The 60,948-nt window shown below is 45.1% G+C and overlaps 1 protein-coding gene across 3 annotated transcripts; it reads left to right on the forward strand.

Annotated features, from left to right (window-relative positions):
- Nucleotides 1-30,847: 30,847 nt before the first annotated feature.
- Nucleotides 30,848-53,998, forward strand: LOC115139706 (SWI/SNF-related matrix-associated actin-dependent regulator of chromatin subfamily A containing DEAD/H box 1B-like). 3 transcript variants are annotated; one of them, XM_029677391.2, is made up of 23 exons: nt 30,848-31,399; nt 32,625-32,751; nt 32,868-33,015; nt 33,130-33,193; nt 33,461-33,552; nt 33,723-33,818; nt 33,954-34,032; nt 34,166-34,725; nt 45,186-45,379; nt 45,915-46,005; nt 48,233-48,332; nt 48,548-48,607; nt 49,206-49,281; nt 49,869-50,004; nt 50,263-50,394; nt 50,550-50,645; nt 50,792-50,909; nt 51,261-51,376; nt 51,572-51,760; nt 52,106-52,224; nt 52,462-52,644; nt 52,946-53,055; nt 53,271-53,998. In XM_029677391.2, the coding sequence occupies exons 1-23, from the start codon at nt 31,288-31,290 to the stop codon at nt 53,330-53,332; spliced, it is 3,060 nt and encodes a 1,019-aa protein (XP_029533251.1). In that variant the 5' UTR covers nt 30,848-31,287; the 3' UTR covers nt 53,333-53,998. The 3 variants fall into 3 exon arrangements, with proteins under 3 accessions (XP_029533251.1, XP_064882557.1, XP_064882558.1); XM_065026485.1 differs by lacking the exon at nt 53,271-53,998 and having other exon boundaries at nt 52,462-52,673; nt 52,946-53,031; XM_065026486.1 differs by lacking the exons at nt 30,848-31,399; nt 32,625-32,751; nt 32,868-33,015; nt 33,130-33,193 and having other exon boundaries at nt 33,516-33,603.
- The last annotated feature ends 6,950 nt before the right edge of the window (nt 53,999-60,948 follow it).

Genomic DNA, 60,948 nt, shown 5'->3' on the forward strand with positions numbered 1-60,948 from the left:
GACCACATCTGGCTCCGGGGCTCTTCGGCTGACGCTCCCACGGGAGTATGACAGAACGGCGGCTGGGTGCCAGGGTTTCCTCCTTCAACTGGAACTATACCTGGCTACCGTGCGTCCTGCTCCCTCCGGAGAGGAGAGCGTGAGCGCCCTCGTCTCCTGCTTGACTGGGCGAGCCCTCGAGTGGGCCAACGCAGTGTGGAATGGTCCGGACTCGGCGAGGGATAATTACCCAGAGTTCACCCGCCAATTCCGAGCTGTTTTTGACCATCCACCAGAGGGTCGGGCGGCGGGTGAACGGCTGTTCCACCTGCGTCAGGAGACTAGGAGCGTACAGGACTTTGCTCTGGAGTTCAGGACCTTGGCCGCAGGAGCAGGATGGAACGACAGGGCCTTGATTGATCATTTCAGATGCAGTCTCAGGGAGGACGTCCACAGGGAGCTGGCATGTCGGGACACCACATTCACACTGGATGAACTCATTGACTTGGCTATCCGTCTCGACAACCTGCTGGCTTCCCGCGGGCGTTCGGATCAGGCCCTGTCGTTTCCACTTCCCAGCCCTCCTGCCCCTATCCCTATGGAATTAGGAGGGGCGGCTTCGAGGGGGACCGGAGGAGGAGTGTCCTCCTGCATCAGTTGTGGTCGACGAGGGCACACGTCCGACCGGTGCTGGAGGAACTCGTCTGGGAGTCGGGAGGGCAGGCGGAGCACTGCTCGATCACCCCAGGTGAGTAAGCACCAGACTCACCCAGAGCTTCCTGTCGGTCATGTGTATGTGTTGACTTCTTTCCCTGGGTTTTTTCCCTCTCTACAGCATAAGGCGCTAGTCGATTCAGGCGCAGCTGGGAATTTCATGGATCGTGGGCTTGCATTAAGGCTAGGGATTCCCCTGGTGTCGTTAGACCTACCTTTCCCCGTGCACTCCTTAGATAGCCGACCATTAGGGTCAGGAGTAATTAGGGAGGCTACGGTGCCGCTGGACATGGTAACGCAGGGGGATCACAAGGAGCAGATTAGTCTGTTCCTTATAGATTCACCTGCGTTTCCAGTGGTGTTGGGGGTTCCCTGGTTAGCTCAACACAACCCGGTGATTTCCTGGCGACAGGGGGCTCTTAGGGGGTGGTCAGAGGAGTGTTCAGGTAGGTGTATAGGAGTTGCTGTTGGTGCGACTACGGTGGAGAGTCCAGACCAAGTTTCCACCGTGCGCATTCCCTCTGAATATGCCGATTTGGCTATCGCCTTCAGTAAAAAGAGGGCGACCCAATTACCACCCCATCGTCGAGAGGACTACGCGATAAACCTTCTGGAGAACGCTGCACTTCCTAGGAGTCACGTGTATCCATTGTCCCAGGAGGAGACGGTAGCGATGGAGACATATGTTGCTGAATCGCTGGGACAGGGGTACATTCGGCCCTCCGCATCACCCGTCTCCTCGAAGGATGGAGGTCTGCGTCCGTGCATTGATTATAGAGGTCTAAATTCCATCACAGTGTGGTTTAGTTACCCACTACCTCTCATCGCTACGGTGGTGGAATCATTTCACGGGGCGCGCTTCTTCACAAAACTGGACCTGAGGAGCACGTATAATCTGGTGCGTATCCGGGGAGGAGATGAGTGGAAAACCGCATTTAGTACTACATCTGGTCATTATGAGTACCGCGTCATGCCATACGGGTTGAAGAATGCTCCAGCCGTCTTCCAATCCTTCGTAGATGAGATTCTCCGAGACCTGCTCGGGCAGTGAGTGGTAGTGTACATCGATGACATCTTGATCTATTCTGCCACACGCGCAGCGCATGTGTCTCTGGTGCGTAAGGTACTTGGGCGACTGCTGGAGCATGACCTGTATTGCAAGGCGGAGAAATGTGAGTTTTTCAAACAGTCCGTTTCCTTCCAGGGGTATCGTATTTCCACCTCCGGGGTGGTGATGGAGGATGACCGCGTTACAGCCATGCGTAATTGTCCGACTCCGACCACGGTGAAAGAAGTGCAGCAGTTTTTAGGGTTTGACAATTACTACCGGAGGTTTATCTGGGGTTTTGGCCAGGTGGCTGCTCCCATCACCTCACTGCTGAAGGGAGGACCGGTGCGCTTGCGTTGGTCAGCAGAGGCGGGCAGAGCTTTCAGTCGTTTGAAGGAGCTGTTCACCAATGCGCCCGTGTTGGCACATCCGGACCCCTCTTTAGCATTCATAGTGGAGGTGGATGCGTCTGAGGCTGGGGTCGGAGCCGTGCTGTCCCAACGCTCGGGGGGCGTGCCACCCAAGCTCCGCCCGTGTGCTTTCTTTTCGAGCAAGCTCAGCCCAGCGGAGCGAAACTATGATGTGGGGGACCGGGAGTTGTTAGCTGTAGTCAAGGCTCTGAAGGTGTGGAAACATTGGCTTGAGGGGGCTAAACACCCTTTTCTCATCTGGACTGACCATCGTAATCTCGAGTATATCCGGGCAGCGAGGAGACTAAATCCACGTCAGGCTAGATGGGCCATGTTTTTTTACCAGGTTCCGGTTTACCCTCTCATACCGGCCAGGCTCCCAAAACACCAAAGCCGACGCGCTGTCCCGACTCTATGATACCGAGGAGCGGTCCGTTGAGCCAACTCCCATCATTTCACCGTCATGTCTCGTGGCACCGGTGGTATGGGAGGTGGACGCGGAGATAGAGGAGGCCTCACAGTCAGAGCCGCCCCCCCCTAACTGTCCAGTGGGGACTCAGTACATGCCGAGGGGGGTCCGGGACAAGCTGATCCGGTGGGCTCATACTCTCCCCTCCTCGGGTCATCCTGGCATCGAGAGGAGAGTGCGGAGTCTGAGAGGGAGATACTGGTGGCCCACGCTGGCTAAAGACGTGAGATATTATGTCTCCTCCTGCTCAGTGTGTGCTCAGAGCAAGGCTCCTCGGCACCTGCCTAGAGGGAAATTACAACCCCTCCCCGTTCCACAACGGCCGTGGACACACTTATCGGTGGACTTTCTTACTGACCTTCCCCCGTCCCAGGGAAGTACTACGATCCTGGTCGTTGTGGATCGGTTTTCTAAGTCCTGTCTTCTCATCCCGTTGCCCGGTCTCCCTACGGCCCTGCAGACTGCGGAGGCCTTGTTTACCCATGTCTTCCGGCACTATGGGGTGCCTTAGGACATCGTTTCTGATCGGGGTCCCCAATTCACGTCCAGAGTGTGGAGGGCGTTTATGGAGAGACTGGGGGTCTCGGTCAGCTTAACCTCAGGGTTTCACCCCGAGAGTAATGGGCAGGTGGAGCGCGTAAACCAGGATGTGGGCAGGTTTCTGCGGTCCTATTGCCGAGACCGGCCTGGTGAGTGGGCAAGGTATGTTCCCTGGGCTGAACTAGCTCAGAACTCCCTACGCCACTCCTCAACTAACTTGTCCCCTTTTGAGTGTGTGTTAGGTTACCAGCCGGTCCTGGCCCCATGGCATCAGAGCCAGACCGAGGCTCCTGCGGTGGAGGAATGGGTACAGCGCTCCAAGGACACCTGGAAAGCCGCTCAGGACTCACTACGGTTAGCGGGAGAACGGCAGAAGAGGAGCGCTGACCAGCACCGCAGTGAGGCCCCCGTGTTTGCACCGGGGGACAGGGTCTGGCTCTCGACCCGAAACCTGCCCCTCCGCCTGCCCCTCCGCCTGCCCTGTCGGAAGCTGGGGCCGCAGTGTGTGGGGCCGTTCAAAGTCCTGAGGCGAATAAACGAGGTGTGTTACAGGTTACAACTTCCTAGGTATTACCGTATTAACCCCTCGTTTCATGTGTCTCTCCTCAGGCCGGTGGTGGCTGGTCCCCTGCAAGAAGGTGAGGTGCCTGAGGTCCCTCCGCCACCTCTGGACATCAAGGGGTCCCCGGCGTACACAGTTCGGGCCATTCTGGATTTGAGAAGCCGGGTGGGGGGCCTACAGTACCTCGTGGACTGGGAGGGGTACGGTCCGGAGGAGAGATGCTGGGTTCCGGTGGGGGACATTTTGGACCCTTCTCTCCTGAGAGATTTCCACCGCCTCCACCTGGATCGCCCAGCACCTTGTCCTCCGGGTCGTCCTCGAGGACGGTGGCGGCGCGCTGCGGGGGCCGCGCGTCAGGGGGGGGGTACTGTCACGACTTTTGCCGAAGTTGGCTCTCCTGCCTGTTTGGGCAGTGCTCGGCGGTCGTCGTCACCGTCCTACTAGCCACTACCGATCCCTTTTTCGTTTGTCTGTTGGTTTTGTCTTATTAGTTACACCTGTGTGTATTTTAGTTTAATTAGCGTCCTTATATGTAGTAGGTTGTCCCGCCCTTGTTTTGTGCGGGATTGTTTTTTGTATTCATGTCATTTGGTGGAGTACTTGCATTTTATTCTCCGGTCTGTTTTGATCCTGTGTTGGATTATTCACCCTGTGTGTTGGGTTGACCTCGTTTTTGTGCGCCGGAGAATAAACTGTCAAATCACTGAAACCTGCTCTCTGCGCCTGATTCCACCCACCTTGGTAAAACGTGACACAGAATCACTGTTATAATCATTGGCCTGTACGGAGAATTAGGCCGAAGTAAAACCACATGTCCAAATCCCTATCTCCGTCCATGCTAATTTAGGAAAGAGACAATTTTAGCTAGCTCACACAGTTTAGCTCAATGCTGATTCGCTATTATTTTAAACTTTTTTTTTTAAGGGAGGCCAAATACTCACTGGCTTCCCTTGCATAAATTATTTAGTATGTTTTTATTATATTTCTCTTGGTTAATATTTTGGGGAAGCCTGGCTTCCTTTGGCATCCATTGTAGTAATCATGGGCGAATACCGACCAGGCACGCGGGGCACGCCCCCATTGATTTTCTTAATTACTCTCAGTCAGATATAATTAACATGACATAAGTCATGGCAAAATGTGTAGAATTGCAAGAAATGTGCTTTAAAATCCCCCCAAATTCTCTTCATCCCATGGCAAAATGTGTAGAATTGTAGAACATTTGCTTTAAAACTACAAGCATTCTCTCTTCCTCAGGGGAAAATGATTATAATTGGATGAAATATTAAATAAAATTGCAACATTTTCTCTCCACCCCATGGCAAAATGTGTAGAGCGTGACCCCGCAAGAAGGCATTTGTTTTTGACCCCCCCAACCAAATTTCGCTTAAGGCCTCAAAAAAGGGAAAGCTAGCGCTGGGTATCATGTCAATTCAAAATAAACAAATGTCTCCAAAACGGCTGGGAGACAAGATGGTTTTAGGTTTCACTCGTAAAAAATGTAGATGTGGGTGTTATGAAAAATAAAAACAGCCATTCCATACCCTTCTTGCGTAACAGTGGGGCAAGGAGAGAACCTGAGACGCAACACTCGTGTAAGTATCCTATGGCTTCACGTGCACCATCATGTTTCAACAACATCCTTTCACTTTTTTGCATGCTGTCAGTCACACTCTCTATCAGTCTGTCTATAGCCATACATGAATGGCAACAAAGTTGATGGGTGATTTTGGTTGGCTACAATACTTGAACTTTATTAGTCCTTTTTTAAAAACTTTTTTTTGTAAAAGTGAACTCTTAAACTCTTAAACATTAAACTCTTGTTGCACTTGCCACCCACACAAATTGGTCTGTGTAACGGCGTAATGAAAAAGATCCTCAACTTTTATTATGCTAATCATAACATTGCATTGGTATTGTTTCTCTTACTCCAGCTTGGTAGCAAATGTTCTTTGTGGACTCCAAAACATCTCATTTTTGAAGTTTCCAATGAATTAATATTGTCTTTGGAAGAATAAAACTACTAATATTTAATCATATTCTCTCCATCAGCATTGAGGAGTGATATCATATGCAATTATACTGTCCCATAAGAGTCCAAGCAACTGGCCAAAATGTAATTCAAACTGATTCAGAAGCAAGTGCATTGCATGGCTTTCTAAAATGAAAAGAGGCCCTTGAATATTGTTCGAGATATGGAGTTCAGCAGTCCAAAAAGCTCGTACTCTCTGGGGACTTCAAAACAAAGGGTAGAACTGGGCTGTACTCCCCATCTGCTGAAGGAGAGAGGAGAGCAATGGGTTAAAAGAAAGAGCAACAAAACACAGGACCTAGGAGAGAGAGAGAGAGTGAGGGGGACAGAAAATGACAAAGCTACAGCAACATGCAGAGGGACAAGACACATATGAAAAATATGATATTGTGATGATATTCTTTCCATCACTATGCAATGCCCATCAGAACTGTTGCTAAACTGCTGCAGTGCAGAGCGGCAGAGCAGCATCAAGTGTCTATGGTCCCTGTATTAGCGTAGCCTAGCCCACACTCAGATCCACATAAGGCAGCTGGCCACGCAGAGAGCATAGCCACCTTGGTCCAGCTCACCTGTAAGGGCTGCTATTGAAATATTAATGGCCGCCATGCTAAGTGTGGGCGAGTGTGGAGTGTTTGTGTGGAGCCATTCACACACCTGCAAGCATATCTAGATGTGGGGACTGCTTTGTGTCCTTTTTAAAAGATTGTTATCTAAGCAGGGTGGGGGAAATAATAGAGACGGTCACATGAGCCAATGCGTAAGAGGCGTGAATAATGCATTAACTTCCGAAGAACACCAGGTCTGTTGTCTGTTATCAACGCAAACTCCATGTTTCCCAAAAGTCTTGAGGCAGCTCTTCAAAAGTTTGCTGGTGATAGATCATGGAAATGCCTTCATGTTTGTCTAAGATGTGCAAAATATCAGGAGAGAGATGACCAGAGGGTCTTGAAGCCAAGGCATTGCCAGTCCTAAAATAGATTGCGGATTACTCCTTCAAATATACACTGAGTATACAAAACATTAAGAACACCTGCTATTTCCATGACATAGACTGACCAGGTGAATCCAGGTGGAAGCTATGATCCCTTATTGATGTCACCTGTTAAATCCACTTCAATCAGTGTAGATGAATGGGAGGAGAAGGATTTTTAAAGAAACATTTTTAAGCCTTGAGACAATTAAGACATGGATTGTGTATGTGTGCCATTCAGAGGGTGGAAAAATTGAAGTGCCTTTGAACGGGGTATGGTGGTAGGTGCCAGGCGCACCGGTTCGTGTCGGGGGGTGAGCCATTTTGGTAGATATTGATGAATGATGCCCATGCTGTGGTTCCCATTGTGTGGAGCCTAGCTTAAACACACTTCTTGACATTTCTGGATGGGGATGTAGCGGATGTCCATTTGTCTCTGTGCATTAAAGACTCTAGTGATTGAAGAATCTAGTGGTCTACCAGGCATTGTTCTTACTGGGGTTGTCATTTTTTGTCTGCCACCTTCAAAGCAAATGTACATGGACTAACATGAGTCTTCTTGGGTAACCGTCCTATTCAAAAGCACACAATGGTAAGCCCATTATCCTCATTCTCAATGCTCGGTAAGCATCAGTTACATGCTTTTTGTGTGTGTGTGTGTGCGTGTGCGTGCGTATGTGCGTGCGTGCGTGTGTGCGTGCGTGTGTGTATGTATCCGATCCATATAGGAAACACCTCAACTGTATAGCTATTTCCTCTTTTGACACATTATGACCTCCACAGGGGTTGGCTTACTTTGAGCGTGCAGCCCCCCTTCAGAGATGTAATGGAGTGCAGTTTGACTGGGGGGGGGACGTGAAAAAGAAGCCCATCATTTTGGAAGTGATTGTGCTAGAGGCACTTTTCCACTCTCACACCTTTGAACATGAGGGAACTCCTTCTGAGCAGGAAGTCAAAAGGTCTGACCTGGGTGAGGACTGTGGGGTCGTGTGTTGCCAAACGGGACAGCCTATGCACCCACCCACACACGTGACACCAAAGGCTAGCAATGTTCTCCACACCTAACCTTTAATAGCTGCCAAGTAGACCCATGTACAAAGCATACAAGCACATGCAAACCTGGGTAGTAACCCATACGTGATGGGTGACAAAGACCTCACTGATGAAACCTATGTTCTATAATAGATGACACATAGCTAGCTACGCTGCAGGAATGTCCATCACCGTATTTAGTATTTTATTAGGATCCCCATTAGGTACTGCTGGGGTCCACATAAAACATAACATAAAACATCATATTAATAGACAAGTACATCACAAGGACATAACTACATACTGTACATGTAACATAAGTAGACACCCTTTCATACATGTATGCCTTAATAATCATGTGGTTCGTAGACGCTACTGAATGTAAGTGCAACACATGTAAATGCAATTGCCATTATGCAATTGCCGAATGCCATATCAATCCCAAAAGTCTGATAAACTGTCTGAAAATGTTGAACGATGACATAACATTATTGTCCTTGAATTACATCAATGAGACCACCTACACAGTCAGATGACCTAGAAATGGTTTGGGAACATATACTTTTTTATGTATCCTGTCTGTGTAAATGCTCCCACCTTCCAAAATTGCAATCAGAGCACAGAAATTGTTCGCTGTACAAAAGTATACAGTGAATGATCCGAAGAGAGAAGGCAGCTGAATGACCCTGTAGTAAATCTGTTGGAGATTTTGTTGTAACACTGGAGTGTCTTTAAAGTCCCAAGAAGATCCTCCTGATTCCCTGGATACAATAGCTTGAACTCATTACAGTGATAAGGTTGGGAGCAGAGCAGTGCCTGTCCCTCGCACTCACTCTGTCCTTCCCTATTGTACAGTGGCTGTACAGATAATATTTCAGCTGGTCGCCCTGCTCTGGGGAGGGATACTGTATATTGTAGGAGTTTTCTTGTGTTTGATTCCACTCCCTTTCATTGCCAGTGAAAGCCTCCCCCTAGTCCATTTCCCAGGAGAGCCCCCACTCTCAGGTATCCACAGGGTGGAGCAGGCTGGAGTGGGGCAGGCTAGAACAGACAAGGATATCACTTTCAGCTCCGTGCACAGACAACCCGCCCTCCTCTTTCCCTCCCATTTCCAATTAGAGATGCATGTCCTAGCCCTTTTATTTCTCTTTCCAAGATCTCCCATTCACCTCCAAATGAAAAAGGCCACCCCACAATAGGAGGGAGTTGGGGAAAGCGATTTATTTCATATTGAAGATTGGCAACGAACTGGGGGCGGCAGGTAGTCTGGCTGTTAAGAGCTTTGGGCTCTTGACTTCAATGTAAAATGTTACTAAGCAGTTGCATAAACTGCAGCGGCCCGCCCATTAGGGAGTTAGGGGCGCCACACTTGTGAATTCTTTGTTTGTTCATATTTTTATTTAAAAACATATATTATATAATTCATGGATTCTTTTTTAAATGCTCATAAAAGTGTGGTAAATGTGTAAATGTTCCTGTTTCAAAAATATATTGTTCAAAAGAAGTTCAGTTACTTACGACTCTGCCTCAGTGACTGCCAGCAGCAGCTGCTCCGCCTCCGTGAGCACATAGGCCATGCGAACATTGCTTGGATTGATTTGCCAGCTATTTGCTATGAGGGGGAACTGCCCCAATGAAATTGTAGGATTTCATAGCATAAATAATAACAGCACAAAGGAAATGGACTGTCCTGGGGCGCTCAAATGTGTGACCGTTCAGTCAGAACTTCTGAGTCTGGTCTAGTCTCCCTCCCAATGATGAGTCTCTCACTTCCCTCATCAACTCATCCCTGACCACTGGTTGTGTCTCCTTTTACTTCAAAATGACTCTAGTCGCTCCTCTCCTCAAGAAAACAACACTAGAGTCCTCTGACATAAAAAACTACAGACCGGAATCCCTTCTTTTTTTCTTTTTCCAAAACACTTGAGGGTGCAGTCTCTGACCAACCCTCTAGTGATCTCTCTCAGAACAATCTTCTTGACCCTAACCAGTCAGGCTTCAAGAAGGGTCACTCAACCAAGACTGACTGCTCTTCTCTGTGTCACGAAGGCTCTCCTCACAGCCAAAGCTAAATCTCTATCCTCTGTTCTCATCCTCCTCGATCTATCCACTGCCTTCGACACTGTGAACCATCAGATCCTCCTCTCCACCTTCCCAGGGCTGGGCATCTCAGGCTCTGTACAGTCGTGGCCAAAAGTTTTGAGAATGACACAAATATTAATTTTCACAAAGTCTGCTGCCTCAGTTTGTATGAAGGCAATTTGCATATACTCCAGAATGTTATGAAGAGTGATCAGATGAATTGCAATTAATTGCTAAGTCCCTCTTTGCCATGCAAATGAACTGAATCCCCCCAAAACATTTCCACTGCATTTCAGCCCTGCCACAAAAGGACCAGCTGACATCATGTCAGTGATTCTCTCGTTAACACAGGTGTGAGTGTTGACGAGGACAAGGCTGGAGATCACTCTGTCATGCTGATTGAGTTCGAATAACAGACTGGAAGCTTCAAAAGGAGGGTGGTGCTTGGAATCATTGTTCTTCCTCTGTCAACCATGGTTAGCTGCAAGGAAACACGTGCCGTCATCATTGCTTTGCACAAAAAAGGCTTCACAGGCAAATTGCTGCCAGTAAGATTGCACCTAAATCAACCATTTATCGGATCATCAAGAACTTAAAGGAGAGCAGTTCAATTGTTGTGAAGAAGGCTTCAGGGCGCCCAAGAAAGTCCAGCAAGCGCCAGGACCGTCTCCTAAAGTTGATTCAGCTACGGGATCGGGCACCACCAGTACAGAGCTTGCTCAAGACGGCAGCAGGCAGGTGTGAGTGCATCTGCAAGCACAGTGAAGCGAAGACTTTTGGAGGATGGCCTGGTGTCAAGAAGGGCAGGAAAGAAGCCACTTCTCTCCAGGAAAAACATCAGGGACAGACTAATATTCTGAAAAAGGTACAGGGATTGGACTGCTGAGGACTGGGGTAAAGTCATTTTCTCTGATGAATCCCCTTTCCAATTGTTTGGGGGATCCGGAAATAAGCTTGTCCGAAGAAGACAAGGTGAGCACTACCATGTGTCATGCCAACAGTAAAGCATCCTGAGACCATTCATGTGTGGGGTTGCTTCTCAGCCAAAGGAGTGAGCTAACTCACAATTTGCCTAAGAACACAGCCATGAATAAAGAATGGTACCAAAGAATGGCAACTTCTCCCAGCCACCCAGGAACAGTTTGGTGATGAACAATGCATTTTCCAGCATGATGGAGCACCTTGCCATAAGGCAAAAGTGATAACTAAGTGGCTCGGGGAACAAAACAACATTTTTTTGGGTCCATGGCCAGGAAACTCCCCAGACCTTAATCCCATTGAGAACTTGTGGTCAATCCTCAAGAAGCAGGTGGACAAACAAAAACCCACAAATTATGACAAACTCCAAGCATTGATTATGCAAGAATGGGCTTCCATCAGTCAGGATGTGGCCCAGAAGTTAATTGACAGCATGCCAGGGCGGATTGCAGAGGTCTTGAAAAAGATGGATCAAAACAAATATTGACTTTTTGCATCAACTTTGTGTAATTGTCAATAAATGCCTTTGACACTTATGAAATGCTTGTTATTATACTTTAGTTTTCCACAGTAAAATCTGACAAAAACATCTACACACTGAAACAGCAAACGTTGTGGAAATTAATATTTGTGTCATTCTCAAAACTTTTGGCCACGACTGTACACTCTTGGATTACATCCTACCTGGCAGGCCGTTCCTACCAGGTGACGTGGAGAGGATCTGTGTCTGCACCATGTACTCTCCCGACTGGTATACCCCAGGGCTCGGTTCTAGGCCCTCTTCTCTCTATACTCCAAGTCACTCGGATCTGTCATATCCTCACATGGTCTCTCCTATCATTGCTATGCGGATGACACTCAAATACTTTCTCCTTCCCCCTTCTGATATCCAGGTGGAGACACTCATCTCTGCGTGCCTGGCAGATACTGTATTTCAGCTTGGATGTCAGCCCACCACCTCAAGCTCAATCCCGACAAGACGGAGCTGCTCTTCCTCATGGGGATGGCCTGCCTGCTCAAAGAGCTCTCCGTCATGGTTGACAACTCCACGGTAACATCCTCCTAAAGTGCAAATAATCTTGTCGTGACCCTGGACAACACCCTGTCATTCCCTGCAAACATCAAAGCAGTGACTCACTCCTGCAGGTTCGTGGTCTACAATATCCGTAGAGTATGACCCTACCTCACACAGGAAGCGCCGCAGATCCTAATCCAGCCACCTGTCATCTCCTGTCTGGACACCTGCACACTCCAGTCGAAGTTCGCATCCTCTAAAAGACCATGGTACTTGCCTACAGAGCAGCAAGAGGAACTGCCCCTCCCTACCTTCAGGCTACGCTACAATCCTACACCCCATCCCGAGCACGCCACCTCCCACTCCTATGGGAGTGCAGCTCCTGCTCAGTCCAAGCTCTTCTCTGTCCTGGCACCCCAATGGAGGATCTAACACTCGCACACAGCCATGCAATCTCCATAGAGAAACATTGCCAGTAGAATGGCTTTGCGGAAAAGCTCAGTGACTTTCAATGTGGCATCGTCATAGGTTGCCACCTTTCCAACAAGTCAGTTTGTTCAATTTCGGCACTGCTATAGTTGTCACGGTCAACTGTAAATGCTGTTATTGTGAAGTGAAAACATCTAGGAGCAACAATGGCTCAGCCGCGAATGATAGGCCACACAAGCTCACAGACCGGGATCATTGTGTGCTGAAGCACATAGCATGTAAAAATCATCTGTCCTCAGTTGCAACACTCCCTACCGAGTTCCAAACTGCCTCTCGAAGCAACGCCAGCAAAATAACTGTTCGTCGGGAGCTTCATGAAATGGGTTTCCATGGCCCAGCAGCCGCGCTCAAGCCTATGATCACCATACTCAATCCCAAGCGTCGGCTGGAGTGGTGTAAAGCTTGCTCTGGAGCAGTGGAAACGCGTTCTCTGGAGTGATGAATCACGGTTCATCATCTGGCAGTCTGACGAATGAATCTGGGTTTGGTGGACGCCAGGAAAACACTACCTGATCCAATGCGTACTGCCAACTGTAAAGTTTGGTGGAGGAGGATTAGTGGTCTGGTGCTGTTTTTCCATGGTATGGACGCTAGACCCCTTCGTTTCAGTGAAGGGAAATCAAACGCTAATGCATGCAATGACATTCTAGACTATTTTGTGCTTCCAACTTTGTGGCAACAGTGTGGGGAAGGCCCTTTCCTGTTTCAGCATTGCAATGCCCTCGTTCACAAAGCTAGGTCCATACAGAAATGGTTTGTCGAGATCAGTGTGGAAGAACTTGACTGACCTGCACAGAGCCCTGACCTCAACCCCATTGAACACCTTTGGGATGAACTGGAACGCCGGCTGTGAGCCAGGCCTAATCGCCCAACATCGAAGCCCGACCTCACTAATGCTCTTGTGGCTGAATGGAAGCAAGTCCCCGCATCAATATTCTAACATCTAGTGGAAAGCCTGAGCTGAAGTGTGTTTGGGTACACTTTATTTCCATTAATGTCACCCATACAGAAATGTGACACGGAAGGACAGCCCAGTGATGGTCTGTATCTGTTGACAATGCCTGTATTGCGTTCTTAAACTTCATGCCCCCCCTACTCAGACACAAGGTCAATAATATGGCAGTATCTACACCAAGTCACATCCTCATGGTATTAGATCAAGCATGGCCCTCAGGAATATATATAGTGAAAGGAAAACTCATCTAATTAGTTTTAGGCTACTTGGTGGGAGTATTCTCTGATTCCTGCAGTTAACTCAATATTATGAAGAAACAATGCTGTGACGGCAATACTATTTCATCAATGATTAAAAAATGATTGGATATACACTCACCCGTTCTCGAAATGTGTGTCACATTACGCGGCCATGGCTTGGTATAAAAAGCAGGCAAACAGGCATCAAGGCATTCAGTTACTGTTCGGTTGAACGTTAAAATGGGCAAAACGTGTGACCTAAGCAACTTTGAGCGTGGTATGATTGTCGGTGCCAGGCTCGCCGGTTACAGTATCTCAGAAACGGATTACCTCCTGGGCTTTTCACGCACGACAGTGTCTAGAGTATATTGAAAATGGTTCTACAAACAAAAAACAACCCGTCAGCTTTTTGATGTTGAAGGAGAATGACAAGATATGTGCAAGATAACAGGAGGGCCACAAACAGACAAATAACGGCGCAGTACAACAGTGGTGTGCAGAACGGCATCTCGGGAACACACAACTTCGTTGATCCTTGTCACAGATCGGCTATTCCAGCAGACGACCACACCGGGTTCAACTCCTATCAGCTAAAAACAAGAAGAAGTGGCTCCAGTGGGCACTCGGTCACCAACACTGGACAATTGAGGAGTGGACAAACATTGCCTGGAACATAATAGCGATTTCAGTTTACTTGAGTGGCCTGCACAGTCCCCAGACCTCAACCCAATAGAGCATCTTTGGGAATAGATGGAAGGGGCTGTCCTCAGCAAGAATGAACCGCTGTCCAATCTGTAGCAACTGCGGGATGCCATCGCGTCAGCATGGACCAACATCCATGTGGAATATTTCCGATACCTTGTGGAATGCCCCCCAAAATTCAGTATGTTCTGGAAGCAAAGGGGGGTCCGACTCGGTACTAGATGGGGGTACCTAATAAACTGTCTGGTGAGTGTATATTTTTAAAATCTTGTTTGAAAAGGTTGAGTCGTGTCCGTAACAATTAGAATTTTCTATCCCTCCTAAAAGTTTACGCGAGACAAATGGTTATTTTAGTAATTGTCGACTTGATGGAGATCCCTTGATAAAGAGTCTACCTTTTCAATGTGAGAAATTCCAAAGCATTGATTTTCTCGCTTGGAGTACATTACCCTTCCTTATCTTCCCCCTCCTCCCAGATTAGTGCTATAGCTATGGTCATTCCGTTTTCACACATCAGGCCAATCCACATCCTGCATCTCCAGGGGGAGCTCCCGACGAAATCATTACCACCTCACTGCTCATGTCAAACAATCATTCTCCGAAGGACTCTTTCTATTTGTCTGTCTGTCTACCTCGCCCTTTCATATTGCTCTCATCCCATGGTCCCACACATAAACTCACTTGTTATAAAGACCACTATTTTAATCGGCACCTCCTCTGATATTACACGTTTGTGTCGGTAGGAAAGTGGGATGATATTGGGAAATTTGTGAAATGTGAACGGTGACAGAGGTACCCGTCCACTCATAGCGGTTATACAGTATGTGTAGTATACCAGGTCAAGGAACGTAACATCATTGAAATAATGGTGTCACAATGAAGTCAAAGGGATCAGTGCTCTCTTGGGGGGGTTACGGACCCAGAGTCAGTTGTGAAGCTCTACAGCTCCTATGCAATCGTAGACTTCTTCACTTAGCCAAGACTACACATTTTGAGGATATTGATTTATTGGGATACACTCTATGAACTTATTTTAGTGTCCTACTAACGTACCTGGCTACCAATCCAAATGGAATATTGTCATTGATATGTTACGATGCCTGGTGGTTATTATTTGTTATTAGCTGATATTGAGTATTCAACATCATATATTAATACTGTATGTGTAGTGTCCCCTTATGAATGAAATAAAATGGTGGAGTGTTAGCCTATAACGGGAAAGAGGAATAAAGAACACGAAAACCAGCCACTCCAAAGACTGTCTTTGTTAAAATATTTACCTAGCATAACTATTGTGAATGGTCATTTTCTCCCAACAACTACATGCTTCATGATCCTCTAATGCCAGACAAATCAGTATAATATTAATTTGTCTTTGTCACGCCCTGACCTTAGAGATCCTTATTATTCTCTATGTTTGGTTAGGTCAGGGTGTGACTCGGGTGGGAAAGTCTATGTTTTGTTTTTCTTTGTTTTGGCCGAGTATGGTTCCCAATCAGAGGCAGCTGTCTAACGTTGTCTCTGATTGGGGATCACATATAAGTTGTCATTTTCCGTTTGGGTTTTGTGGGATCTTGTTTTCTTTTTAGTGTCTGTACCTGACAGAACTGTGCGCCTTCGTTTTCACTTTTGTTATTTTGTTTGAGTGTTAAAAAAAAAAAAATCATGAACACTTTCCACGCTGCGCTTTGGTCCACTCCTTTCGACGAGAGCCGTTACAGAAGATCCCACCAAAAACGGACCAAGCAGCGTGGCCAGGAGGACTGGACATGGGAGGACATCTTAAAGGGTAAAGGATCCTGGACGTGGGAGGAGATCCATGCCGGAATGTATCGCCTTCCATGGGAGCAGACGGAGGCAGCGAGGGAGGAACAACGTCAACACCGGGGTTCGCGACCTCGAAGCAACATCCATCAAGGGAAGGCGACAGGTGAAAAGCCTTAGGCTCCAAGGTGCGACAATGGGAATTGGTCGACCAGGGGGTTAGGTCATTAACCCATGCGCCAAGGGCAGTAGAAAAAAGGAGAAATATGACATCTCTGTGCTTTTCAGCGGCTAAAAGTTTGTAAGTACAATAGTCACATCCCAGGATGACCTAAAGCTTAGAGACTTGGTGAAAGCAATGTGCCCCCTTAGAGACTGCACCACAGTTGGGGATAAACTGTATCACCGACGATCCTTGGCGGGCCAAGAAAATGGTAAAGGACCTTGACAAAATTAACTTTCTCTCAATCCAAATGTCCTGCAGGGGCACAGGACCGTGAAAACAGAATGTAGGGAGGAACAATCTTAATACACAGCACTTTTCCAATACAAAAATGCATCAACTGTAATAACAGAGTGTGCATAAATGTCTGGCACTCTTTTCCCGGAGTCACAGACCTGTCCTTTTCCTTTCTCTTTTTTTCCTTTATTCCCTCACCGGCTATGCCCCGAATGGTAAGGCATCTGGGTGAAGGTGGAGAATTGCTTCTTTCGCAAGGGTATAATGATGCATGATGACATCTCTGAGGATCCTGAAAAAGGAGCTGAGTAGGTTTCCCAGGGAACCCTGGAAAGTTGTCCTCCCGTAGAGGATTCAGGGTTCCCCTGCCATGTACAGAGTAGCAGGGCCCTGGCTGGAAACCGGAGTGGCACATACTCCAACTGGCTTAACTGTGATATCTTGCGCCATCGCAATCAGAGGTTAAAAAAAAGGCCATAGGCACGGGGAAAACAGGGCCACAGTGGCTCCGTGTATGTCGGTGAAACCAGAGAGACGGCTGACATGCTGACTTCAGCCTTGTCTTAACCCAGCCCTGACTGCTGTGAAGATTCAGAGCGGGGCAGGAATAGCAACTGTTAAACCCAAAGTGAGAGGGTAGGGCAGAGAGCCGTTGGTCTTGCACTATACCCTCCTCAGCCGCCAGGGCTGCGCCCTAGGTTGGGCCTGTCCTTCTTAGCATTCCTTGGATGGATAGAAGGGCGGAAACTTGCTGCAGCTGCAACGTAAGGCTGCTTCCATAAAGGTTCGGCCTGGTCCATCGGCCTATCCTGAGTCTTAGAAAACTGCTGCTTCGTCGGGGACCTCACTCCCCCAAAGCCATCCTTTTTCTCCCTCTCAGCTGTGTGGCTAGGGCAAAATGAAGGAACCAATGGGATGCCACTGGTCCCGGGTCTGTGCAACAGGCAGAAGCTAAAGGATTCTCCTTCCTTTTTGCACGTCACACTTCTGCCGCATGGAGGCGACATTGGACCCGAACAACTCCCTAGCTGTCACATAGGCATCCAGTAGGTCCACTATCTCTTTGTCTGTTAAACTAGGCTCATGGTATGACCACAGCCTTGGATGGTACTATGGGAGGAATGGAGGCTCAGGTCTGTAATCATACAGATCTCCTCCTAAGCATCTGGGTTTAGGGTCTCCTTCTCCAGTTGATTTCCTACCTACTCCAGTAACTCAGCTTGATGAGCCAACAATAAAGAGGTAATGGCTCTAATTTCTTGGGCTGAGGCTTTGTGCGTTTTTCTGAAACACGGGAGCAGCAAAGTGTTCCACCTTTCCAAGGAGAGAAGCGCTGGTGTCGTTACTGAAATGGCGCAAAGGGGCTGAGACGGTGAACCAGTGACAGCTCCACCGTGGGAGGGTTGCCAAACCAGTAATCATCCATATTGTGCATGTCCAGGTTCAAAGCACCCTTAGCAAGAATCCTGCTAGTATGGGGTTTATCCCACAAGCTCTTGTCTTCCCTTGGTACTGCGGGGAGTTCCTGTATTGGGGCTGGAGTCTCTTCCCATCATACAGGTTACTTGACGGGCCCTGAGCCCGAACAGAAGAGAGCCACTCGATGTTGAGTCTGGCTGCGGCCCCCTTGCAGACATGAAGGAGCACAAACTCCACTAGAGGAATGGCAGCTCTACTGCTCTGGGGCCATCAGGTCTGTGGGCCTGAAAGGGCGGGAGAATGGGCTCGTCGGTCCCCAACTCTTGCACTCAAGGATTTCTGTGCGATTGATCCCATCATCATCCTCGTCATTCCCAAACGTGCCTTCCTCTGACACTACATCGTCAGACAGTGAGGGGAGGGATTTGAGGCTATCCAAGACCCCGCCCCAACTGGGCTCATTTGCGGAGAGCTGAGACTCAGCTATCGCTGTTGGCTCGAAGGCAAGAGGAGCTAACTAGACAGAATCATGTTTCAGCCTACTCTTCAGACCTGCTCTAGTAAGCAGTCTCCAGTGCTCACATGACTCAGGGTCCTCGAGTGCCTCCTGGACATGAACATAGGTTAACTAGACTAGAGAAGGGAGCTAGCAATACTACCGTGTTGCAGGTCTGGCATGCTGGTGAATTTAGCTTGCCTCTCAGAAAGCTAGCCAAGTTAGCCTAAGCCTTGCAGCATGGGCTAATTGCGTCTCAATAGCTAGCAGTGACGCTAGCTACCAACAGAGACTGAGAAGTAGAAATTGGAATTTCTACTCGAAAACAAAAACCTTCCGATTAGTACTCAACCTGTAAACAGGGTCTGAAGACCTACGCTCAGCAGCGATATCCTTTACGATTCGCTTGTGAGCACGTAAGTAGGCAATAGGTATCCAGTCGATATAAGGAGAGCTAGAAAAGTGTCAGTCTTCTGGTAAGGAACAGAAGTGAGAATCACCAGAGGGTGGAAGAGTGGCTCCTTTTATGGAAGTGAGGGTCTCACCTCATTCGCCACTCTACCTGTCTGTCTCCAACATACGTTTTTGATTGGTACTTCCGAGAGTAGGCGGTCCTCAGCGAACCCCACATGTGATACATTGAAACGAGTATTTCAAAGAGAACCAACATGTCCAAAAGTACCCAGACTCCTCATACTGGTGCATTCCCCCATGCATGCATTCAGACAGAACACCCAGTCTGTGTCCCTCCCCTGCTGTCCCATGCCATCCCCTGCTGTCCCCCTGCCCGTCACCCTGCCACTCCAGTGAGCGGGCTAAATGTGCACTTTGGGGATGAGCATGTGATGTGAGGGCCTTTAGCTGCCAGAGAAACAGGGAAATAAATGGCCCCCTTAACAAAGGTCCTGTATCCAGGCCGAGGCTGGCCATTGTCCTGCCCAGGGCCTGTCGCCGAACGTGAGACGGCCATGTCCCCCCTCCACGCAAGGAACCTAATAGGAAATCAAAGTTCTCTGGGAGAATGGGCCAGGCTCAGAGTTACCCTCCCTTGGGTCCCGCTGAAAGAGGAGTGCAGAAAGGCTCTGGCAGTGGTGGGGAAGGTTAATGTAGCGGATTGGCTTTCCCTACCTGCACCCCTGGTCCCTTTTCGTCTGTGTACCCAGACCACGTATCCCCCCTGCTCCCCGATGCACGGCCTATGTGCCCACTCTTGATATCCTGGCCCTTATAGCGCTTGTGTGCTGGTGTGTTGTCAACCATACAGCCCATGATTATTCAACCTCTCTATCTACACAGGGAGAAATACAGTACAGTGCAGAATATGTGGGTTGTGTGCACCTGTGGATCAGTGGGTCAATGTAGTTGTTGATAAATGTCAGAGGTCAAGAGACCTACTGAGTGGAACATTGGAAAGCCCAGGGTTTAGCCCAGGATTAGATGGTGCTGAGGTGGCTCGCCCTGCTGTGTTAAGCTGCTTAAGCCCCAGGATCCCTACCTGCCCTGGAGGGAGGAGGATCACAAAGGGGAAGTTAGCTAGGTCTGATGCTGCTGCTGATGCAGTGCCTCAGGCCTCCGCTCCCTCCACAGCTCCTTTCTGGGTTACCTGCAGGAGAGAACAAGAGGTTTTTACAGTTCAGATTCTTGGAAGGTGTTGGATGTCTGCAGTGTCACAACTAACAAAACCATTTGAAAACAAAGTGGCCCGGTGAATGCGCCTGCGCAATCTGATCCGCCGATCTTTGTGCTGCTAGAGAAAACGGCCCTTGGAATCAAGGAGAGACACACCATTTAAATCCACAGATTTCCCCCTTTTAAGTGCATTCTTCAAAGGTGAACATGCTATCTGAAACAGAGCTGTGTTACTGCCGAGTATCAGATCCTCTCTCCAATTCTCATTGAAATCGGTAAAGAATTATTTGCAGTGTTCCAACTGTAAAATCAATCAAGAGAATTGCTGAAAATGAGTTGCACCAAGAAGAGCAAGATTCCAGGTAGACTTGTAAGTGGAAATGTGCATTGTGTTAGAATTCTGGGATTCAGCACAACCCTATTTAGAGATGACTGAAGAAACAAAAAAAGAAATCTGTGAAAAAAGTGTTTAACAAAAAGAAACGAGTGGGAGAAACAGGGACAATAACCATGAGTCAGAGACAACATAGTAGAGTCTATCTCATTAGTCATTAGTCATAGGTCTACTCCTGCTTTCAGTTATAATACAGTACACAGGCCTACAACCAGATCAAACCTTAACTGGTGATAGCTGACACCTGCATAGCTGGTGTTTTGGCGGTGTCGGAGAAGAAACTGTGTTAGAACTGTCAAATCGGTGAGCGGCCCGTCGTGTGGTCATCGTCACGAAGCCATAGCCATTCCACCCGCGTTAGAAGTTCGGAACACTCAAATTGAATATCATTAAACATAATATTAAGTATTTATATTAGCGAAATCGAGGTGAAGTATTTAGTAATTTATTAGGATCCCCATTAGCTACTGCCAAGACAGCCGTTACTCTTCCTGGAGTCCAACCAGACAACACGCATTCCAGTGTTCAAACTTGTAACAAGGCTGCATGGGATTATTACTAATGTGACTCGGTGCATCCAATAGCAATGTCCGCGATAAATATAACACCAGGAGCCGTTTGCTGATTTGACAGCTCTAATGCAGTTCTATCTCTGACACCACCAAAACAACCTACATGCGCATATTGGATAGCGCAGATCTGATCGGGGATCTGATAGAATCTAGCCCTTACTACACAAACATGTGGAGAGGCTTCTGCCTCTAAAACAATACACAAGCTATTTACTGGGGTAGATGAAGACTATTATATTGTGGCATAGCAAACAATAATATCCAATCAACTAATTTACAAATCAACCCTATTTTGATTTGTCACTTCCGGTGATTAACATTTAAACTCATTCCATGCTTAGTAAAACTACATCCCAGTCACAGCCTTAAGACTTGACTCCCTGAAGAATCCATGGTCTTACGAGACAGAGAGCTCCTTCCCCTCTCCTCTGAGAGATGAACTGGCTGTCAATCAGGCCCCCAGTTAATTATCACCGAGTGTGAGACAGTGTCAGGAACTCTGACCCGGGGGGCGTGCCCCTCATTCCTCTCCCAGGAGGCCACTGGGGTCCACCCTGCCTGGCCTGGCCTGACACAGAGGATGCCTGCCTGCCTTCCTGCCCCATCGGCCACCTGACAGAACATACTGACCAGGCCCACCTCTCTTTGTGCACTGGACTGATGAGTCAGAGAACGATGACGCCTAAGTGGGAATGAGAGAACACACTACACTATGTGGGTTGGTGTGGGAGAATTAAGGCACACCATGGAGGTATATACGTGTTTTAGTTGAGTGTTTTGGTGTGTGAGTGGAGAATGAGTGTGTGTGTATGTGTATGTGTGCGTGTGCATGCATGTACCTAACTGTGCTAGCAGACTGTGTATATGTGCTTGACGGTGTGATCGAGTGTTTGTGTGCATGCTTGACTGTGTGATCTGAGTGTGTGTGTGTGTGTGTGTGTGTGTGTGCGCGCGTGTGTGTGCTTGACTGTGTGTGAGGAGTGTGAGGACCATGTCTGAGGAGACAGTGATGGATGGAGACAGCGAGGAGCAGGACCCCTGGACTTCGACTAATCCAGTGGGCCAACAATGGACCCTGGCGGCAGGGGGCCTTTTACTGGGGCTGGCTGAGACAGGGGGGCGTAAAATAATACAGTGACATGTTTCATTAGCTTGTTAAGGCTGTGTCTGCCCTGTCTCTGTGTCTGCCCCCAGTAGAGCACTGGTCCCATCACCTCTCCTGTCTCCACTCACCATACCACTGAGAATAAGGGTCTATCATCTGTTGTTCACATTTTCTATTCTCCTTCCTTAATTAACAATATCAACTCTTTGAATCTGCTACAGTTACTCTGTAATGGTTTCTTGAGTCCAAACGTGTTAGACTTCAGACACTTGGTTTGTTAGATGTTTAATATAGCATTTAGTCCTAGATATACAAATGTCATCTTGTCACACTATAATGATTTCGTTGTACCTTTTAACTTTAGCTTATTTTTCTAAGTTATTAAAAGTAATTATAAAAAACGTTTCTATTTATGGAATATCCAAATACTATACCTTTGATTTGGCTGTATAGTTTAAGTAAAATCTCAGACTGAGAGGTTACAGCCCACAGCAACCCAAAAATACTTTACCATTGACCATCAATAAAAAAGTCAATGACTGCACTGATATGAATAAATGTAGTTGCTTTCATCATCAGGGATCACCACATGACAAAATAGACCACAAATATTACTCCATCAGCATGGCAACAACAAATGAACCATAGTGATGGGTTCCCTTATCAAATCTGAATCCCAACCGCAGCCCTTAGAATTCCTAGGAGAGAAATGAAGCCAATTTCAATGACCAATACCTACATGTGTCTCAGTTCATAAAGACCAAAAGAAGGGTTGGATAAATAAATCAAGAGAAATACAAGAATGAAAATTAAAATGCCATCACCTTGTTGTAAGATGAAAGATAGAGAATAAAAGAAAAGCTTTTGGAAACCTATTGAGTTAGGGCCAGCGAAATCACATCACTAAAGATTTGCCTCCCCACAGCAAATGTTATATTGAACAATAACCCGTCGATTAGGAGCTGAGTCGGGCAGGTCTGAATAACATGTCTGGTCCTGGGTGAAGCTGGGCTGGAGCTGTTGGTATTGGATTAGAGCTAATGTGAGAAGCCCATCGGTGGGGGAGAATACTGATCAGGGTAGGTGTGGGGACTGGAGAAACCACACATCACAAACACAAGTCCGTGGTGGTGAGTTTCTGTGACCCCTCTGTCAAAGGAACTCACCAGAACCAACTGTTAACACAAATGTACAAATACATCTTTACATTGAGCTATTTGTGAACTTTTTGTGATGCGGTACTTAAAAGGCTTGGATTTAAAAAAAAGATAGAGTTAGCAGCCAGGCTTTTTATGTGATTTATATAACAGGGTCTCATACAGTATTAAACCTTTAATAAAGTGGTCATCCATTTTTCTTCCTCCTTTACAGCTAATTCTGAACCATTAAACCCAGGACAATGATATTAGCAAGCAGCAAGCAAGCTTAACCTCTGGCAATGGAGACCATTCAACCATTCTCTGAAGAAGATTGAAGTTACTGGCGGTAGCTTCGAGGTTAGAGAATATTAGAGAAGTGGACCGGCCACCGGAGGCCAGCAGAAAACACGTCTGTGTCGTATCAATCAATAAAGTATTCTTGTTCTTCTTCAGTACACATAAAAATATAACTGCTCCCCCCCCCCCGACGGAGTCAGAGCCTAGAGAGCTGCAGCCTCACAGGATCTCAACTAACCCGGTAACTTCAATCGCCTCAGGTTACCTGCCTCCTACCAGGGAACTCGGATTGCCACAGCACCTCTCTGATTTCTCCTGACAAATTGTCTTATCAGACTGCAGCCGATTGGGCGAATAAAAACATGACCTTTGCCTGGGCTCCCTGACATTCCTTCCGGCAGCCATCTTTGAGTACACTGATGGGGGAGATAAGGATGATCAGTACAGCCACTGAAGTGGCTAACAAGGACCATTAGAGTCTTTTTCATGCATTCTGCTGGGGCTGGGGGCTGCTGGGTGGTGCTAACCTTTCAGATCGGCGGCGTCATTGTCCGGCATTAAAAGCAGGCGGCCATTGTGCTGGAAAGGTTCTCTGAGAGGAGGGTTAGGTAGGAGGAGGAGGAGGAGGAGGAGGAGGGGAGGTAGAGATAAGTGGCTCCTCCTTTCGGCCTCACGCTCGGCTGCTCCAAGAGGAACCGGGGACAGGCCAGGGACACAGTGGGGGCTTTGTGGCGACTTATCAGGAGTGACGGCCCAGTGCAGGGAGGAGTGAGAACCAGTGAATAGGGAAGGAGTGAGGGAAGGAGAGAGGGATGGAGGGTGGAAGGGAGGGTGGCGGTGGACTACGGACATAATGAGAAAAGAGAGGGGTGCGGAGAGGAGACTGGTAAGCCTGCTGGGCAAGCATGAGAAGAAGAAAAATGCTCCCCAAGATCACATTCCTATCCTGAGTGCACAGTCATGAGACAGAGAGGAAGAGGGAAGGAGGGAGAGAGGAGTAGACGTGGTAGAGAAAGAGAAACAGGGAGATGGTCAAGAGGAGATACACAATATGGAGGTGGGGTGACTATGGGAGCTTTGGTTACACTAGAGAACTTCCGACATGTCTGTTAAGCTTCTTTTTTTTTGAGAGGGACAGTGATAACAGGGTGAATGTGTCTGTGCCACTTCCTCTCTGTGGTCTACTGGCAGGACACAATCACACCCAGGAACACGGACAATATCATGGAGCTTTCACGTCCGCGTACACCAAAGACCAGTGTACGTTCACATGAACTTCACATGAACTTCACATGACTCAGGCTGAGATTCAGTCCAATCGAGGGTGGTAGACACTGCAGCTTATAAAGCAAATGTTTCCGCATTCGCAATTTGCTTTCACTGTAAACGCTGTATATGACGACTCAATTGGAAATTATCTTTCAAATCTGCATTGTTGGCTATTCTGCGTGCTGCCTTAGGGATAGAATCCCGGCCTCAGTGTCTTTCACAATGACCATTTTATTTGTCTATATTTTCTCAACCACAAAACTCCTTAATTAACATGATGTAGAGTTTGGTAGTTAAGACTTGCCCAGGAAGAAAATTAACAACAACTTTATAGTTTTTTCGAATGTTACGACAGCATATTGTCGCAGAATTACTTTTGATCAAACCCTATGCCTAATCATGGTAAACATACAATGCTGTGACAGACTGTGTTGTTTTTAGTAATGTTTTTGATGTACAAAAACGTGAAACAAACCTTTTTTTGTGCACATACAGAGGGGAATGACCTTAATATTCAATCGTACTCATATTCAAGCAGGTTAGTGAGTTTGTATCCAGTCCTTCAGACAGACAGAGACAGTGGGACTGGGGAGAGACTGCTCCATGGCAACTGACCTGGCCTGGGTCTGGCGATAGCCTCCCAGTGGCCTGCTGGGGCCATGCTGAGCGGGGTCATGTCAGACATCGGCCCCCGTGGCGTCAGCCCCTCTCTCCCACATATCCTCTGCCACTGCCTATTGCTGCTGTCACCACCCCACCCATCCCCCACCCACGTCCCACCCATCCCCCGCTGGCTTGTCCCAACGCAGACACAAGCCCACCAGCCTACGCCAGTAAGGGGTTGCTCCCATCTTCATATTCCCATCTCAGCCATTTCACAGTCTGCAATCCGTAAAGCAAAGAGGGCAAGGGGACCCCACTAACAACTTTTTCATTCTCTCCCTGTCTGTCTGTGTGCCCCGGTGCCCCTCTCTCATGTTTCCTTTCCCAATAACATAAAAGAAGGAAAATATCTTTTTTTTTTTCATTTCCTCTCATTAAGATGTAACACTGAGGCGTAAGCCTGGGTTTATTTTACATTTGAGCTGTATAAGAAAGAAGGCGATAGTATAGGTTGCTAATATAAGAGCGGTCGACAAGAACGTGTAGCACAAATCGTATGTACATCCCCAATGTGTCTATAACAGTCTAAAACGTATGTGCATACTCTCTGACATCGTGGAAATGAAATCAACAGAATTGGGCAAATATTAGACATAGTTAATACATAGGGGGAGGACATACTCAGAAGAATTTGTAGAACACATCAAATCTGAATTGACAACAGGATATTGTTTGCTTTGGGGCATTTACTAGGGTAAGCATATAGAAAAATGCAACGGTATTAAAGTACTATACTGGGCATGTCTATGTAAGCGAGACTAAGCTTTGAGTTATATTATGTAAGTCAAGCCAGGGGATCAGTCATTCTGCCTCAGTGGATTGTGTTGGGTGCTCAGCACTACTCTGACAATCTCGGGAATTTGCTCATGCTGTTCTTTTCCAGTGAGCAACATGAATGAATGATGACTAAACAAACCTGACCTCCTGGACTTGAGCTAAAAATGTAGCGTAGATGGGCTAAATTGAGAGAGCATCCCTTCTAGGAATAAAGATGTAGGCAGAGAGATACCGTTGATCTAACTGTTGAGAGCCACAATTATGGTTCCGTAGACTGACAATGGTGTCTGTTGAAATTATGCGTGTAGTACATGTAAGTAATTCAGATTAGTTATGAGATAGTTGTGGTAGTTATAATGGTGACAGGTTGGGGGAAAGAGCATGATATCTCCTGGCAGTCCTTTCAAGATCATACCCAATTACAGATGATTGAACAATCACAGACACTAATGCACAATTCCACTAACACACTAATGGACGTTTTCAATATACACTTTGCAGTTTGACTGGCACCTTTTCCTACGTGTGTGCGTGCATATCCACGTTTGTTATGATTAGTTAATAAAACCTAAGGTGTTTCCCCAAAACACCCACCCATTACACCCACCCACCCTCCTCTCTCCCCCCTGGGAATTCTCATAGTATATTAGCAGCAGAGCGACAACAAAGAGGAGACATGGTGAGGAGCGTCACATTCTCTTCCCACACTGCCTTTACCCTGGAGATGGGTTGATTCCATCTCCCCTCACTGGCTGCCACAGTGACCCAGTAGTACCCAGTGCCCCCTCCACTCAATGCACTCCCACCCCACCGTTTTAAATAAAGTCCCCAGGCTGTGCCACCCGGACCCGTCCTCACCGGGGTTTGACCCTAGCCTGCCACGGAGAGACACAGGGAACTCACCTCCCTTTCCCACATCTACTGGGTACGGAGGCAGAGAGAGAGATAGAGCGAAATTCACAGGACAGTTACCGTCCCTGTTGATAACAGCTGGGTTTTACCCCTTATATTCTTACTTAATCATACCTTTCTAACTTTCATATTTTCATAAAGCACTTTTGAGGCCCTTCCAAGTCCATACCAGTATTCCATGTTGACATTCCACTAGGCACAGACGTCATTTCAATGTCAGGTTTTGATTTACATTTGTTTCCGTTGTTTCAGTCAACTAACGTGAATTCAACATGAAATCAACAAAACATTTCACCATGTCATTGGATTTAGGTTAAAAGTTGGGTAAAAAAAAATGTTGATGACTTTTTGCAAAACCAATCAGTTTTCCACATTGATTGAACATCATCACATACATTTTTGGGGTTTGAAATTATGTGGAAGCAACATTAATTCAACCAGTTTTTGCCTATTGGGATGACAACTCTAATAGAAGATTATAATAGAATATATATAATAGGTACAGAGGTATGTTTACTTCGCATGCGTGTGTTTTATCCATCACATGATGAATATATATGAAACTGTTGATGGAAATTATATACTGATATATACCATTACCATAATTAGTATTATGATCAATCCCATCATGAATATCATCACTCTGTCAGCTCTTGGGTTTTGGATGTAATAGTCAGAGGCAATAGTTACTTAGTGTTCTAATTATTTTTTTTCTCTCCCAGTAAGGAGTTCGAAGGGGTGATATGCATTCTCAGAAGGGCGGTGGGTCAAATCCCAGACGTGTTGCCACGGAGATAAGGTGTTCCCTGCCGTCGTCGGGTCTCGGCCAATTTGGGCGTCATGGCGACCGTATAGTGACAGACACAGTGACAAGTCCACTGGGATATATTGAGTCGACCTTGAAAAGTGCTTTCCCAACGGGATCCCCAATCTCAATGTGTACTCCATCTTTAGATGGGGTCTTATCATGTACACAATCACTAATCCAAACACTCTCTTCAAACCCCCATATTCATCTTCATCAACCACCTCCATGCTGACTCCCTGGCTACTCGTATCTCTGATCTGCATCTCTGTCCATCTCTACTGAAAAGCATTGGTGACTAGGAGGTAAAAGGTCAAACCATAAAGGATTCATACCTGCTAACTAACAAACAGTGGCTGCCAGCTCATGTAAATTTGTTGTTGTGCTTTCCCAGCTATTGTTTGAGGTGACAGTGGGAGCAATGAGGCATTCATCTCTTTTTAAAGAGCCAGACTTGAGTACTGTTACTTAAAGTAAAAGTTGTAAACACAGAGAGAGAGACAGGGTGAGCGACTGTGAGTTCCTATGTGAGCCGAGAAACTGCAGGAAAACTTGAGCCACGGTTTGGCGTCCCACTGTGCGGGGTCAAGGCCCTGATCAGACTCCATGTCAGTGTGCCCATTGTCTTCATGGCAGTAGTGTAAAGTTATAGGGTCTCCATAGTGATGGAGAGAGGAGACAGGGTGGCGGCAGAATGGCGCTGCTGTGCTGACACAAGCCAAGACTGTACATTGTAATGCATCCAGTCAATGTTATGCTATAAGGGTACGTGCTTTTTCAACACATGAAACACCAATGCCCCTTAAACAGCATTGCATGGCCAAAAAAGCAGGTTAGTATTTATTTACATCTAATCCTTGTGAACCATCAACCTGGTTAAAATAGTATGGTAAGTTGATGTTGAAAAGCAGTACATACAGTATGTTTTTTTCTCCCAATGTTGGTGGATTGCAGTCGGCAGCATTTTAACCCATCAAGATCTAAGAGTTGGAAAAACAACTGAATTGAATACAGGTGAATAGTTGCATCTCATGCAATGAACAGAGAGTGAACCTAAATAAATGTAGGCCTATACGTTGAGGTCTGTTCCATAGTGACGTGTTTTTGTGAGTAATCTTGATGATATTAATAAGAGTGGTTCACACCTGTAGATGTATGAGCCAAGAGAGTATCCACCCCAGCCCAAGGTAAGAGTATTTGTATGTGTTGCCCTCCTGTGGACACTACTGTAGCTCTGTTATTACAGGGAGTGAAACCGTTATTATAGCTGTCACCGAGTGGACAGGCACAAATCTTTAGGGTTGGGCTGTATAAAAATCCTTGTTAAATCATCTGTAATTATTGTATTATTTTAGCTAGCCAGTGATATAGTTAATTCCTTATTGAAAACCTATGTTAAAATGGTTAGCAAATATTGAAACATGACAGATTAACATCAGCATTAAAAAAGTTTGACTATTTTTTAATCTCTGATGTGTTGGGATACATAGCGGCAGGTAGTCAGGTAAAAATATATATTTGTCGATGTGCGCTTGAGCAAGGCACTTAACTCGAATTTGCTTCAGGAGTGCTGTACTACCAACGATATCTATAACTAACCGAAGAAAGACCACAGCCTGTCCTTTCCAATGGAAACAAATTAGTCATAGCGGACAGAACAAGCAAGGAGGGGGGCAAAACCAACCTATGGGAGCATTTTAGCATGTATTTAGTCCCTGTGCCCAAGAACACTAAGGTAACCTGCCTAATTGACTACCGACCCATAGCACTCACGTCTGTAGCCATGAAGTGCTTTGAAAGGCTGGTCATGGCTCACATCAACACCATTATCCCAGAAACCCTAGGCCCTAAAAATTTGCAAAGACTCCAGCCACTCCTGAACAGCTAATCCCCCCCCACCTCTACCTAGACTAACCTGTGCCCCGGCACATTGACTCTGTACCGGTACCACCTGTATATAGCCTTGCTACTGTTATTTTACTGTTGGTCTTTAATTATTATTATTTTTATTTTTTTACTTTACACTTATTTTTCTTAAAACTGCATTGTTGGATAAGGACTTGTAAGTAAGCATGTGGTGCATGTGAAAAATACAATTTGATCTATATTTGTATATTTCCGTGCAATAACTCCATTCGCCCTTGCACTTTGGCAAAGGGGTAAAGTGTACAAAACTTAGTCCACTCTGTTCATAAAATATTCTAGTTTTGGGAACAGAAATGTTTATTGAGATCAAACGTTTCATTGATGAGAAAATGTGCAAAATGTCAGCCAAAATCCATCTTCTCTCACTGCCATATTTGGTAGTGAGAAGAAACACTAACCGGAGGCTTCACATTTATACATCCGGTGAAATATCTGTCTCATTGTTCTATCTGTGATAACGCATTTTTCTATTTGTGGATAGTTAACAAGAAGTAACATCAAATATTTAGATAGACCGCAGTCTTTAGTTTCCAATGGGAACAAATGAGTCATGGGGGGCAGAACAAGTGAGGAGGGAGGCAGAGCCAAGTGCGAGCTAGCGAGATCCTATTGGCGCGTTCTCTACATTTCTGAATATTTTCGTTAGGGAACGCCTACTCTGTGAAGTGCGCCTGTGCAATAACTCAAACCTCCTTTGCACTCCTTCTAAACAACTCAATTTTAAAAAACTTTTGCAAAGGTTAAAGTTTACAAACCTTAGTCCACTCTGATCAAAACATATTCTAGTCTTGGAATGAGAAAACAGTATTGAGATCAAATGTTTCGTTGATGAGAAAATTTGCAGAATGTCGGCCAAAATCGATCTCGTTCAATCTTCTCCTACTGCCCGCCAGTGGGCTTCCTCTCACTACCATATTTGTTAGTGAGTGGAAACACCAAGCGGATGCTTCATATTGAAACATCCAGTGAAATATCTGTCTCATTGTTATATCTGTGGTAACATGGTGCCGGAAGTGTAAAGCCGGTTTCGGCTTTAGTATCTTTTTTTTTCTTACTCTTGGTCCATTCCTGAGTTATCTTGTCCAATAGATAGCGTTTTTATAGTCTTTCGCCGCAGTGTGAGTTCGCCGGGGAAATAAGATAGCTATGTTTTGTAGCTATAGTTTTAACTTGTATATCTAAATTAATGAACGCATTTTGAAATGTGTTATTGGTGAGTTTATCGTTAGATATTTAGAGTACTGACATACTTAAACTGTTGAGATCGGCTTTCAAACGAGTAACACGTGACTGGCTTGCTAGTTAACGGTATTCATACAATTCATGGTAATCGTAGCTAGCCAGCTTTCGATAGCCAGAATAAGGAATATTTTGTACCGAGACAAAGACCTCACCTCTCTTGCGTGCTAGCTGTGTAACGTTTAATACTTGCCGTTTGAAAATGAGTCTATTTAATTTAGAGCGGTTTCGTTTTGACAAGAATAAACCGACATCAAACCAGGACAAATACAGCGGTTCCGTATGTCCAGAGTCGGGAAAGGAGAATAAACCAGGTATGATTTGCTCGATGACAGTAGCCACTAGTCAGCCATCATTAATGTAACGTTAGCTAACATCCACCCCTGTAACAAAGGTTTTTATAACGCATAGTTATATCCGTGGGGATAATCTTTGCTGATACTGACTGTTGACATCTAGCTAGCTAACGTTGGCTGTTTGACAGGTGACAGCCACTGACTTGCTTGGTCGCCTTAATAGCCAACAACACTAACTAGACAGCTAGCTAGCTAGCGTTATCAGAGGCTTTCTCTGGGCGTCAGTTAACAGTCACTTTAGCTAGATATATGGCTACCGTTAGCTAATTAAACTATGTTTTTGGTGGGGAACGGGTAGCTAACAACAACAGCATACCTAGGCTATGGGCCTCGCTTTAAATCAGTCCCGAGATCCCAGCGAAAATCCGCTTTTCATTTATCTTACTTTCATGTATCTGCATATCCAGCCTTAGATGTATCCTCACAGTGAAGTGTATTTTTTTACCGTTTTATTTTCAGGACAACGAAGGCTACAATTAGAACACAAAACCATTGTACATAAACGGTTGCATTCATGAGTTTCATTGACAAATGTCAATAAGAAAAAAAAAGAAAAAAAAGGTCTGCCAAAACAAAAACCTGAAAGAATTTCTATGAATGCTGTAAGTACAGACATTTTTGCTCACTGGGAAATGAATATCCAACTAGTCAGTGACAACTGTTTGGAGTTTGTGACCTCAACTATGTGAGCTTTTTACAGATATTATAGACCTGGCATTTTCTGTGATACAGACATGTATGTTTTTAAATCCCCAACCCCGGGCCCCTTCAGTATCCGCCCTTGTCTCTCAGATACTGTTCTAGCGCAGCCCCCAAGCGTAGCTTAGTGGTTAGAGCGTTGGACTAGTAACCGAAAGGTTGCAAGATCAAATCCCCGAGCTGACAAGGTACAAATCTGTCGTTCTGCCCCTGAACAAGGCAGTTAACCTACTGTTCCTAGGCCGTCATCGAAAATAATAATTTGTTCTTAACTGACTTGCCTAGTTAAATAAAGGTAAAATAAAATAATAAAAAAATCTGACTATTGGTTGGTATCTACAGATGCTGGAGAAAAACAAATCCAATGGTACGGCCCAGAAGTCTGTAGCTCAAACACACAGGGGTTAGAATTCCAAAACACACTCACTGGGGTAATAAAATGATTGCTAAACTGTCTTTGCCTATATGTCTGTGGCACATACAGCCCGAGTAACAACACCTGTATCCAACCTTGGAATACCTGGGCAAGGAGTAGTATTTGAAGATGTCATCAGTGTGACTGACGATTTGGCAAGTGACTCGAGAAGTGATAAAATAACACAAAGGGTGATGTAAGTAGCGCTGAAATATCTAGACTTATATATTCCCCTTGACTTCCTTTAAGGTATAGCTAATTCCATAAAGTGTAGCCCATGCCAGTCTAATTTTGTAGTTCTTTCTATTTCAGGGAACCTGTAAAGGAATCACTGAAGCGAGAGGTAAGAGAGATGACTGAGACATCTGATAAGGAAGACAAAATGGACAAGGATCTGGAAGAGAGACTGGCCAAACTGCAGGAAATCTACCCTCAAAGAGACGGGAAGGAGCTGCTGGAGGTAATGTCATAGTCTCTTTTATGTCACAAGCTATAGTATAGTCTCTCAAAGATGGCTGCTGCTCAGTTTCTGTGGATACACATAGCTATATGTTTAACTTTGCGTTATTTTCAGGTGATTAAAAGCACAAGCACTTTGGATGGTGCCGTAGCCTCATGCCTGAAGTTTGGTGACAAAGGTATCTTTCATTTACTAACATCATAGACAGCAGGTTGCAGCCTGTCCCTACCACACCCCCAAACACAGCTTGACCAGTGTTTTCCATGGTTATGCCATGTTTTCTTCCGCTCATGACAACATAGCCTGGACCTCATTGTAATGATGGTTATAGGGCTTTGTCTGCCATTGGTAAAACATGAAGAAGGGAAAAAAGGACCAAACCAGAAGTTGGCTTGGTCATCTGGCATGTGTATCTCCCCACACATTGACACAATTGTTTGTCCAGACTCAACGCGAAAGAGGAAACAGGATGGCTCCAGCAGTTCCCAAGACAGCGACGTGGTTCCGCAGCCCAGTAAGAAGAGGAGATCGTCTCTGGTAAGACTGGGACTAGCAACCAAACAGGCCTGAACTTGACCATTAAGAAAGGTGTGTTTTTGTTTCAAAACATTTTGCTACGGTGTGCACAAAAAAAAACACCCCAGGCAGTCACTGTGCTGTTGCATCTTCTTGGCAATATTAACCTTCACTGCGGTCTGATCTTCCAGCCTGAAGACTCTGAGGAGGGAGCAGAGCCCAGCTGGGAGAGACGGGAGGCCATGGTCAGGAAACTGCAGAGGAAGTTCCCCGACCAGGATAAGGAGGTGAGGGGGACTGTTGTCAGACGTTGACACGGCAGCCAAATACACCTCGGTAGAGACATGATCATGACACTCCAGGTGAGAGAATCCACATCTTAATGGAGAGTGTGTTATTCTACCCTGTCTGTCACTCTCTAGGAACTGAGGTCCGTGCTCCAGGAACATGAGTGGAACGTGGATGACGCCCTGGAGGTGCTGCGCATGTTCTCGGACCCAGGTGAGATGACACTGTCCTCACCCAGTTGAAACATCACTGATAATGTGCTGCTACAACCACTATATACTATATTTATTTGTACTGTACTCGTTATATTCCTCACTGCCCTTTTTTACTGATACTTCTGCTGAAGATGAAGACTCTAGTGCACCTGAAGTATCCAGCTCCCCTGAAGGCAAGCAAAAGGAACTGAATGCCAAGAGTAATGCCAAACTAAGCAAAGCAAAGAGTGATGCCAAGCCGAGCAGAGACCGTTGGGAGTCTAAGGATAGCAAGGAGGAGGCCAGGCGAAGCAATGCTTCCGCTCTGAAATGGCTGTTCAAGAAACCTGCACCTGAATCTAGGCCTAACTCCTCGTCCTCCTCTTCGACTTCTACCAGCCAGAAGCTCTCCAACGGGACCAGCGTGGCTAAGAAGGAGGCGTCGGAGAGGAAGAAGAAGGTTCGTGCCTCCTACGAAAGGGCCAGCAGCTCGGAGGATGAGGACACGGAAGGGGCCAGCAGTGAGTTTGAGGGCGAGGACGACGAGCTAGATTTTGTGGCGGAGGATGCGGGCACATCCACGCTCAAAGGCCAGATCCTGAGCTTCTTCCAGGAGGCCTCGCTGGATGAGCTGTCCCTCATCGCTGGCTGCTCGTTGAAGAAGGCCCAGAAGATTGTGGAGCTACGGCCCTTTGCTGTTTGGCAGGACCTGGTGAGTAAGAGAAACTTACCCATACGAAAAATGTATGCATGCATGACTAAGTCACTTTGTATAAAAGCGTCTGCTAAATGGCATACGTCATGTATTATGTAAGAGAGCAATCTCGGGTGTGTCACTGCCAGCTGTGTTGCACAGTGGGTCTGCTCCTCCACAAGGTAAACCCAGCAGGTTAAAACAAGATGAGGTTCTTTTAAACATGGAAACTGCAGGGAGGAATGAAGGCACAACAGGTGTTAGTTGATTTTGAAGAGTGTCGGTGCCTTGAATGGTACGTTCAGAGAGCGTGTGTGTGTTACTTTCACTGCTGCTGGGATGCGTTACATCCTCAGTTTGAGAACTTCAATTATAGAGATGCTAAAGATAGTCTATCAAATTTAGAGTGTTGAGTGACCACAGATCCCCCCCCTCCCCCTCTGAGATGTTTTTTCCTCTACATTAACACTGAAAATAACTGTAGTCTATATCTTCTCAATATAGATGTGTTAATAAAATATCACAGCTTGGTATCTTTCTGGTCACGCTCCCCTGTAAAAATAAAAGCGTGGTAGAAATGTTACCTACTGGAACAAAGAGCTAGTTAGATTTTTGGTCCAAAACACCCCAGCAGCCATCTGGAGTCGCATGGCCTGTCGTGAGCAGAACTCTTTGTCTGCGTCCCAAAAGGCACCCTTTTCCTTATATAGTGCACTACTTTTGACCAGGACCCATATGGTTCAAGGGAAAAATCTTGCACTATATTTTTTATTTAACCTTTATTAAACTAGGCAAGTCAGTTAAGAACAAATTCTTATTTAAAATGACGGCATACTCCGGCCAAACCCGGACAGCGCTGAGCCAATTGTGCCTCACCCTGGATTTTAACCAGGGGCTGCAGTGACGCCTGTTGCACTGAGATGCAGTGTCTTAGACCTCTGTGCCACTCAGAGCCTATATAGGGAATAGTATGCCATTTTCCACCGCTTATCCATTGCAAGAGTGTCATTACAGAGTAAACAACACTCTCATTCCTTCAAGTGCTGAATACAGCCGACGGCTTACTAATGTGTATTGATTTCATGTTGAAGAACTGTATTTATCCTATGCCAGTGGTTCCCAAACTTTTTATAGTTCTGTATCCCTTCAAACATTCAACTTCCAGCCGCGTACCCCCTCTAGCACTGGGGTCAGCGCACTCTCAAATGTTGTTTTTTGCCGTCATTGTAAGCCTGCCACACACACACTATACAATACATTTATTAAACATAAGAATGAGTGTGAGATAGATATTAGATATTACTGCATGGTCGGAACTAGAAGCTCAAGCATTTTGCTACACTCGCATTAACGTCTGCTAACCTGCTAACATCTGTGACCAATAAAATTTGATTTGAGATATAAATTATCTAGAAAAGATAATGGACCTATATTTTGTCATCCTAATTTTGTCCATTCCACAAGTGTACAAACTCTAGTAACGTTTGAACAGATTATGATAGACTTGAGGTTTGGACCATTGACTTTCTTTAGATGATTTTGTCTACACAATTAACATGGTTTTACCCACGGCAACCTGCCTAAATTATTACCGCCCTGTAGCACTCAGGTTGGTAGCCATGAATTGCTTTGAAAGGCTGGTCATGGCGCACATAAACAGCATACTTCCGGATAGCCGAGGCCCACTCCAATTCACATACCGCCCCAAAAGATCCACAAATGACGCAATCTTAATCGCACTCCACACTGCCCTTTCCCACCTGGACAAAAGGAACACCTACAGTGGTTCCTCCTTTAAAAGTTGCGTCATACTGCAGCACACCTTGCATGCAATGTTCTGTGGCACGTAATTTAATTCTCAGCCATTTTTTTCTTTTACTGCAAGTGAAAGAGGGCACCTTTGAGAAGCATTTGATAGTATTCCGTATTGGCATTACCAGAGAAGTTAAAACCTTTTTTTGTAATAACATAGGATTGATTTTATGAAATTAATTAATATTATGGTGTTTCTATTCAGAGAAAAACAAAACCCTCAGGGTTTCCATTAGGATGGAATGGAAAATATGGCGCTGTACAACATAATTCTCAGGAGTAGGCTACAGGATTGGCACATTCTAAATGGTTTGCCTTCATTACACATTGTTCCAATATTTCTGTAAATCAGTGATAATTATTCCCATAGTAATTAGTTATGGATCCATAACTAAATCAACATCTGCATTTTGATTTATTTATTTATTTTCCTCCATTATTTTATTAATGAAATGTGTTTTTGTTTATTAGGCTACTGTGCAGTCTACAATACATACTGTAGTAAACATGGGAAAGTGCCTAATTCCTTACATAAGGGAGAGCAGGGCATGTCTGTACTACAGAAAGCGGGGCACGCTGGAGACCAGTGTTATATCATAGTTCTGATGTCTTCACTATTATTCTCCAAATCCTAGAATGAGTAGGTGTGTCCAAACTTTTGGCTGGTACTTAAGTAAATTGATTAATGGTGTTTCTATTACATGAAAAACCCTCTGAGTTTCCATTAGGACGGAACAGAAAATATGGCACTCTACAACGTGACGCTCATAAATTCAGAGCATTGTCAGTTTGTAAATTCAGACCGTTTCGCTCTCGGAGCACGCACTGGACTTTCGGGCCGACAAGAACGGTTGATTTGAGCGTTCTGGCCTTACAACGGCGGTCAAGCACGTGTTCGTGTTATCCAGAGCTTTGGTAACTGTGCTGGAAACAATTTAATTATGCTTTTTCCCCCGACGTTTACTGACACCGGCCATATTCAACGGGTGTTGAGCGCTCAAATGAATTATTCTGGTACACTCAGACGAGAGTGCTCTGAAATCCATGTAGATAGTAGGCTGGACCAGTTTCATAATTTGACCATATTTCCCAGCTGCTTGCTGTCGTTTTGAAGTAATCGTGAAAAAACAGGCCTTATTTTAGTGCATTTTTCACCCTGCCAGCTCCTGTTAGTTCTATTGAGCACCGTGGCACCAACTCACCTTCCGAACATTCTATTCCCAGCTTATTGTTCAACGTCACAATGCCTGCTTCGCTAATGTTGGCAATGAGACCTGCTCACGTTGTTTTATAGTTAAAATGTAAACCACAACAAAATAATATTGGAACTCTGCGGTCTTCCCATTGTTTCCTATGGGGGAAATATCTCTCAATGTGTATTTATATGTTTTTCAAGTCGGGCACCATTTTAATCGGGAGAATCTCCTCTTTGTAAGTCTGGCTTTGAGCTCGTTTGTCATCATCGCTAAAACCAGAAATAGTAACGTTTATTTTTCCCTACTTTCTCATTACGCAGACATAAGCGCAGTTGACACCATCGAGGTGCGGATATTTACTTTCTACACAAGTAGTTTTTTTTCCAGTTTCGTCTGACGAACAGATTGTAGTGGTAAAATAAAAAGGGGATACATTTTGTTGTGCCATTTAGGCGAAATAGAATTCTAAGCATCACTCCAGTCAAAACAGGTTCTGCGAATGTTCAATTCCATTCATTTGCTATGGGCTCGAGCTAGTGTTCCAGCTTAGCCAACGATCTTAAGCTGTTCTACAGCCTCGGGTGAATTTTGACTTGTTCTATTGTCCAGCCTATAGATAGCCAGAGCGAATTTATGAAAGCATCCGAATGTCCATTGAGAAAGCACAACAACTATAGCATTTAGCTAAGCTAAGAATGACTGGAATAATCAAGTCAATAAATGTTGGGTAGTTTTGCCTATAGTTAATATACTGTCAAGTTTGTTGTATAACTACTAACATTAGGTAGCTAGCTAACATACCGGTACATACTGTTGTAATGATATTCTATGTAGTTCGTAAGGACAGCGTAGCTATCAAATATAACGCGTAAGGTAACTTATTTGAACAGTCATTACTTTATGACATTGAGTAGCAAGCTACCCCTTGGTCATTAGGGCAAATCTGGTCTGTGATAGTAAAGGTTGAATAGTCTCTATTGTTCAGCTATTAGCCCTCCTCCCCAACTTGCAACAAATTGTTGTTGTTCCCATACTCGTTCCTTTCCCTCTCCCACACATCATCATTCTGCGCCTGAGTGGCTCGCTTGTGGGCGTGCTGGCAGAATATGGCAGCAGCATCGGTTGTGCGTCAATAATTCTGCATACAGTAGCACGTTTGTATGAAGGTGTGGTTATTCACAGGCAAATTGTTATATGCTATGGAGGTACATGTGTGCCTTTTTGTTGAGAGAAAAACTCTTCTTTAAAAACAAAAATTCAATCAAAAATAATTGTTCTGAAAGCAACTTTTTCCCGACACAAAGGAAGTCATAGCGGACATCTACGAAGAAGGACTGTGTGATGATGGCATCTCAGGTAAGCAGCACTGGGCGTTTTTCCGTCCAAATTTTAAATAGCTAGTAGTTAGCTCCTACGATTCAGTGTAGGTTTATAAAATTCTACTATATTATATAAATCCATACCGTAGAGTGATAAGTCATGCAATTATTATTCTCAAGCTAACCAAAAGCGATTAGCGTTCTCGCCATTTTCAGTTGAATTAATCTAACTTTCTTTCATGGCAACTCATAAGCAGGCCGTGTCATATTTGTTTCATAGTCGATATATAATCATACTTCATGACAGTGTAACGGTTAGCTTTTTTTTACAGAAGGAAGAAAGAACACAATGTCTGTCACAAAGAGTTAGGGAGTCTCTGCAGCGTGTAGATGATGCAGGTATCATTGCATATTTCCCATCACCTAATGAACAACCACAATATCAGTCTGGTGTTAAGCTTTCTGGGCTGTATGGACGTATCCTGAAAATGACATCTGCTGCTTTAGATTGATATCTACAAAAAATAAGCTCTTTTCTTTACTTTCAGAGAGCGAGCTGATCAAGGGGTCGAAAATATAGATATTGCCAGATGTTCACTGTCCGAGGAACAGGCCGCGGAAGCTATGGCAAAAGTGTCCTTAACCAGAGGTAATTAAACCGTTCTGTGTTCTTTTTCTCTCTTAATCTCTGCCTGTCTTGTTGTACATGGAACCTGTCTCACATGCATTAATTAAAAAACCCTAAGATGTCAGCTGCTAATTTTAAGATTTACACCACATAAACACAGCCAGTTTCAGGGGACTATCTGTTGCTGCCAAGTCATGATTTCCCTGGGGGTTAGCCTTGCAATTACCAAGTGGTGAGACACATAGCCCTCTATATTTAAATGTTTCAAGTACACTCCGATAGGTGTCTGCATCACATACAGTATCTTCTATTGACAGTATCTTCTATTGTTTGTCCTAATGTCTGTTTTTCAGCATAAAGTACTCTGTAGCCACTTAGGTTGGACACCTGGTGAGACCACACACACACAATAATAGTCTCTCTTCTTCACTTCATCCCTCTCCCCCTTCTCCCTAAATCCTCTAAGTTATATCAGCTGTGTTGGTGAACCCCTCCCGGATCTGAACTGTCTGACAGAGGGCACAGCATGATCATAGGTCACTTAGTTGGGTCAACAGGAAGTATTATTAAAGAGATACTTTACATTGAAATACAGACAGAGATGTCGTTGTCCCAGAGTTAATGATCCAGGGTCAGTTTTGCGTTTCACCTCCTGATGATGATTATGATGACTGACCGTGTTAGAATAGAAAAACAAGGCTTAATCATGCACTCTCTCTATCCATCTGTCTCTCATCTGCAGGTATGTTTTGTTGTGAGAGAGGATGCCGGTCCCGTCATCGTCACCTCACCCACTCTTAAGATAACCTTCGGGCCAACTGGGGGCCCAAGGCTGGTTAGGAGACACCGCAATTGTGATGAACTGAGGGAATGTTAGGGTAGCACTGAAATTCATTAATCATATGCTGTCTGCTGCTGTTCTTACCTCATTCCCTTTGTCTTCTACACCTCTCTCCCCACCTCTTCTTTCTTCCTCGTTTTATAATGCACACCATATGTGCATTGAAGTACAGATTGAATTTGTATTTATAATAATCATAATTATAATGCATGTTTTATGTATTTATAACACCTGGGTAATGAACTTCTTTCAATAAAGCGTTTCACATTCTCCCCTGGTTGAAATTAAGTACTGTATCTCATTGAAATACTATATGCATAGTTTTTTTTGCTGTTTATATGAATTACAAATCAGCCTTTATTTAAATCATGTTTCTAGTCTATTGCATAGTTACAATGTGTAATCATTGATGTCCCAGGAGCAGGAGTGGTAAACACTGTTGAAGTGTATAATTGTAATACATACATGCAGACACAGCATCATTCAAATAATGGAGTTTGATATGACTGAAAAATAATGTCTCAGAGAGAAATACCTGAACCACACTGTAATTTGCCAAGGAAGAGTACATGATCAGTGAATATATTCAATGTACAGGTTACAATGTGGGAATCTCATGCGTGGTAATGACTACATTACATGTATATACAGTTGATGTCGGAAGTTTACATCCACCTTAGCCAAATACATTTAAACTCAGTTTTTCACAATTCCTGACATTTAATCCTAGTAAAAAATCCCTGTCTTAGGTCAGTTAGGATCACCACTTTATTTTAAGATTGCGAAATGTTAGAATAATAGTAGTGATTTATTTCCGCTTTTATTCCTTTCATCACATTCCCAGTGGGTCAGAAGTTTACATGCACTCAATTAGTATTTGGTAGCATTGCCTTTTAAATTGTTTAACTTGGGTCAAATGTTTGGGTAGCCTTCCACAAGCTTCCCACAATAAGTTGGTTGAATTTTGTCCCATTCCTCCTGACAGAGCTGGTGTAACTGGGTCAGGGTTGTAGGCCGCCTTGCTCGCAAGCGCTTTTTCAGTTCTGCCTACAAAATGTCTACAGAAAATGTCAGGGCTTTGTGATGGTCACTCCAATACCTTGACTTTGTTGTCCTTAAGCCATTTTGCCACAACTTTGGAAGTATGCTTGGGGACATTGTCCATTTGGAAGACCCATTTGCGACCAAGCTTTAACTTCCTGACTGATGTCTTGATGTTGCTTCAATATATCCAAATAATTTTCCTACCTCATGATGCCATCTAGTTTGTGAAGTGCACCAGAGCCTCCTGCAGCAAAGCACCCCCCACAACATGATGTTGCCACCCCCGTGCTTCACGGTTGGGATGGTGTTCTTCAGCTTGCAAGCATCCCCCTCTTTCCTCCAAACATAATGGTCATTATGGCCAAACAGTTCTATTTTTGTTTCATCAGACCAGGGGACATTTTTCCAATAATTACGATCTTCAAATCAAATCGGAGATCTTTGTCCCCATATGCAGTTGCAAACCGTAGTCTGGCTTTTTTATGGCGGTTTTTGAGCAGTGGCTTCTTCCTTGCTGAGTGGCCTTTCAGGTTATGTTGATATAGGACTCGTTTTACTGTGGATATAGATACTTTTGTACTTTTTTCCTCCAGCATCTTCACATGGTCCTTTGCTGCTGTTCTGGGATTGATTTGCACTTTTTGCACCAAAGTACATTCATCTCTCTGAGAAAAAACGTGTCTCCTTCCTGAGCGGAAGGAAGCCATGACGTAATTTTCTGGAATGTTCTAAGCTGTTTAAAGACACAGTCAACTTAGTGTTTGTAAACTTCTGACCCACTGGAATTGTGATACAGTGAATTATAAGTGAAATGATCTGTCTGTAAACAATTGTTGGACAAATGACTTGTGTCATGCACAAAGTAGATGTCCTAACCGACTTGCCAAAACTATAGTTTGTTAACAAGAAATTTGTGGAGTGGTTGAAAAACTAGTTTTAATGACTCCAACATAAGTGTATGTACACTTCCGACTTCAACTGTTGGACTTGCTTCCTTGGCACAGTAAAGTTATTATATTCTATGCTATCCATAGGCTTAATTATTGCCATTCAGACGTGGAATTTATACAACAACTATGGTATCTGAGGTTCATAGGTTCTGATCTAATATTCATACCAAATGTCTTAGGGTCCATACATATATTGGCTACATACTGTAGCTAGCTACACATCCATAGGCATACATTTATTTTTATCCTCCTCTACACAATAAGCAAGTAAACCGTTAGCTAGCAATGTTACTTCAGCTGCATTGCAAGGCAAGCTTCCACAATTGTACATTCAATTTGCAGTAAATGCTTTAGCTAGCTAGATTCTTTACATCCACTGTTTCACAAGACGACAGCCTGGTTTGCTGGTTTTCTCACGAGTCCCTAAAATATTAAACACACAAATTACAAATTTGTTATCCTGTATTAACACTAGCTAGCTGGCTAATGTTAGCTAGTCAGATAACTTGCTAAATAGCAATTTTCGTAAATTAACTTCGTGACACAAAAAAGATGCGCAAACGTTTGTCTCTACATTAACTTATTCCTCTCAATTGTACATATTTTGCTTGATGTTATAGCTACTTACATTTGGTTCCACGGTAATATTTTTTCAGCCATCTTTGTTGAAGAACGCCACCAGGGACAGGTAGCTCGCGTAAAAATGTGTCATTAGAACCACTGATTGGTCATGTAAAAATCTTGGCACCCAAATGCATAATGAGTGCTCTAACTCCCCCTTGTGGTGGTCTGGAGCAATGGAGCTGTAACGCTGGGTACCTCTCAGTCCCGTGGTGCGAATTCACTACTTTTAAATTATTATTACAAAATATTAGATTTTTTTTACTTTGAAGCCTCGTTTTTGCTTTCAGAACAATTATTTTTGATTGAAAATAAAGTTTTGCTCTCGACAAAAAGACATCCATTTGTTGCAAGTTGGGGAGGTGGGCTAATAGCTGAACAGTAGACTATTCAACCTTTACTAAAGAATAGTCTAATATCCGAGCTAGGTGTGAATCCCCCCCGTCCTATCGCAGACCAGATTTGTCCTAACGACCAAGGTGGAGTTAGAGCTATGGTTATGATACCAGTCAAAAGTTTGGACGCACCTACTCATTCCAGGATTTTTCTTTATTTTGACTATTTTCTACATTATATAATAATAGTGAAGACATCACAACTATGAAATAACACATATGGAGTCAGTTAAGAACAAATTCTTATTTACAAGGACAGCCTACTCATTCCTCCCCGTCAGGGAATTGAACCCCGGTCTCCCACGTGCCCTCCCCGTCTCTGGTAATGCTAATATGGAAGATCATCAAACGCTTCTCGAAGATGCCCTCTGGTGGTCAAACTACCACTAACTTGCAGTAACAGAAAAAATGGCTGGCAATTAAATGACGTGCCACAGAATGCTGCGGCAGCACCCAAGGTATGACACAACTTTTAAAGGAGGAACCACTGTTGGCCTGATCACCGACAACGATGAGACAGCCTATAGTGAGGAGGTCAGAGACTGCCAGGCCAACACTCTCCCTCAGTGTGAGCAAGGCAAAGGAGCTGATCGTGGACTACAGGAAAAGGCAGGCCGAACAGGCCCCCTTAACATCGACGGGGCTGTAGTGGAGCGGGTCGAGAGTTTCAAGTTCCTTGGTGTCCACATCACCAACGAACTATCATGGTCCAAACACACCAAGACAGTCGTGAAGAGGGCACGACAACACCTTTTCCCCCTCAGGAGACTGAAAATATTTGGCATGGGTCCCCAGATCCTCAAAAAGTTATTCAGCTGCACAATCGAGAGCAAACTGACCGGTTGCATCACCGCCTGGTATGGCAACTGCTCGGCATCTAACCATAAGGCGCTACAGAGGGTAGTGCGTACGGTCCAGTACATCACTTGGGCCAAGCTTCCTACCTAGGTGGTGTCAGAGGAAAGCCCAAGAAATTGTCATAGACTGTGTTCTCTGCTACCGCACGGCAAGCAGTAGCAGAGGCTCCTTAACAGCTTCTTAAAAGGCTCCTTAACAGCTTCTACCCCCATAAGCCATAAGACTGCTGAACAATTAATCAAATGGCCACTGGACTATTTACACTATTTACCTACATGTACAAATGATCTTGACTAACCTGTACCCCTGCACATGCCTCGTTATTGTTATTTTATTGTGGTTTTATTCTGTTTTTGTTTAATTTATTTGGTAAATATAAATATAATAATAACTTTCTTGAACTGCATTGTTGGTTAAGGGCTTGTAAGTAAGCATTTCAAGATTAGGTCTACACTTGTTGTATTTGGCGTGACAAAGTTTGATTTGATTGGTCAAAATATGCTTTTTCAATTGGACACCGTTTGGACACTTATGAAGTGAAAAGCCACAAAGCCCTTTTTAACTTGGAAACACTCCACCACCAGCAGGTTGGAGATGTTATGATTGTGGCCTGAATTCAGTTGGCCCACTGTACTATAGTCCTCAATCATGACATAGCCACTTATCTGTTAATCATGGTTTGGCTTTGTTGTAGAACAATACAATTGCCTGACTATCATGTCAGAAGAAAAAGACGAGCGATTGGACTGGTTGTAGACACCTCTTTGTTTGTCTCTGCCTCTCTTGTCTGTCTCGCTGTGTGTCCGTTTCTCAGGAGGTGTTCCACAAAGAGAACGGCCTGTCTGCAGAGCTGCTGCTGGGCTGCAGGGTGGTGCTGAGGGAGAGAGCCGTGGTCCAGGGCCTCATGTCCAAGTGCCAGACCATCTCCGGCAAGATGGTAAAGGGAGTCACCCAGGTCATAGACAAGGACATGGGCTCCATGACCCAGCCCTCAGTCCTCAACAGAAAGTAAGTGAGCTCAACTTCCACTGCTGTCCTGATTCATAGACGATTACATCTAATCTACTATAGGTTGTGTCCCAAATGGCATCCTCTTCCCTATATCGTGCACTACTTTTGACCAGAGCCCTATGGGTCCTGGTCAAAAGTAGTGCCCTAAAGAGACTAGGATATGATTCCATTTGGAACATATACTTTTATATTCAGACTGGGAGAACAACTCCTCATTGTTGGAACTAATAGATAAATCCAAAATGCTAAGTAAATGCCATGGTAATCCAGTTATCCATTTACCATGGCATAATGGATGTATTCTCAAAACGGTTAACGGTCTAATATGATTTGTCTAAAAGGAATAAAATAATAAACCTTTTGTTAATCCCATTAAACAACTATCACATCACAGTTACACAGGTTGTTATGCCACAATTCTCAGATACTTTTTTTTTTGCCTCTAACTGTCTTGTTTGGTTTGTCGTTGAAGGTCTTATATTATGATTGGTTTGTCTGTAAATGTCTTGCATTGTGATTGGTTGCCATGCAGGTTGCAGTTGAAACCCTACCAGCTGATTGGGCTGAAGTGGCTTCTCCTGCTGCACCAACACAAGCTGAATGGAATCCTGGCTGACGAGATGGTGAGATGGTTTACTCCTTAAGCCGCCTTCACACTTCAGGTCTTAATGCTCAAATATAGATTTTTTTTAAATATAGATTTTTATGTCTACTGACAGAAAGTTACAAGTGACCAAATCGAATTTGTGTATTCAGACAGCAGTGATTTTCTGACAAGGCTACACTAGTTGTCATAGTAACGACGGGTGTGTGTGCCGTGGTATAGGCTGATTGGTGGTGTTCGTGCTTCCTGTCACTCAGAAGTTAGTGAACACTGCTTTTTGCAAATGTGACAACAATGCCTGGCATGGACGTTTCCCAGTTGCTTTGAATGTTCAAAAGCATAGGATAAGGACACTTTTAACGTCTCAAAGGATAAGACGATCCAACTCTCAAAACAAGTCATTTTTGTCTAGCCACAGCAGTCAACTAGACAGCTAGGTAGCTGTTTAGCTCTCTAACACATGCAAACATTTGTTTGTAGTAATTAACAAGCTAGATAGATTTTTTTTTATTTCCCCTTTATTTAACTAGACAAATTCTTATTTTACAATGACGGCCTGTCCCCCTTTGAATTGGATATGCAAATCAATAGGATTTTAGTCACTTCCAATTGCCAATTTACATTTACATTTAAGTCATTTAGCAGACGCTCTTATCCAGAGCGACTTACAAATTGGTGCGTTCACCTTAAGACATCCAGTGGAACAGCCACTTTACAATAGTGCATCTAAATATTTTAAGGGGGGGGGGGGGGGTGAGAAGGATTACTTTATCCTATCCTAGGTATTCCTGAAAGAGGTGGGGTTTCAGGTGTCTCCGGAAGGTGGTGATTGACTCCGCTGTCCTGGCGTCGTGAGGGAGTTTGTTCCACCATTGGGGGGCCAGAGCAGCGAACAGTTTTGACTGGGCTGCGCAGGAACTGTACTTCCTCAGTGGTAGGGAGGCGAGCAGGCCAGAGGTGGATGAACGCAGTGCCCTTGTTTGCCAATGTGAACACTGCTTTTGAGAATACATTAGATGTGTCCCAAATGGCACTCTATTCCTTATTTGAGTGTACAAATCATTAGGAACACCTGTTCTTTCCTTGACATAGATGACGCTATGATCCCTTATTGATGTAATTTGTTAAATCCACTTCAATCAGTGTAGATGAAGGGGAGGAGACAGGTTAAAGAAGGATTTTTAAGCCTTCAGACAATTGAGACCTGCATTGTGTATTTATGCCATTCAGAGGGTGAATGGGCAAGACTAATGGGCAAGACTAAAATAATATTGAATTTCGAATTGCCGTTGAACAGGGTATGGTAGTAGGTGCCAGGCGCAACGGTTTGTGTCAAGAACTGCAATGCTGCTGGGTTTTTCACGCTCAACCGTTTCCCGTGTGTTTCAAGAATTTTCCACCACCCAAAGGACATCCAGCCAACTTGACACAACTGTGGGAAGCATTGGAGTCAACATGGGCCAGCATCCCTGTGGAAAGCTTTCGACATCTTGTATAGTCCGTGCCCTGACGAATTGAGGCGGTTTTGAGGACAAAATGGGGTGCAACCCAATATTAGGAAGGTGTTCCTAATGTTTTTCACACTCGGTGTATAGTGCACTACTTTTGACCAGAGCCCTTAGCGAATAGGGTGCCATTTGGGTCTTAACCACATATAGTATGATTTTTTTTTATTCTGTGAATTTCCCCCTCCCTGTGTTCTAGAACTGTTACCAACAGAAAACATAATATACTGTGGCAAGATGGTGTAGAAATGCCTCAACAGGGGTGTAATTCACTGAAACAGGACGGGACTAACCTGAACATGTCCAATCAGAAACTATTGTTTTTGTTGCAAGACATTTTCCGTTGCCAAACGGTTTGCTACAGTCTACACTTATGAATACGTAACAGATTTAGATAAGTGAGCATTTGAGTAATATTGCACCTGCAGGGTGCTACACACAGACAGAGAACTAAAGGAAAAGGTGAGAAATATTTATTTTAACATTCAAAAGGGAACGGGGGTTGCCTTGTTTGGTTTAAATTAGAGTTTGGAACTTTTTCGGTTCTGTTTCCTGAAACAGTTGCAACCCCTGGTTAAATACTGTTAGATTGCCAGTGTGGGATTGAAGTCCTTATATGAAATCTGAGGCTTCGTGATGCTGTTTTAGACTGATACTTTGAAGTGCAGATGTGGATCTCTATCACTCTTTCTCTCACTCGCGATCTCTCTTAAATCGTCTTTCTTTCTTCTACCAAATCAGGGTTTGGGAAAGACCATCCAAGCCATAGCCTTCCTGGGCAGACTGCACCAGGACGGCATCGACGGCCCCCACCTCATCACTGTGCCCTCCTCCACCCTTGGTAAGGGCTCTACTCACATCATGCCAGTCACTTTATAACCACTTTAAGCCTGTTTATAACACTAATAGAACACATGACCTAAGCAAAGGATTAGTGTATTATTGGCATGTTTCTGTTTTGTGAAAAACCTGTTACCACCGAAACAAAACATTATGCCAAACATGACAGATATTATCAATTGGACTGGATTGAATTGACCTGTATTTTCTCTACAGATAACTGGGTTCGTGAGCTAAAGCTGTGGTGCCCTTGTCTCAAGGTGTTAGTCTACTACGGTGAGTCGTTTTCTGCCTTGTCATCCATAGCTGTGAGTCTAAGCCGGTTTGTATTCCCTAGGAACCAAGTGGAAGAAGATGGGCCGAAGCGGGGAGGGACTAACCTGAACTTGTTCAAACAGAAACTCTCTTTTCATGATGAATACTAGGGCTGGGAATTGCCAGGGACCTCACAATATGATATTATCACCATACTTAGGTGCTGATACGATATGTATTGTGATTCTCGCGATTCTATGTGTATTGCGATTCGATACGGTGATTTAAATTTTTTGCGATTCGATGTTCCAAACATATTGCTCACCATATGTCTGCTGCAGAGGGACAAGAGAGCCATGAGAAAATGAGTTTTGGTCAGTCATGGAAATCAAATGGCTGAAAACAAATTGACTCCCTATTTTAAAGAAGATGGAGATCAAGCTGTAATGGAGAAATACAGGCGTTTTGGTGCAGGTGCAACCAACTAGCGCCAAAATAATATTGTGATATTGTCAAGATGATACGATACAATATATCGTAAACAATAATATCCCGATATGTAACTGTACAGATGTCTTGCCCCCATCGCTAATGAATACACCCCCTGTTGTATGTTCAGGCTCTGTGGAGGACCGGCGGTACCTGCGACATGACATCCTCAGCAATCAGGTGGACTTCAACGTCATCGTGTCCACGTGAGTACACATACACGTACACACAATATTGTCGAATAGGTTTCAGTCTATTGGTGGAACCACAATGAGCTCTAGTGGAAGGGAAGAGCATTGCGTCCTCTGTACTTGACATTGTGACTATCAGCTGCTCCGGGTTGATGTTTCTACTAGGTGCAGATCTAGGATCAGCTTCCCCTCCCCCGATCCTAACCTTAACCATTGGGTGGGGAAATGCAGTTGCCCCAGATCAGCGTCTTGGGGCAACTTCACCCCAGTACCTTGCAGGGGTGTTTTAATGGGCTACGTACATGTCTGTCTGAACCAGAAAAGCACTTTGTAATGCATTAATGATTGATATTAATGAGCATTACACGCTGTTTGAGGCAGCCATATGGGAAATGAAGGCACTGCTGAATCTCCCGGGCTACATTTCCAAACCTGTGTGTTGACAACACAATGAGTCAATTAGATACATACCGGGAATTCACTGGAATTAAAAGGCCTTGCTTCTTAAATGTGCTGAAGCATTCCCTTGTGTGTGTGTCTACATACAGAATGTAAGTTCAACTACAAATGCTCATGTTTGGGTGTAATTTCTCTTTGCGCAGCTACAATCTGGCCATCGGCAACGACAGCGACCGCAGTCTCTTCCGCAAGCTCAGACTGAAGTATGCCGTGTTCGACGAGGGCCACATGCTGAAAAACATGAACTCCCTCCGTTACCGCCACCTCATGGCCATCAACGTTAGTTCACGGCACAACACCTCACACTTCCCCATTGACAAGTAGTAGAAGCAGTTGTCGTGTGCAATAGAGTTGATGTCTCTCTGTCTAGCCATCAGTGTTTTTCTGAATCTCTCGGACATTCCTGACTCTGTCTGCCTGGCTCCTTCTCGCTGTCTGTGTTTCTGACTCCCTGTCTCCGTCTGTCCCTGTGTCTCTGTCTGTCTACCTGTTTGTCCCTGCGTGTCTCCCTGATTCCCTCTCTCTGTGTGTCCTCAGGCGGAGCACCGGCTGCTCCTGACCGGCACCCCTCTGCAGAACAACCTGCTGGAGCTGATGTCGCTGCTCAACTTCATCATGCCCTCCATGTTCTCCAGCAGCACCACGCAGATAGCCAAGATGTTCTCCATGGTAAGATCAAGGGTCAAGTTTGGCATAGAAATATTCTGATCCTAGATCAGCAGTCCGTCTCTGAGACACTTTGTGAGTACAGACCCTGGTCCCACTCCCCTCGTGTTAAGTGGGACTCTCACAGCAGGATGTGTGTCTTGATGTTCGTGTGGTAGAAATCCCACGAGGAACAGAGTCGTTTTGAGAGGGACCGCATCGCCCAGGCTAAACTCATCATGAAACCTTTCATCCTCAGACGAGTTAAGAGCGAGGTAAGGACACTCCCAAAGTGACTTACACTGAGAAATACTGGATGGTTCACAATGTGATATTTAAAGATGTGTGTGTGTGGGGGGGGGGGTGCGTGCGCTCGTGTGCGTATTGCACTCGTTTGTGTGTGTGTGTCTCTCTCTCTCAGGTTCTTAAGCAGCTGCCAGCGAAGGAGGAGAGGCTGGAATTCTGCACCATGAGCGAGAAGCAGCAGCTGCTTTACCAGAACATGGTGGGCAAGCTCAAGAAGTCTGCCATCGGAGAGAGTATGTACTGCACTGAACTGTAGTGTAGGTCCAGGGTGAAGTTTCTCCTAAATGCACATCTAGGATCAGATTTTACTCTCCCAATCCTAATCTTATCCATTAGTGGGGGAAAGTGCTACACTGACCCAAGATCAGGGTCTAGGGAAATCTTCACCATACTCAGTGTAGTGTTACAGCAGTGGCGTGAGAGACGGGTGGTGCATAGCTGGCACAATAAGCGTGTTTGTGTGATCGGCATCCTACATCCTGTGCCCTAATTTCAACTAAACTGTTTTCTCTCTCCTTCGCTCTTGCTCTCGCTCTCTCTCGCATGCTCAACCACTCGCTCACATCATCTCCATCTCTGTGTAGAGAAAGTGCTGTGCAACGTGATGATGCAGTTGAGGAAGATGGCCAACCACCCTCTGCTCCACCGGCAGTACTACACCACAGAGCGACTCGAGGCCATGAGTCACCTCATGCTCAAGGTTGCTGCTTTATTGGCCATTTTGTGTTTGTGTCCTAGTTTTTTTTTCTTCTGTCAATTTATATAAATCAAGTAAGTTCATCTCCTAAGAAACTACGTTACAACCCTTATCTCTTCTGTCTTTCTGTCAACCCTCTCTCCCTTTTTTGTCTGTCTTTCTCAATATGTATATTTGTATTCATCCCCCTCCCCCTAGGAGCCGACCCATTTGGACGCGGACCCGGTGCTGATCCAGGAGGACATGGCGGTGATGTCGGACTTTGAGCTTCACCGGCTGTGCCAGCAGTACTCGTCGCTGCACAAATACCAGCTGGAGAAAGACCTACTGCTGGACTCCGGGAAGTTCCACCTGCTCCAGACGCTACTGGCCACACTTAAGACCAAGGTAAGGAGAGAGACTAGTTATTTTATTACTCTGTTTTGAGTGTTTCTCCCGACTCTTTCTTGAGTTCTGCCTCGTCCCTCCTTGGGCCCGTTCTGGAGGATGTACATTGTAGTATGGTGTGGAATCAGGGTTATCTCTAGTCATTATATTTCTATCTGCCATGTTCAGATCGTTTCACGGGGTGTGTTCATTAGCGCACACAGTAGCAAAACATTTTGGATTGAAAACAAGTGTATCTTATTTCTGGTTAGTCCCACTTGTTTTGTCCCGTTTTGGTTCCTTGTGAATACACCCGATATGTGATGTGGCTGTGCTGTGCTGTGCTCTGCTCTGCTCTTTCGGCAGGGAGACCGGGTGGTACTCTTCAGTCAGTTCACCATGATGCTGGACATTGTGGAGATTCTGCTTAAACACCTGGGCCACCGCTACGTCCGACTGGATGGCTCCACACCCATAGCAGACAGGTGAGCTGGGTTGGGTGGGTTCTTTCTAACATAATTGTGTGCAGTATTTTTCCATAGGATGTGTAACTAGGGACATAGTGCATATAACATTTAAATAAAAAGCTGTTCACTGGCAAATCTCTGAGAGTGTTGGTAGTATTGTATCTCACTGCTGCTAGTGAATCTTACTTCTAGAGTGTCGAGAAAATGCACGGAGCCACTGTAATCCCTAGACCCACCTCTGTTTGTTTGGTGCAGGATCGTGCTGATTGACGACTACAATATGGACCCGGAGATCTTTGTGTTCCTGCTGTCGACGCGGGCGGGCGGCCTGGGCATCAACCTGACCTCGGCCAACGTGGTCATCATGCACGACATCGATTGTAACCCCTACAACGACAAGCAGGCAGAGGACCGCTGCCACAGATTGGGCCAGACTAGGTGAGACCGACAGGGAGGGGCCAGACCAGGTAAGACAGAGGAGGGGGGCCAGACCAGGTGAGACCAGGGGGGTGGTAATGGCTGGGCTAGGCTAAATTTGGGCGTTAGGGAGATCTGTAGCGAGAGATGTCTCGCTTACAGAGAAGTCTTTATTAGTAGTGACGAGGTGCCATGTGGTCAGAAAAACCCCTCTGGCCCTAGAGACTGTGAGGACAAAATAGGGGGATCTAGTGATGCTGAGGGAATGGACACTGCTCTGATGAATGACTGAAGGTCAGTGTCTGTCCATCTCCTGCTACAGGACTGTCCAGGTGATCAAACTGATCCATAAGGACACCATAGAGGGCGGCATGCTGCAGCTGGGCCAGAAGAAGCTCAAACTGGAGCAGGACATGACCGCTGCCGAGGAGGGTAAGAACCTGGGGGGGACACAGTCGAGCTTGCCCACATACACACACACAGACATTTCAACGTCTTTAATTGTGAGAAAGAGGTGCTCAACCCAAAGCTCAGTGTCCATGGCCCCTCTCTTTTTCATGTAATGCATCAGTAACACACATTGAGAACAGGAGTCATCACATTATCGTATGTTTTTTTTCTCCTTCTTTTTCCCCCTTCGTGCCCAGGTGATGAGGGCACCATGTCTGAGGACATGGCCGTCCTCCTCAAGGCATCGCTGGGCCTGTGAGGGTCCGGGAGCTCCCTCCCTGGAGTTTCATTGGGACTCAGCCTGGAGCATTCCACCCCTGACTGACCTGACCTGACTGACTGAACCCTGCCATAGGTGGGTCTTTCCCTACTACTCACTCTGCCCTTGAGACCTGAGACGCAGCTGTGCACATCCAACAGTCTGCACTGGAGATGATATGATATGGTTGTGTTGATGGGATTATTGGCCTTTGCTGTCAGTAGCAGAGATGGCGGGTGTCGTTGAAGGTCAGTGGCGACTCTGCTCTGTGCAGCACCTGGGGTGTATTCATTAGGAAGCAAAAGTGCCAAAACGGAGAGGGACTAACCTCAACTTGTCCAATCAATTATTGTTTTCAGTGCAAGCGGTTTTCTGTTGCAAATTGTTTTGCTATGGATTGCACTAATGAACACACCCCATACTCTGCTCTGAAACAATGCCAGGGAACAGTTTGTCAAAGCAACTCTGTCTGTGCTGCCTTATAGTGATACAATGAAGTCCTGCAGGGGACTGACTACCAGGTGGTGACAGAGCTGCTCTGTTTATGTATCATTGTGATGTGACGTACTGTTGTCGAAGCTGTTACTCGTCCGTTTGTAATTTTGATGTCCTTGTTGCAACATCAACAGGGTTTGTCGAAACATGAAATAAAGATTTCAATATTTATTTTCTTTTGTTTCAATGGTTTATTTTAAGTACATTTGTCTCCAGTGTCTTGAGTCGAAAATTGGTCATTAGTGCCGAGAATAGAGATTTTACTCCTACTCCAAATGGGGCAAAAATAAAAGCTATGCATTAGTCATAAGTCATACCTAGTAGGCAGATAGTTAGGACACCTCACAAGCTGAGTTAACCCGTTAAGAGTTATGAGCAGGTGTCTTGATAATAAAATAAATGCAGCAAGTCAGTGGTTCCTGCACCACATGCTATTACTTTGTAGTTGTTCAAATGTTTTGCTATTTCTATATGATCAATCCTTAAATGATGTAGACCTACATGCAACAGTATCTTCTGTCTTCAAGAGAGCGAGAGTTGCACCCCTTCTGAAAAAACCTACACTCGATCCCTCCGATGTCAACAACTACAGACCAGTATCCCTTCTTTCTTTTCTCTCCAAAACTCTTGAACGTGCCGTCCTTGGCCAGCTCTCCCGCTATCTCTCTCAGAATGACCTTCTTGATCCAAATCAGTCAGGTTTCAAGACTAGTCATTCAACTGAGACTGCTCTTCTCTGTATCACGGAGGCCCTCCGCACTGCTAAAGCTAACTCTCTCTCCTCTGCTCTCATCCTTCTAGACCTATCGGCTGCCTTCGATACTGTGAACCATCAGATCCTCCTCTCCACCCTCTCCGAGTTGGGCATCTCCGGCGCGGCCCACGCTTGGATTGCGTCCTACCTGACAGGTCGCTCCTACCAGGTGGCGTGGCGAGAATCTGTCTCCTCACCACGCGCTCTCACCACTGGCGTCCCCAGGGCTCTGTTCTAGGCCCTCTCCTATTCTCGCTATACACCAAGTCACTTGGCTCTGTCATAACCTCACATGGTCTCTCCTATCATTGCTATGCAGACGACACACAATTAATCTTCTCCTTTCCCCCTTCTGATGACCAGGTGGCGAATCGCATCTCTGCATGTCTGGCAGACATATCAGTGTGGATGACGGATCACCACCTCAAGCTGAACCTCGGCAAGACGGAGCTGCTCTTCCTCCCGGGAAGGACTGCCCGTTCCATGATCTCGCCATCACGGTTGACAACTCCATTGTGTCCTCCTCCCAGAGCGCTAAGAACCTTGGCGTGATCCTGGACAACACCCTGTCGTTCTCAACTAACATCAAGGCGGTGGCCCGTTCTTGTAGGTTCATGCTCTACAACATCCGCAGAGTACGACCCTGCCTCACACAGGAAGCAGCGCAGGTCCTAATCCAGGCACTTGTCATCTCCTGTCTGGATTACTGCAACTCGCTGTTGGCTGGGCTCCCTGCCTGTGCCATTAAACCCCTACAACTCATCCAGAACGCCGCAGCCCGTCTGGTGTTCAACCTTCCCAAGTTCTCTCACGTCACCCCGCTCCTCCGCTCTCTCCACTGGCTTCCAGTTGAAGCTCGCATCCGCTACAAGACCATGGTGCTTGCCTACGGAGCTGTGAGGGGAACGGCACCTCAGTACCTCCAGGCTCTGATCAGGCCCTACACCCAAACAAGGGCACTGCGTTCATCCACCTCTGGCCTGCTCGCCTCCCTACCACTGAGGAAGTACAGTTCCCGCGCAGCCCAGTCAAAACTGTTCGCTGCTCTGGCCCCCCAATGGTGGAACAAACTCCCTCACGACGCCAGGACAGCGGAGTCAATCACCACCTTCCGGAGACACCTGAAACCCCACCTCTTTCAGGAATACCTAGGATAGGATAAAGTAATCCTTCTCACCCCCCTTAAAAGATTTAGATGCACTATTGTAAAGTGGCTGTTCCACTGGATGTCTTAAGGTGAACGCACCAATTTGTAAGTCGCTCTGGATAAGAGCGTCTGCTAAATGACTTAAATGTAAATGTAAATGTATCTCCTGTGTCTTTGACAGTGATTTCACTAGATGCCTATTCACATGATCCGCTTAAATACTTCAAATGTTTTTCTTTAATATTATTTAACTACCTACGTTATCTTACTTCCAAGTTATCCCTTTGTAGTGCAATATCACATTTGTAAAAAAAGAAAGAATAAAAAGCCTAAATTGGGTATGCCTGTAAGTAGGACAATTGAATGCTTCTAGGGCTTATGTTAACTTTGAGTTCGATTAAAAAAAATGATAGACCTTTTAAACGTTGTATGTGACATTATCCGCAACTCACCTGCGGCCTACTGTTGCCAAAGCGATTTAGATTTGTTAGACAGGAGTGATGATATAAAGCTAATATTGTAAAAAATTTTGCTTTTAACAACCATCAGAATTGATTAAAAATAAAAATAAAATTGCATGCCAACATATTAGGTGATAATTAAGAGAAGGCAAAGTGATTATATAAAATTATATCAAACATTTGACCATTGTCACATTCACCATGGGTGTCTTAAGCGAGCTATAGAGTACACAGCTTGCAACGCCTCATTGCGATTGGTTATTCCCCATCGTTTGCAACAATGTCAATAAGCGTCATCACTAATCTTTCCTTTGCTGTACAAACCCGGGATTACCAGGTAAGAAACATCAACATAGAAATGCTACCAAAAATGATTTACAGAAACAGTCATCCATGATTCACCAAATTATATTTTGAAAGAGGAAGCATAATATTTTAAGCATATTGTCTATCTCCACAATGATATTAACTGTAAGGATTTCTTTCCGAATAATAATCTAAAATTAACAAATGTACTGGAAGACCTGTGGGAAAGCCAATTTACAGAGGAGGAACTTCTCTGATTCAGGGGTTGAGTTAAAAACGGAAGACCTATTTCAGTTGAATGTATTCAGTTGTACAACTGACTAGGTATCCCCCTTTCCCCTTTGTGAGGCAATTAAGTCCTTTCAGTCTGGAAAAACACCAGGGTTTAATGGTATACCAGTAGAGGTACACGTCTATTCAAAAGATTGGGGTCACTTAGAAATGTCCTTGTTTTTGAAAGAAAATCTTTTTTTTTTTTGTCCATTAAAATAACATCAAATTGTTCAGAAAGACAGTGTAGACATTAATGTTGTAAATGACTATTGTAGCTGGCAGCAGCTGATATTTAATGGAATATCTACATAGGCGTACAGAGGCCCATTATCAGCAACCATCAGTCCTGTGTTCCAATGGCACGTTGTGTTAGCTAATCCAAGTTTATCATTTTAAAAGGCTAATTGATCATTAGAAAACCCTTTTGCAATTATGTTAGCACAGCTGAAAACTGTTGTCCTGATAAAAGAAGCAATAAAACTGGCCTTTAGACTAGTTGAGTATCTGGAGCATCAGCATTTGTGGGTTCGATAACGGGCTCACAATGGCCAGAAACAAAGGCTTTCTTATGAAACTCGTCAGTCTGTTCTTGTTCTGAGAAATGAAGGCTATTCCATGCGAGAAATTGCCAAGAAACTGAAGATCTCGTACAATGCTGTGTTCTACACCCTTCACAGAACAGCTCAAACTGGCCCTAACCAGAATAGAAAGGGTGGGAGGCCCAGGTGCACAACTAAGCAAGAGGACAAGTACATTAAAGTGTCTAGTTTGAGAAACAGACGCCTCACAAGTTCTCAACTGGCAGCTTCATTAAATAGTACCTGCAAAACACCAGTCTCAACGTCAACAGTGAAGAGGCGACTCCGGAATGCTGGCATTTATAGCTAAGACTGGCCAAAAACAGAAAAGATTAAGATGGGCAAAAGAACACAGACACTGGACAGAGGAACTCTGCCTAGAAGGCCAGCATCCCGGAGTCGCCTCTTTACTGTTGAAGTTGAGACTGGTGTTTTGCAGCTACTTTTTAATGAAGCTGCCAGTTGAGAACTTGTGAGGCGTCTGTTTCTCAAACTAGACACTTTAAAGTGAACTAAATCTGAAAATGGAGGGCTTCATGTTTATATAGCCTGCTACAGCATGCAATACTACGAGGGGTCATGCATGTGATCAAGAATATGGGAATGTTTGCTCAATGCAAAGTTACAACCAACTGATTGCAGCATTACTGCAAAAATGGAGGATGCAAGTGGAAGTGGGAGAGGGTGGCCTACTTGCTTCTCTGCCAAATATTAAAGATAAAAAGTCTCTGAGAAGAATTGGATTGGAATAAATAGAAAAATATACCAGTTTCATTTGAGGACAAAAATGTTGACAGCTGCGCCATACAGGTTGCAAAATAGACGGAAAGAGGTTTTTGCAAATGTACAGTCGTGGCCAAAAGTTTTGAGAATGACACAATTATTAATTTTCACAAAGTCTGCTGCCTCAGTTTGTATGATGGCAATTTGCATATACTCCAGAATGTTATGAAGAATGATCAGATGAATTGCAATTAATTGCTAAGTCCCTCTTTGCCATGCAAATGAACTGAATTCCCAAAAAACATTTCCACTGCATTTCAGCCCTGCCACAAAAGGACCAGCTGACATCATGTCAGTGATTCTCTCGTTAACACAGGTGTGAGTGTTGACGAGGACAAGGCTGGAGATCACTCTGTCATGCTGATTGAGTTCGAATAACAGACTGGAAGCTTCAAAAGGAGGGTGGTGCTTGGAATCATTGTTCTTCCTCTGTCAACCATGGTTAGCTGCAAGGAAACACGTGCCGTCATCATTGCTTTGCACAAAAAAGGCTTCACAGGCAAATTGCTGCCAGTAAGATTGCACCTAAATCAACCATTTATCGGATCATCAAGAACTTAAAGGAGAGCAGTTCAATTGTTGTGAAGAAGGCTTCAGGGCGCCCAAGAAAGTCCAGCAAGCGCCAGGACCGTCTCCTAAAGTTGATTCAGCTACGGGATCGGGCACCACCAGTACAGAGCTTGCTCAAGAATGGCAGCAGGCAGGTGTGAGTGCATCTGCAAGCACAGTGAAGCGAAGACTTTTGGAGGATGGCCTGGTGTCAAGAAGGTCAGGAAAGAAGCCACTTCTCTCCAGGAAAAACATCAGGGACAGACTAATATTCTGAAAAAGGTACAGGGATTGGACTGCTGAGGACTGGGGTAAAGTCATTTTCTCTGATGAATCCCCTTTCCAATTGTTTGGGGGATCCGGAAATAAGCTTGTCCGAAGAAGACAAGGTGAGCACTACCATGTGTCATGCCAACAGTAAAGCATCCTGAGACCATTCATGTGTGGGGTTGCTTCTCAGCCAAAGGAGTGAGCTCACTCACAATTTGCCTAAGAACACAGCCATGAATAAAGAATGGTACCAAAGAATGGCAACTTCTCCCAGCCACCCAGGAACAGTTTGGTGATGAACAATGCATTTTCCAGCATGATGGAGCACCTTGCAATAAGGCAAAAGTGATAACTAAGTGGCTCGGGGAACAAAATATCAATATTTTGGGTCCATTGCCAGGTAACTCCCCGGGCCTTAATCCAATTGAGATCTTGTGGTCAATCCTCAAGAGGCAGGTGGACGAACAAAACCCCACAAATTCTGACAAACTCCAAGCATTGATTATGCAAGAATGGGCTGCCATCAGTCAGGATGTGGCCCAGAAGTTAATTGACAGCATGCCAGGGCGGATTGCAGAGGTCTTGAATAAGAAGGGTTAGCTCTGCAAATATTGACTCTTTGCATCAACTTCATGTAATTGTCAATAAAGGCCTTTGACACTTATGAAATGCTTGTAATTATACTTAAGTATTCCATAGTAACATCTGACAAAAATATCTAAAGACACTGAAGCAGCAAACTTTGTGGAAATTAATATTTGTGTCATTCTCAAAACTTTTGGCCACGACTGTATTATAAATAAAAAGTAGTCAGACCCTTTAAAAATAAAATTGCCGCTTTACTCGGTACTTTGTTGAAGCACCTTTGGCAGCAATTACATCCAAGTATTCTTGGGTATGATGCTACAATCTTGACACACCTGTATTTGGGAAGTTTCTCCCATTCTTCTCTGCAGATCCTCTCAAGCTCTGTCAGGTTGGATGGGGAGCGTTGCTGCATAGCTAATTTCAAGTCTCTCCAGAAATGTTTGATCGGGTTCAAGTCCGGGCTCTGGCTGGGCCACTCAAGGACATTCAGAGACTTGTCCCGAAGCCACTCCTGCATTTTCTTACCTGTGTGCTTAGGGTCGTTGTCCTGTTGGAAGGTGAACCTTCGCCCTGAGGTCCAGTCTGAGGTCCCTGAGCCCTCTGGAGCAGGTTTTAATCAAGGATAGGATCTCTCTGTACTTTGCTCTGATCATCTTTCCCTCGATCCTGACTAGTCTCCCAGTCCCTGCCGCTGAAAAACATCCCCACAGCATGATGCTGCCACCACCATGCTTCACCTTAGGGATGGTGCCAGGTTTTCTCCTGACGTGACGCTTGGCATTTTCAGGCCAGAAAGTTCAATCTTGGTTTCATCAGACCAGAGAATCTTGTTTCTCATGGTCTGAGAGTTCTTTCGGTGCCTTTTGGCAAACACCAAGTCGTGCCTTTTACTGAGGAGTGTCTGGCCACTCTACCTGTCTGGCCACTCTACCATAAAGGCCTGATTGGTGGAGTGCTGCAGAGATGGTTGTGCTTTTGGAAGGGTCTCCCATCTCCATAGAGGAACTCTGGAGCTCTGTCAGAGTGACCATCGGATTCATGGTCACCTCCCTGACCAAGGCCCTTCTCCCCCGATTGCTCAGTTTGGCTGGATAGCCAGCTCTAGTTAGAGTCTTGGTGGTTCCAAACTTATTTCATTTAAGAATGATGGAGGCCACTGTGTTCTTGGGGACCTTCAATGCTGCAGACATTTTTTGGTACCCATCCCCAGAGCTGTGCCTCGACACAATCCTGTCTCGGAGCTCTACGGACAATTCCTTTGGCCTGGCTTGGTTTGTCCTCTGACTTGCACTGTCAACTGTGGGACCTTATATTGACAGGTGTGTGCCTTTCCAAATCATGTCCAATCGATTGAATTTACCACAGGTGGTCTCAATCAAGATGTAGAAACATCTCAAGGATGATCAATGGAA

The sequence above is a fragment of the Oncorhynchus nerka genome, linkage group LG13, assembly GCF_034236695.1.
Source record: "Oncorhynchus nerka isolate Pitt River linkage group LG13, Oner_Uvic_2.0, whole genome shotgun sequence".
Classification (NCBI taxonomy): domain Eukaryota; kingdom Metazoa; phylum Chordata; class Actinopteri; order Salmoniformes; family Salmonidae; genus Oncorhynchus; species Oncorhynchus nerka.

Coding starts and splice junctions, on each gene's coding strand:
- LOC115139706 (XM_029677391.2), top strand. CDS start 31,288: ATGAGTCTATTTAATTTAGAGCGGTTTCGTTTTGACAAGAATAAACCG. Junction 50,646..50,791: donor TCAGACGAGTTAAGAGCGAG/GTAAGGACACTC, acceptor TCTCTCTCTCAG/GTTCTTAAGCAGCTGCCAGC. Junction 53,056..53,270: donor CATGACCGCTGCCGAGGAGG/GTAAGAACCTGG, acceptor CTTCGTGCCCAG/GTGATGAGGGCACCATGTCT.